At 40.6% G+C, this 69,226-nt stretch overlaps 1 protein-coding gene and 1 long non-coding RNA gene across 4 annotated transcripts; one reads left to right on the forward strand and one right to left on the reverse strand.

Annotated features, from left to right (window-relative positions):
• Positions 1–336: 336 nt before the first annotated feature.
• LOC124254216 lies at positions 337–2,609 on the forward strand. The gene is made up of 3 exons (XR_006892423.1): positions 337–429; positions 1,565–1,649; positions 2,317–2,609. It is a non-coding gene; the product is annotated as an uncharacterized LOC124254216 (long non-coding RNA).
• Positions 2,610–18,835: 16,226 nt separating this feature from the next.
• Positions 18,836–49,523, reverse strand: LOC124254195 (acidic leucine-rich nuclear phosphoprotein 32 family member B-like). 3 transcript variants are annotated; one of them, XM_046688082.1, is made up of 9 exons: positions 49,224–49,523; positions 42,841–42,974; positions 30,313–30,465; positions 29,146–29,265; positions 28,689–28,845; positions 28,086–28,124; positions 26,956–27,041; positions 24,047–24,146; positions 18,836–20,427 (listed from the first exon to the last, which is right to left on the reverse strand). In XM_046688082.1, exons 3-9 carry the CDS (start codon positions 30,460–30,462, stop codon positions 20,342–20,344), a joined length of 738 nt encoding a protein of 245 aa, XP_046544038.1. In that variant the 5' UTR covers positions 30,463–30,465; positions 42,841–42,974; positions 49,224–49,523; the 3' UTR covers positions 18,836–20,341. The 3 variants fall into 3 exon arrangements, with proteins under 3 accessions (XP_046544038.1, XP_046544037.1, XP_046544036.1); XM_046688081.1 differs by lacking the exons at positions 42,841–42,974; positions 49,224–49,523 and adding an exon at positions 33,281–33,436 and having other exon boundaries at positions 26,992–27,041; XM_046688080.1 differs by lacking the exons at positions 42,841–42,974; positions 49,224–49,523 and adding an exon at positions 33,281–33,436.
• Between the last annotated feature and the right edge of the window lie 19,703 nt (positions 49,524–69,226).

Consider the following 69,226-nt stretch of genomic DNA (forward strand, 5'->3'; position numbering starts at 1 on the left):
GAAAGCTATATACGTACATTTGAAGCAACAGTGAGAAGATAACAGGGGAAGCCAGTATAGGGCAGGACACAAACCTGATATTCCTTCAAAACCATTTGTTTTTGATATCTCAGAGAGGTATACACAATCTATACATGAAATGAAAGATTGTGATCTTAGTATTAAGGAAAGAAATGATGAGGTGAAATTTATGTGGACATTTTCTTGTAAAACATTTTTATGTCAAGCCAATAAAGTCTGTAGAGAAACTCTGCCATAAAATGAGTCATCAAGAAAACGGTACTACTAGTACTTCCTGCAGTCTGCTGAGACCACTTCCTGTCCTAGCTGTGTTGACATTTGGAACTTGACAGCTTGTTAGATCTTTTTCCAAAGATTTTCATTCGAAGCATTGACAAGTCTTCAGATTTCTTCAATATCATTGTTGAGGTAAGTTGTTTTCTAATTGTTTACATTTCCACAGAACCTTATGTTTCAATGTTAGAAATTACAGAAGATTACCTGTGGGTTAGTTATGCACTAATCTTGTTTGATGATAAAATTTTGAAATGCATTTCAAATAGGTAATTTGTTATTGTACCTGATATTCTAAGGTATTTTCATGGCATTTTACATGTTTAAAGTCAACTGTTTCATTGACAGATTTCAAGATAACTAACTCTAAAGTTTTAACTGATGAAACTCCTTGAGAGGCCATTTTAAGGATGAAAATATCCATCAAATCCTATTCAGAGAATATTATGTTTTATCTTTCTTTTGTGGTCCAATTATATTTCAAATATCAAAAAATTATGATTGTATTAGGTTTTTGATGATTCTTTTTCAAAGAAGTTTTGAAAGCATGTACTGATAACATTCTGAAACCCTAAGAGGGCCACCCTGTATAAAATGCCTGGTCAGTGTAAGCATGTGACCTAAACATGTAAGCAATTTTTCCTACAACATAGTATTACCCGATTGTGAACCTCAACTACAAAAACACACCAATTTTAGCAATAAATATGTTTTGAAGTGATTTTGAAAGAACATATGTTGATTATAAAAATGTATAAATGAATATTTATAATTTTCTTCCTTAACGTATATAATTTCCCCAAACATAATTTGTATATATTTTTTTCCCCAAATATAAACACAAACTTATAATTTGACATTATTTAATTATTTTGATAAACATAGATATAATTCAATATGTGCATGCTGTCAAAAATTTCTTTCACTAAAATACCTTTTAATTTTTTTTAAAATTTTGTGTGTAAAATTTTACAAAAATATTGATTGCAAAGTTGTTGTTTTCAAAACTGCGCACTACATTTATTTATTTGTTAAAGTTTTACCTTTAGTAGTTTCACATACATTCTTTTATTTATTAATAATATCTTGATTTTTTCAAATACAATGTACATAAAAAAAATTAAAATTGCTATCATTTTCATGTAGCATCATAATGAAAGCTTGTATTTTTAAAAAAGACATTTCCCTTTTTAGAATAGTTTTTCGCTTGTTTTTATTGATACATTTCGAATGTAAACAGATTTAATGATTAAACTTTGTCTTATTTCAGGTGCACATGGAATACAGATACATAAGTGCCCAATTCTGTCAAGATAGGTCAAGTCCAAAATTGAAGACTTTCATGTACCTTTTAGGTATGTATGTATTTCACAGTAGTTTCGCATACAGTCACTTATTCAGTGATGAGATCCTAACTCTCTTTTTTTTATAACGAATTTTAAATATCACAAAAAATCACGTATTTTGTTGTGTCAAAATGAAATTTTGTGTTTAAGAAGTGCATTTCTTTTCATGAAATGTTTTCCTCCCTGTAACAATGATATATTTTAAATCTTTGAAGAAATGGAGCCAAAGCCAGTGAAGTTAGGACAATACCAAAAAAGATCACTCCCTCATGAGTCTTTTAGATATATATATATATATATATATATATATAGTATCACAGAAGTTACACATACATTGACTTATTTATTGATAAAATCCTACCTTTATTTATAAGACGTATTTACTTTAATGTTGCTCTTAACCCAAATTTTAATGACCTTTTATGTTTAAGAAAGGAATTCTCTTTATGAGTTTAGTTTTATGCTGCTTTTAGCAATATTTCAGCAATATCACGGCAGGGGACACCAGAAATGGGCTTCACACATTGTACCCATGTGTGGAATCGAACCTGGGTCTTCAGCATGATGAGCGAACGCCTTAACCACTGTAGTACCCCACCACCCATTGTCTTTATGAAATATTTTCTACTGTTAATAAACGTAAGAAGATTTAATGATGAAACTTTTCTTATTTCAGGTTAACTTCAAAGAGAAATGGACTCAAAGGTACCAAGTCCAAAAGAGTAAACATTCATCTGCTGAGTACTGCATCATAATTAGTGCTCAAACAAATTTATCACCTGGAGAATTACAATCACTGCTCAATTGTGCCAAGACGATGTTTTTACCAGACTTGTGCAGTTGTTTGGAAATGATCTTTGTGGTCAGGATTTGCTTTATCACAGATGTTTCTTAGTGAAGATGGGACTGTTCGATTTGTGCATTTGCGCGCAGAATTATGTCTGACAGATTGTTGGGATGATGTCACAATGGCCACGGTTCTCGCACATCCCATAGTATCAGTTCCTACATTACTTTTCAACGAAGATGGATCAAGGAGGAAGACATCCAATGCCGATTTGACAGACAAATTAGAAGAAATTGTTGAGTGTTGACACTTTACCAGACTTTGACAAGAAAGACACTGTCCACATTTGCGATGCAGTGGCAGTATTGAGAAGTATGAAACCTGCCATCACCCTCACCTTATATAGAGTCGCTGACAGTTATATGCGAAATATGAAGCACTGTTTCACAAGGGCTGATACTGCCATAGATATGTTCGACCAGTATGGCAATCCCAACTCCACTAAGTCTGCAGAACGTTCCTCAAGAGCTGACCTCAACACCGGCAAGAAGTATCAAATGTCATCAGGCAGACAGATTCCACAGTGGAACAATTTTCTTGGTGTATCTAAGAACATGTCACAGTTAACTACGTTTTGTGAACCAAAGTCCAAGTTGCTACAATGTCAACGGAACCACAAGGAAGATTGTATCTCTCAGGAAGATATGAAGATGGAATGGTGACCAAGTTGATCCCTCCCACTGGTGATGCTTGCATTGATAAACTTGAATGTTCTCAAGAAAAAGCTGATACACGCATGCTCTTCCACGTCATGTACTGTAATGGTGAGTTTGAAGAGAGTCATACCCAAGGACATATCATCATCAAGTCCCCTGATACAGATGTTTTCATACTATATATCTGCTATTGTCCACAAATGGAGCATGTCCGTGAAAACTGGAGTGTCTTCTGCAGTCACGGACAAGCACCGGTTCATTCCTGTCCGTAACATCTGTCATCTTCTTGGATCATCAATTTCATTTGCTTTGCAAAGAATCCATGCCTTTACTGGCTGAGATATGTCATCCGATCCGATCAACTGCTTCGGAAGTTCTTGACTGCCTTGTTTGCACCTGTTGCAAGTCCCCATGCTCCTCAGTGTAGTGCATTTGTAGACAGAGCAATCTGCCTTGTATTGAACTGTGTCCTTGCAAGGACAGGGTGGACAAAATTGCACTAACCCCATGAATGATCTTGGTGAAGGTAACCAGTGACAATGAAGAATGACCTGTGTAATAATCATAAATCTATTTGATGTATGGCATGAAGATTGTAAAATAGAACTTTGAAACTGAAGAAAGGGAAAGACTTCCTTCCGTTCCTCCATATTTGTTTGTAACATCACCGTGCCTTGGGCCCTTATCATACAACGTGGTTCGACCCTATATATTGTAATTAATTTTTGGGCTTTTAGGTATTTTTGTGAGATCTCTAGTAATTGTTGTGTTAGGTTTTGTTAATAATTTTAGGATATATTAACTATACATATTATTTGGGATGGAGGAATTCTTACCGAAAAAAGCAACAAACTTTGATCTCATGTGTAACTAAACCTGATCTGATGTGTAACTAAACCTGAAATTGGACGAGTCCAGTATGGAATGCTTGGTCAGTATAATTGTTTGAGTTCATATTTGAGCTTATTCCTTCTCCAAGTTGTTATTACAATAACCTTTAACACAAGACATACTATTGCTTTACAAAAAGAAATGCAAATGAATCGAGTTTGAAGGATTGTTGGTTCCTAACACATTACACTTATAATTCAGTATCTTTAATGATGTTCTATCATAGAGATATCAATGTATCTTTATCTGTAATGATGATAGTGGTGAGTGATTAAAAGGTAATTTTGAAATTATAACAATTAAATTTATTATTATTCTACCGTATCATACCTGGAAAATATTGTCAAAGAGGAGGACCGAAAATTACATTTTTGACCCACTATTATTTTTCTATTGTACAGAGAATAACCTTTCATTTGATGGGGAATTTGTTTGAATGGGGTCAATAGTTTGAAAATTATTAAAGATATTTGGAAAATTATGATTTTTAGTGTTTTTGACGCAAAATCTGGTTTTACCACGCGAATATTTCCACATCATGTCTAATATCATTCTATAGGTCCTCAGCTTTAATTTGATATATAGATCATGTATACCTCTCAATTTGATCAAGTCACCCCCCAAAAATGGGTTTGTTTCCTGCCCTAGTACTAGTAGTTGATTAGCGCTAAATTGGTAGGGTGGATGGACAAATGGAAGCCAGGGATTGTTAATCCATGCATGAATTATGAGATAACAATGGCAGTATTTCACAAGGGAAATGCCAATAAAGAAATGTAGGCCGGGAATTAATCCAGGCCTGATTAGTGATGTAGCAATAATGATTGTTATCATTTTACAGACCTTTTAAGAGCACTCATTTATTTCAACGAAAACACATTCCATTTCTGGAGTTACTGTTAGATTACTGTTTGGACAAGTTAAAGGATCAATTACAAAAATGCCACAGAATATGAAAGCATGTGCATTTTGTTTCTATACGACTAAAACAAATGGCGATAAAGCCTCTTGGATTAAGTACGCAGGCAAGACGTCATGTGCAGACAGGGCCGAATTATGGGAAATATCGCTTTCTCGCGCTCTATCCCTTATCGGCTTGTTATATCGCTTTCTCGCTTTCTCGCGGCAGAATTTTAAGGCGAGAAAGCTATGGCCCTAATCAGTCACCATAAGATCTAAGTTAGCATTGATCTTCAGTAACCCATGCTTGTCGTACGAGGCGACTAACGGGATCGGGTGTCAGGCTCGCTGACTTGGTTGACACATGTCACCGTATCCCAACTGTGTAGATTGCTGCTCATGATGTTAATCACTGGATTGTCTGGTCCAGACTGGATTATTTCCAGACCGCCGCCATAAAGCTGGAATATTGCTGAGTGCGGCGTAAAACTAAACTCCTTCACCCACACTTATCAATGGGAAGGATTATTATAGCACGTCCTTGATCTCATACTTACACTCAGCCTGTTCTATATCCTTTCCGTATGTTCTATATTCAAATACGCCAGAGTATATTTCAGCTCGGGGAACGGGGGCCACAGTCGTCTCAGACGCTGCGATATTCGATGTTTGTTTGTTAAACGCTATGAATTAATAACTTGTTTTAGTCACAAAATGGCTGAAATAGGGGCCACAGTCGTCTTAGACGCTGCGATATTCGATGTTTGTTTGTTAAACGCTATGAATGAATAACTTGTTTTAGTCACGAAATGGCTGAAATATTACCAATGTGACCATAATCCTCAACTCACTCACTCACTGCCTGTTAGTTTAAGGCAGGACTCGGCAATATTTCAGCAACTAGATGCCGCACTGTAAATAATCGAGCCTGGACCATACAATCCAGTGATTGATTACATGAACATCCATGTTCGCAACTGGGATACAATGACATGCATCAACAAAGTCAGCAAGCCCCGCCACCCGCCACCCGATCTCGTCAGTCACGAGTTCCTGAAGACCAATACTAACCCTGATCTTTGTGTGTCTCCAATAACATGTGCAGAGTTGCGTCCCTTGAACCTGACTTACGTTCGCTTTGCTTATGCTTAACAGTTGCGTCGGGAAGTGGCTGAAGCCACGCTTTCTCGCCTAACCGTGTTGGAAAGCGACATTCTTACGAAACTTGGCTCAATTATCAATCTCAAGAAGAAACTGTTCAAAGGAACTAGAAACAATTGTCCATCTACTCTGTAATTGTTGTCATGTTAAAAAGATTTGGGAGAGTTTGACCAGATGGCTGATGACTGTAACTGAAGGTAACATTGACTTTACACCAGAAAACATCTTACTTGGATTTCAAGGGGAAAACAATAATTCTTTAAATGCAATAGGTCTTGTTGTGAAACAGGTAATATACACACACAAAATAAAAGAACAAGTTCCAAATTTCAAACATGTAGTAAGCGAGGTATCAAAATACTATGAAATTACAAAATATAATGCGTACTCTACATGCAGCAGCAGTGTGTTTTTTACCTTCAGGTCATCTTTTCACAATCTATTTACAGAAAATACTAGGTCAGAAAACATATAATAAATGTATTTAAATACTATTATTAGTATTGGAATCACTGAGATAAGTTATACAAAACATATTCAAAGACGTCTATTCATTGTATGAGGAGGATTTGTGAAAGTGTATTGAATATACTTGATATATTGTATATGAATATTTATATAAATATACTTATGTGAATGCATTCTTCATGTACTATGTAAAATTTGGAAATAAACATAATTTTTTTTTTTTTTAAATAGAAGAAACTGTCAAAACTGCTTTTTGGCGTTATTTCGTAGTTTTGAATACAACTAAAGTTTAATAATTAAATATTCTATGACTATCGTGTTTTAACACTTTTTGTAAAATCATTCGAAGTAGTTTACAGGAGAGCAAATCGTGTCATTTTTAGCAGTTGAAATTTCAATGTCAAAATGTACGTTTCTGATGCAAGCTATGGTATGCAAATGAGATGTACTCTCCTTAGGTTCACGGACATTCTTTATTGTATTAAACACGTCATATACCATTTATTCTTTATTTCTTTTATCCTAATTGATCTACAAAAATGAAATAATTGATTGACGGGTTTTCTCAGTACATTTTTCATGCCTGTACTCTTGTTAAAGTTCTACTATTTTCATAGAGTTCATTCAAAGCTTTGATTGTCAATTGCACAGTCGCTATGGCAACGCGCGTGCAAATGCATCTTCCCGTCTAAACAGTGCTGCAGGTAGTTATTACCACCCATTGTTGATTGTGACGTAGGTTATAACATGTTTCTAAATTTGCTGATATGGAACTTTTTGTTACTTTTTTTTTTTACATGTAAAATGGTATTTTGGATGATGATTAGAGGATCAAATCAAAAGGCCTAGTTGGGAAAAAACATAGTTATTTTAATATTTGTTAAAACTACCTATTTTAATGAAGTAATAAACAAATAAACGCCCCAAACCATTTTATTTCTATTTACGCGAGTACAGGGGCGGATACAGCTTTTTGAGAAAGGGGGTGCACACTATTGAGAAAAGGAGGGTGCAGACTTCATTTTCATCGGGTGCACACTTCACAAACTTTCAGCACAAAAGAGTTTCAATGGTCATTTAACTAAAGATTTCAGCACAAAGGCGACTATGCTTGTCATAAGAGGCGACTAACCGGGTGGTCAGGCTCGCTGACTCCCCATCTGTTGTTGATCTGCCTATGGACCGCCGTATATTGCCTAAGGTTCACCTACTCACTCCTACATGTATTTACAAGTAGTTACTACAACACATATTACACGTGAGAAATTAACCTTGTTCTGTTTCAGTGGACTCCCATGATCGATAGTTATTGATCGGTCACTGTGTTTAGTGTGTAACCGGAATTTCTGAAATGTCTGGACCAGTAACTTTAAACTGTAAAACTAGGAGCAAGTGCGCTCATTTCGATGATTGGGGTGCGTGATTTAATTTAGTTTTATGCCGCTTTCAGCATTATTCCAGTAATATCACGGCAGGAAACACCCGAAATGGACTTCACACATTGTACCCATGTGGGGAATCGAATCTGGGTCTTTGGCGTGACGAGCGAACGCTTTAACCACTAGGCTACCCCACCGCCCCACGATGATTGAAAGAGAAATGCACAGTTCTGCTATACCACGACTGGGGGTAATCAAAACAGTGGAAATTGACCTACCTCGACCAATTATCACATCTTTTAAACAACTGACATTATTCATATATATTGCGTAGATTGATGTTCATGTTGTTGATCACTGGATTGTCTGGTTCAGACTCGATCATTTACAGACCGCCGTCATATAGCTGGAATATTGTGCGGCCTTAAACAACAGACTAACCGACTACATTATTCATAAATTTCGTAATAACATAAATTTATTGCTGAATATGACTCCAAAATTCGTATTCTGCCAACCAAAACATGTGGTTATTCATACCTCCATCTGCTTGGGTTTCCTGATACAGTCGTGCTATGTTTATTTGAGGAAAAATTCTGATACGGTAGTAAAATCGTATTTTCAGGCTGAATTTACAACAATGAATAAACTAGAAATGCATTATCTTGCGGTTTAACAGAAACTATTCACTTAGCTCCTTCAATCTCATAAACAGGGTAGCCTGGTTCTGTTTGCGACACCCGGGTTCGATTCCCCAACAATGTTGAAGCTCCTTTCTGGTGTCCCCCACCGTGATATCTGATTTTAGTAAAATTGGCCTGAAACCACTTGCACATTCCTCATAAACAAAACAATCAACACGACAACGTTACTCATGGGAATATTTTGTCAAATTAATAAACCATTTAAAAACACAAACAATAGGCTATTGCTCATTTGGTCAATGTTGCTGTCGATATTAATATAAATGACGTGTCGTATAACGGGGTGTTGGCGAGGTGTCCTCTCATTCTGCCTACATCTCATTCTGCCTACAGCTAAAAACAACACAAGTCATGGTCTGTTGGTCACAACACAGGCCCTCGTGTCTTTGCGAAGATTAAAGATAAAAACGTTTTTGAGATGACCCCGACTCGAAATGCTACACAGTACAATACATTATGATCATAATGTATTGTACTGTGTAGCATTTCGAGTCGAGGGCCATCTCAAATGTTTTATGTTTTTGAACATCGTTAATCCTGGCAAAGACACGAAGGCCTGTGGGTCACAACTGTGTAGGCAGAATGAGAAAGCGATAGATAATACTTGACCCTACCTCCCCACAAGAAAAAATGGATGAGCTTGAATTTTTTGTCTTGTTTGTGTGTGTGTGTGTGTGTGTGTGTGTGTGTGTGTGTGTGTGTGTGTGTGTGTGTGTGTGTGTGTGTGTGTGTGTGTCTTCAGTTTTTTGTTTGGATCGTTTTGATAAGCGGGCTGCTTGATTCATCCTTGTTATATGGACATTCTTATGTTTTTTACGATATTTGTGTCTTTTCGTGTTTGTCCACTAGGGATGTACATCTGGACATGTCATATGGCCTCGATAGTGACTCGTTTTTGAATGTTTTCTTCCGCATGACAAACAGACGAGGAATGCCAAAAAAAAGTAGTATCCGATAACGGTACTAACTTTGTAGGTGCTGTGAAGGAATTGCGAGATCTGGTTAAACAACTTGATGCGACTGCTAAATCATCCTTGGCTAATAAGGGAGTCATCTGGAGATTCAGCCCTCCTCAGGCACCACATGTTGGTGGTGTATTTGAAGGATGGATCGTTCGTCGTCTGGAGGATCGTATGGAGGATTGACTTCGAAGGATCGTTGAAAACGGATTGACTTTGGAAGATTCAAATTAGGATACCAAATGACTATTTTTGAGGATCAAAAGGATGAAGAAACAGGATATGTGTGGTGTGATGTTTTTTACTTTGTGTGATCATCATGGATATCTATGTAACCTCTGGTAGACAGGAGTCTATCATGGAGGGGGAAATGGACTGAAGAACAGTTCATGGAATATTCGAAACACTTCAACCGCTTTTCATGCATGTTTCTATTATATAAACGTATTTCCATGATCCTACGGAAAATGTGTGTTAGAGTGTTAGAGTTAGAATGTTAGAGGGTATTAGTGTGTTAGATGGTTAGTCGAACGGACATCTGTGTGTTAGATGTTAGATTATTCGGTCATAATCGGACCTTAGTAAGGTATTGCAGCTTTCGTGCATTGTCTTGAATTAATTAGTTCATTGTATATACAAATCAACAATTGTGGGAAAATAAAAGTTGGGTTACTTTAGAATGTTTGTTTGTTTTCATTCCACTGCAAACCAATTATAATAATGGTAATAATGACAGGGAAATATAAGATTTATACAAATGTCAATATTCCATATATATCATGTTATCTACTATAAATGAAATATGAATACAATGTAGATAGTGTTATGGACTTGTCATGGGCAAGTCCATTTCTAAATTAGGAATGGCCTGATTTTTCTCATTCTGCCTACACTTTTATTGTATCTGTAGGCAGAATGAGAGTAACCGTTGGCGACACGAATAATACCATATTTACTTGGTAGTACTGGACGCGCATTTGACTTTTACTACTGTTCATTCGTCTGCTAAACAAATGCAAATCAAAACGACATAAGAATAGTGGTGGTCCGATTAATTGAAATAATCGAAGATTGGTCGTAGTGACTAAACGACTAAGCAATCGATCATAATTTCTCATAATCGAACACAAACAATTCTGGAACACTCTTTTTCATTAACAATATTTTTCACATGGTTGGTTTTGTCTGTTATATTTCGTAAGCACTGCAATCTCGTTTCAAGTCATGATTGAATTTATCTTAAAGATTCCAAGAAATTTATGTTCCCAACATACTAGTCATCCTTTAAAGATGTCGAAATTTTGCCCCAAAAAACCTAAAAGAACTACATGTTTCTTTCCTTATTTTTATGTGCATTAACAAATTTCATAAATGACGCTAACCAATTATTTTCGATGATTGATCGGTAGTAATGAACCAATCATCAATTATGAGATTTGAACCAATTCCCAACACTACATAAGAAATAGATGAATGGGCATTCTCTAGTATCAGAAAACTGAATTCTCAAACTAAATATTGTACCGAATTAAGATACAACACCGCAAGTCGCTGTTTAAAACGTGATATAAATGATTATAAATTCCAAAAAAGGTCAAACATATTCTCTTTTGAAATCTCAATTGGAATTTGAAAATTATCTAACGTTCCTACCCTTTAACAAAGTTATCCCCTTTCTCCATTCTCGTACTTCATGCCACCATTTACCAGTTGAAGAAGGAAGATGGAATAGGATATCAATAGATGAAAGAAAATGTAAATTATGTTGTATGAATGATGTGGGTGATGAGTTTCATAATATTCTTAAAATGTATACATTTTAGAAAGAAAGATCAATGAATATACCAACGTAGTTTATAAAAAGACCGAATATGTTAAAATTTAAATCACTCGTTATATGTAAATAGATATCTGTTAAGAAAAATCTCAGTAAATTCTGTAAATATATCATGCAAATTGTAAAATCTTCCGGTTAACTACTATTCAGGGGTGGAAATAACCCATTGCCCGACGTCCGAGTCCAGTGTTTTTTCTGTTGGGCAAGCAAATTTGTATATCACACTGTACCGGTGTCCAGTTGACTTTCCAACGTTAATTATGTTGTTTATTTAAAAAATCAACAAGAAAACGTCCGGTATAGTGGACAAATTAACAGGGCAAGTGATTTTGCATGTGCCACTGTACCTGAGTACACTAGCAATTTTAAACTTATTTCCACCCCTGCTATTCCGCCATAATATTATCATTTATTGTCATTTGCACCTCATATGCCGAGGATATAAAGGATGTAATAAAGTTCTATTCTCTGAGTATTCTTTCACCTCGTTTCCAGCAAAATTTAGCTCTTATCATTTCAAGTTGAGCCGATAATACTCGATATAGGGTGAGTCGTCACAACTCTAGCAAATGTTTGAACGGGGTCACACTACATTCAAGATTCACACAATGTAAACTTAAACTTCTGAAACATTTGTGAACATGCTCCCCCATATGTTATGTATATAGTTTACTGTAATCTCATTGCAATAAGGGGCGGTGGGGTAGCCTAATGGTTAAAGCGTTGGCTCGTCACGCCGAAGACCCGGGTTCGAATCCCCACATGGGTACAATGTGTGAAGCCCATTTCAGGTGTCCCCCGCCGTGATGTTGCTGGAATATTGCTAAAAGAGGCGTAAAACCAAAACTCAGTCAGTCATTGCAATAATCGTGTACTGGCAGTGTATAAAATATAGCCCGTCCCACCGTCCCTGACGGTCAGTTTTTGTGAAGGACGGTCTATTAAATAAGTAAGGCCGTCCTTTGGTCAGGGGAAATATTTGAAAACTTCGTGTTGAACTTTTTCTTTCTCGTTTTCGTTTCAACATTGGTTAATCGTGTTGAACTTCATTTTCTTTCTCGTTTTCGTTTTGGACATTGGTCCTTGGATAACCACATTTCAAGATTTTTGACTGATTGTTTTAGCCACTTTTTGGGACTGGCTGTGTTTGCTCAGGCGCGGTACACCAGAAATTTTGGACAGCCAGTCCTTGGCGTGAGACCACATTTCAAGATACACTGGCACTGGCATGCGACCAGTTATCACAGTGTAACAGTTATCACCAATACATCAGTATCCCACTTGATGAGCAGTTCCGGTCAGTTACAATTCCGGTATTTTTTTCACCACGGTATTTGACAACAATAATGGACAGCAAAAGAAAACGCTTCACGGTTAATAACATAAGAGAAAAATTAAAGATAAAGTTATGAACCGAAAAATTATAAATCATAAAAATTTGTTAACTTAGTCAGGGGAATGTCCCACGACCTATAGAATAGCATGTTCAAGTTCACAAGTCATTAATTGTGCAGGGATTGGGAAAGACAGGGGCCATGGGCCATTTTGCACATTAGAATAAAAAATGGCACATTAAAAATTTGAAGTTTACTTTTGATACAAGGGCAGTGGCCCATTCTAAATTCAGAAAATGGCTAATAATTCTGAAAATGGTCCATTGTCGAAGTTCTCTATCCCAATCCCTGATGTGTCATTCCCTAATCTACTGTGAAAGAAACACTCGAATAGTCACACAATCAATTATTCGATCAATTATACTGAATGCTATAACTACATGTATTAATTCACGACTGGCATGAGAAATTCTGAATGGCGATAACTGCCATGATTCCCTTCCGCCGCGTTATATTAAAACATGATCGGCGGCAGTGAACGGGCTGGACACATCGGTGAATAGCTAATTAAGTATCATAATTAATTCTGTTTCATTAATTTAACGAACGGCGGAGTAATTTTGTAAAACCGCTAAAATATGGCGATAACTGTTCGGTAGCCAGTACGGAACTTACCTTGTTATTATCAAGTTCCTTGAAGAATTCCCATCATGTCGAAAGATTTTCCATAGGATACCCTTCGTCCTTAACTAATTTCCACCTCCAAAACGTTGGTTTAGCGCAAAAAAAGTAGGAGACACGTCAGTAATAAGTGTCTCAGTTCAGGTTTACCTCGGTTTTAAACAATTCCCACCAGTCTGTCGCTAGGAACGTGACTTCTGCTTCCTATGCTGGTGGAATTAACGCGCACGGAAAACCCGTGCAACGGAAGTGAGACCTGATTGGCTAACTCGTAACTTCTAAACCACGTGACAATTCTGGCAACACCTGCATGAAATATACAATGCTTCAAACCTGATTTGACATTTGTTTCTATGAACAGTCTACGTGTTAACGTGGCCTTGACCTGAGTGGTTAAACCTTGGTCGATTCCCAAAATGGAACCGACGTGCGAAACCAATTCTTGGTGTCTGGCGTAGCGAGATGGGAATATTTTTATTGCCGACACATTACCAACTATTGCTACATCAACCATGTGTTCATTCTCTCTTCTTCTGGTGCCCTCTAATGTTAGGAATTGGTTAAAATCTCATAATTGATGATTGGTTCATTACAACCGATCAATCATCGAAAATAATTGGTTAGCATCATGCATTCAATTTCCCTGGTTATGTTTGTTAATGCACAAAAAATATTAAGAAAACATGTAGTTCTTTCGGGGTTTTTTGGTGCAAATTTCAAAAAATGCATTTGCAAATTTCCCATCTGTAAAGGATGACTAGTCTGTTAAGGAGATAAATTTCCAGGAGTCTTTAAGATAAGTTCAAGCATGACTGGAACAAGCTTGTAGCGTTTATGAAATGTAACAGACACAACCAACCTTGTAAAAAATATTGTTAATGCAAACAAGTGACCCAATATTGTTTGTGTTCGATTATGCGAAAACATGATCGATTGCTTGGTCGTTTAGTCACTGCGACCAATCTTCGATTATTGCAATTAATCGGACCACCACCAGTGTCCTCCGCCGTGATATTGCTGGAATATTTCTAAAAGCGGCGTAAAACTAAACTCTTGCTCTCTTCCATTAAAGTGTATTCTGTTCGGGGTTGTTTTTGGGTACAAATTCTAACATCCTCTGTTAAGATGGACATTCATTTTTAGGTTCATAGGCGTATCCATGTCCTGAAAGTCTTTGAAATGACCATTGAAATTCTCGTGAAAATGAAGTCCCCCCCCCACACACACACACACCTTCTCAAAAGCTGTAATTCCTCTTCACCCCCCCCTGACCCCCCTGAAGTTAGTGTCACACATGATAACGAGATATTTGCCGACTGTCCCTTTGTTTGCCTTGAGAGTGAATGAGTTTTAGCTTTTAGCAGTATTCCAGCAATACCACGGCGGGGGACACCAGAAATGAGCTTCTCACATTGTACTTATGTGAGGAATCGAACCCGGGTCTTCGGCGTGGCGAGCGAAAGCTTTAACCACTTGGCTACCCCCACCGCCCCACAGTTCGTTTCAGAATAATGACAATCGTGTTATATTCAACCTGATATCAAAAGTACGAACAGGGGCAACAGTTTTGTCATTGGATCCACCTTTGACGGTCCCGGTGTTTTCCCGCTCGCCTTCAAATTTCTTCTTGTCCGGATTTTAGTATGCGAGAAGGGCAAGTAACTCTAACCGCACTTCGATTCACATGAAAATAATCTGTGACCGGAAGAAGTGTTAAACTTCCGAACGAAACATATTTCAGTTCCTAAGTTTCCTAAGTCCATTTGCAACAACCATGTGAAACACAAACTACCCTCTAATGGTCCCACGACTTCAGAATACTTCTTTAGTGGTTTTTTGTTTGTTGTTGATTCTTGTTTCTTAGTTTTTGTATTTTGGGGTCGAGTGTGTTATTTCATTTTTATAAAACCCTGACTAATGTGGATTATAGAAAGCAAGCATAAGTCCAGATTTAAGAGTGAGAAAAATTATGCATTGAGCAACGTTTGTTATAATTCGATTCATGAATGACCAAGGACTTTAAAGTCATTACATACTCAACCTGTGCCAAGGACCCAAGAGTCATTTTCTATCTAAGGTTACGGATTCTATTCTTTTTCATCAGCTCTTGCAAAAATATGTTATTGTGTAGAATTCTGTCACATTTCCTGTCATACCAGATTAGAAGTTTGTTAATGCCACTCATCAATGTTCCTGCCATATGATGTATGTAAATAATCAAGACTGGACCAGACAATCCACTGATTGACATGAGCAGCAACCCATTAAATTAGGACATGACATGCATGAATCAAATCAGCAGCCTGAACCTGCCTCTTAAACAAGCATGTTGCTGAGGGTCTTCACAATGTGTTAAGCCCATTTCACCCCCGGTCAGGGGGCGTAAAATCCAACTAGAATTAAACTGAAAAGCCGTAATCCAAGTTTAATTCTAACCCTGACCCGCGAAGATCTTCAGTAACATGCTTGTTGTAAGAGGGGGCATCAGAAGCCTTAACCCAAGTGGGCGGTGGGGTAGCCTGGTGGATAAAACGTTCACTCGTCATACTGAAAACCCGGGTTCTGTTCCCCCACTGGGTAAAATGTGTGAAGCCCATTTCTGGTGTCCCCCACCATGATATTGCTAGAACATTGCTAAAAACGGTTTAACTATATAAACTCAATCACTCGTTCAACCCTAGTACAGATAAGGAAAACTGACAAATTTGTACATGTCTGCAGAGACCTGTTCTAGCCCCAGGCTTGCATCAAATTCGGATACTGCTGGATGATCACAACTGGTTCCACAGATGTCGATACAGGGCTCATACAGATGATCAGCCATCAAATTTAAGGTCTGTTTTAGGGGCTTTTCAAGGCCCAATGAACAATTTTAATTTTAGGACCTCACATAACACGTCAGTAGCTGAATACACTCAAGGTTGGTGAAATGTGGGACCGACCTTCAGAGAAAAAACTCTTAGCTTCATCGCTGCACAAGTTTTGCTTCGTGATGGAGAGAAATTTAACATCCACTGTCACTGCAAATAAGTTTATTATGTACTTTAGTTTCCTTTAAAAACGTTACTTGGCAAGTTGTGGTTAACATAGCTTCTTTTTAGGACAAGTCACTGGCAATTAGGGCCTTTTCAAGACTAAACAAATTGAAGGTATTTTGGGGAGAAATGGCAGGCTTTTTCAAGCCAGTGTGTGAAATCCAGGTTAGAATTGGTCTTCAGCAACCCATGATAGTCGTAAGAGGTGACAAACGGGATCGACCTCGCAGACTTAACTGACATGTCTTTGTATTCTATTTGCATAGATCGATGTTCATGCTGTTGATCTCTGTACTGCCTGGTCCAGACTTTGTTATTTACAGACCACCGCCAGCTGGAATATTTCCGAGTTAAACAACCAAATCAAATCGAATCAAGTGAGGGAGGGAGTGAGTTTAGTTTTACGCCGCACTCAGCAATATTCCAGCTATATGGCGGCGGTCTGTAAATACTCGAGTCTGGACCAGACAATCCAGTCATCAACAGCATGAGCATCGATCTGCGCAATTGGGAACCGATGACATGTGTGAACCAAGTCAGCGAGCCTGACCACCCGATCCCGTTATAGTCCGTCAACTGAACTTCTGGCACCGTGCCTTTCACAATTTACCTTTTAACCAAAAATGACTTCAAAATGTTTTTAGGCATACGCTCTTTATATCTTATGACCTATCTAAGGTTTAAATTTCATTATTTTATGTCAATTATTAAAGCTTCTTCTTAAGAAGCCATCTTTAAAAAAATATGAAAAATAGAAGTAGTTATACAAGGGAGTAAAATGATACGACGATAGCAAACAACATGGTGGGACACACGTGCATCTTGTTTACATTGTTACGCCTGCAAGCAAATCTATAGGGACTATATAATCATCACAAATCCATTTTAAACAAGCAGATTTATTGAAGTCTTTCAATACTGGTTGCTGAATCTCTTGTATCAAGATCCAAATTTGAGCAACAGCTTGCACATGGTATGCTTTGATACATTGATGTCATGGTCTTCTTTTGAACAATATTTTCTTCAGTTTGCTTGACGATATGGACTCACTGGATCGATTTAACCGACGCATGACGTCCCTCACAACCCTTCTATCGAATTCATCAAGCTATCTTTTCTTTGCATGTTTTGAGACGGTCCCCGATTTAACTGCCATGTCATCGTCAGTCTCTGAAATAGTGTCATGGGAGATAACTCTTTGCTACGTTCTTTTGCAGATCTTGGTGGTATTAATGTCTTTTGGAGAAACACTCAATTGAAAAAAGAGGGATTTCTTTCACTTTGCCTTGCGCTTGAAAAAGTTGTAAACTCTTTTGATGATTTACCGGTCATCTTTGTACAACATCGTTTTTACCACAACCTGTGTGTTGACGATCTTTGACATCACTTGAGCGTGCTAATGTAAATACCCGTGCATGTACATATCACGCTGACACACATTTTACAACGTTGTTGGCGTTTCCATCACGTGCGTTAACCCCTCGTAAAACTCTCCACAGTTTTACAATTATTATATGACAGGTTTAAAGGCAAAATCTTTAATAGTCGTTTTAGAATTACTAAAATCGATATCTTGTTAGGTCACAGTATACAATTACCATATGAACAGAGTAGCGTTTTAAAATATTCAGGAGTTTTATGTAAATTGTGAAAAACAGGGTGCCAAAAGTTAAGTTGACGGAGCATAGTCGCCGTTTGAGGCAACCATGGGTTGCTGAAGACCTATTCTACCCCGGATCTTCACTGCAGGGCTCCAGATAACTTTTGGGGGTGCGAGTGTACTTACACATCATATTGCAAGTGGAGGTGTACTGAGAATTTTGAAGGAGTACTGACATGTTTTTGTGTGAGCGAGTTGGTGATGTGGTTTGTCTGGACGATTCATCGATCACTATTTCCAACCATGTATTTGTATTTGAAGACGCGTGAGAAATAACTGAGCGACCGTGTGATGCGCGAAATGTCAGGTCAGACTGGATATAAATAGGAAGTGTTTTTAGCCAATCGAAAAATAGTGACGCATATCGTTGCATGGCAACGCAAGGGATTCCTACTGTCGGGGTTTCCTCATGTGTCGAATCGTGTTTCGCAAAAGAAACGTGACAAGTATTTATCCGAAATAGATTTCCATTTGCACGATACGCACGGAAATTAAATGTTAGACGTACAAAGGTATTTATGTGCGTACACGATACGCTTGAAATCTTATATTATGTCGTACTTAATTGATTTTGAGGCGTACATTACACCTGTACGCCCCTTATCTGTAGTCCTGTTCACGGGTCGAATCAAGCCAGTGTGAACCCTGGGGTAACTTATCCACAAACTGTGACAAACACGGGGTTTATTCTATAAAAATTTATTGCAGCAACAAAGAATAACAAGTCTGCCTTAATGTTCAGCTATGTTCCTGTGACTTGTATCGTCTCGATACAAACAACTCGCCACCATATGAATCCCACTTCTCTCAACAGCTCAGGTAGATGCTGTTGATGCTATATGTCTGACCGACTGAGTTTAGTTTTACGCCGCTTTTAGCAATATTCCAGCAATATCACGGCGGGGACTCCAGAAATGGGCTTCACACATTGTGCCCATGTGGGGAATCGAACCCAGGTCTTTGGCGTGACGAGCCAACGCTTTAACCACTAGGCTACCCCACCGCCCCTAAGAGCTGTATGTAACAAGACAACCATTACAATTTGCAAAATGGGATGTCTGCATGAAAATAAAGATCGATGAAACATGATGAAATGACATGATTACGTAATCTGCACAGGAACATGACCACATTTTCGTAAGATTTCCCACGGATCTATTCATCATAATGCCCTCCTTAGCAAAAATTGATAATTTTTAGATCATTTTCTCTTAAGTGTTAGCCTTGGTCTTAATTTCAAAGAAACGTGGGAAGATCATCTAATGTCGAAATATCAATGATCGCACTGTGAATACATGTAAATGTTTAAACTACCTGTTACACTTTTAGGAAATAAATCGCTGTGAACTAATTACAGATAAAAGAGAATGAATGTACAATTTAAACATTTACAAGTAGACATAAGCCTCCAGGTGACAAGAAATTTACACTAATTACACTGCCAGTTTTGATTCTTACAATTAAGGTCACAACCTTTTAATACAAATCTGACAGCATTTACAAAATGCTGCCCAAAATTATCTGGTTTAGCAGTAGTCGTACAAATGAAAAATGAAGAAATTATAACTCAACCACTGAGCATAACCAGGGCTCAACAAGGAATCGGTAGGCAGGAAATGAGAATCTAGCCGCTATATTAACCCGAGAGCAAGTATGAATGGACGATCGATTTGATAGCCACAAAAGGGCCCTTTCACACAAATTCCTTCAGTCTGCTGGCTTGTGATAGTATATGGTGATATCCGGTCTTCGGGCATCAATGAGTAATGTCTATATACAGTGAAGTTTTCACAGACCGCTGGGGTGGGGACTTGGAAGAGTTCCGAACGACTTCAGACTCAAAGCTGCTCCGAGACATTGGGGTTTTTTCAACGTGATTACATGTTAATAATACACTATCAAACTTCAGATCTGTCCTGACCTTTTCATTAAGTGATTCAAAAAGCAGATTTCAATGAATAAAAATTTCTTCATTCTACTAGAGTTGAATGGGAAACGTGCAACAGTGTCGTCTTTAAGACTTCTCTGAGTAGCACTTGGTGTAAGGATTTCCATTACGTTCAATATGAGCTTTAGACAAAGACCAAGGGTGTACCCAGCGTGTATTGTCTGCAACAACCGCCTGCCCGGCTAAAGTTCAAAGTTCAACACACAGCCGGTCACTTCAGGTGACCACACACACACATCTTCTACGCCTCCTCTTCCTCCTCTTCGTGTTTTCGTTTCTGACCGCGAACTTGTTGATCTTCTTCTTCTTCCTCATCATCATCATCATCTGCAATAAACAGATGTATAACACATTATGACTGCCTGGTATAACAAATATACCACAAACCTCTCAAACAAGACATGCAAATATATTATGTTTTCAAGGAACACTAGGCCAGAACAATTTTATTTCTTGTTTTACAGATTTTTGTCCTCAGAAAACCAAAAGGCAGGAGGGAAAAAAATAAAAAAATAAAAATCACTAGTCAAAATAATTTTTCTTTAAAATACTTAAAGTATTATATGAAGTTTATATGGGGGCAAAAATCAATCCAAAAATATTTTTGGGGTAAATTTACATGTTTGGCCAATAAAAACATGAGGATTTATTTTTTGAGCAGGGAAAATTATTTTTTTCTTATTCTTGAATATATACGACCGGTGGATAAGTAAAACAAGAGATAAAACTGGCCTGGCCTTAGGTAAAAATAAAAAGTTTTGTTATTCAATGTCTTAATTAACCTAAAATCTAAAATAAATTCACAGAAATGATCTTTACTTCGAAATGTATTGATAAAATGGAATGATGAACACACAATGACATTTAGGTGGTCAAATGTAACATGCTATATTTGGGAGTACACTTTCTCAAAGTAGATTCTGGTACTTTTGGTTTTACGTTGCTTTAGCAAAATATCACGACAGGGCACACTAGACATGGGTTTCACACACTGTACCCAGTGTTCACGAATGGTGTTTCAAAGTAACAAAACATTGGGTCCTGTAAGTTTCAGATGTCTGTCTGACCCATTGAAAATTCACAGGACCCATAGAATAAAATTAAATAAACATTTCAGATTTAACATTTCTCATAATTGGCATTGAAATTATTAACAAACATAAGATTTATAAACAGCAAACAAGTGTCACTTGTCACATATAACAACTTCAGTCAAAGTCATCGTGAAATATACAGCCAGACACTGGGGCTGGCGGGATGTAGACTTCTATCAGACCTTTGGCGAATCTGCCGGATTTGTCAGAGGGTCAGACGCTATTCGTGAACACTGTGTACCTATGTGGGAAATTGAACTGGGTCTACTGTGTGACAAGCAAACACTAGCAGGGGTGGAAATAACTTTAAATTGCTAGTGGACTCCGGTACAGTGGCAAATGTAAAATCACCTGCCCTGATAATTTTTCCACTATACCGTCCGTTTTCTTGTTGATTTTTTAAATAAACAACATAATTAACATTGGAAAGTCAACTGGACACTGGTACGGTGTGATATACAAATTTGCTTGCCCGACATAAAAAACACTGGACTCGGACAATGGGTTATTTCCACGCCTGACTAGCATGAGGGAAATCACAATCCTTCTTTCACAGTTATCTCCCCTACTACATGGGAGCTAACCCAACTTCTTACATGTTGGTTTTGTTTGTTTTCAGATGGCAAGTCAGATAAGTACAGGAATCATATAGATCATAGCCCAGTACTCTTAATTTCATCACACTTGCTGCAAGGCATAAAGTTGACTGAATGTTACTGTCGTGCAGTGTTCACGAATGGTGTTTCAAAGTAACAGGACATTGGGTTCTGTAAGTTTCAGATGTCTGTCTGACCCATTGAAAATTCACAGGACCCATAGAATAAAATTAGACACACATTTCAGATTTAACATTTCTGATTTGTCAGAGGGTCAGGCACTATTCGTGAACACTGGTGATGTGCAGGCTTTGTCCCCAGAGCTACAGATAACTTTTGGGTCATTGAGTTATGTACTCACTTGTGTTCATCTCAATTGGGTATCCCATTTTTTCTTTGAGTAACCAAATAAATTGTACTCACCTCACTCAAACTCAATTGGGTATTTTGCCATTTTTCATTAAATTTGAAAATATAGTGAAGTTTAAAAGTTAATGTTTGTTATTTATGTTTGATCTGTAATATGAGAAACGATAAGAAAGACTGCAAGTTGTCAAGTTCATGTCCTGAAATAGAACCTCTCAGTATACTTCAGTTATTTTATCTATCCACCAGTACGCAAGCTAAGACATGACATTTTTGTGTGTACGCATGTAAATCACATTTATTGAGCATTTACAAAAATTCAAGCGTACTTGTACGCAATAGACTGAATAGAAATTGAGTTTTCACATAAATATTTGCGTAATTTACGCAGATACGCAGCTTATCTGTACCTCTGTTTGTCCCCCTTCCAACAGTATGTTAGCATTCTGTATCAGTCCAAATCACGGACGTTTAAGTGAGTGAATGAGTTTAGTTTTACGAGGCACTCAGCAATATTCCAGCCATATGGCTGTTGTCTGTAAATAATCGAATCTGGATCATACAATCCAGTGATCAACAGTATGAGCATCAATCTACCCAAATGGCTCAGAAGTTTGAAACAAGATAAGATTTATTCAAGATTTGATGTATTACAAAAGAATATTTGACTGGAAATTCAGGACCTCTCAAACTGATGAAATGAAGGTTGCGCCATCTGGCACAGATTTCTCAAATTTAAAACTTAGTTTGACAATTTGAAACAGATGAGTTCGTAACTCAGTCGCAAATCTAAAACCAAAACTACAAAACAAATCATGTAACCTATCTACCTAACTCAAATTGTCTTCTAAGTTGGAGTTATATATCCATTTCAGTGTATTCTGGGAAATGCATTTTCCTCCATTTTCTCACATTTGAGTAAAAACTAACTTTTTAAGTCAAAACCCACAGACTTAAGTTTGTTTCGAGAAATCCCTGTATTGCAGAATATCATTTATATTATCCAGGGTAAATATAAGATGGCAAGTCAGATAAGTACAGGAATCATGTTGATCATAGCCCAGTACTCTTAATTTCATCATACTTGCTCACTAACTTCTGGTCTTATTACAAGAGTGATCCCAGATGCAACAGTTGGAACTGCTCTTTCCGTAGACAGGATTGAATTTAATTGAGCAACTAAGTCAGCACAACTGACACTGAAGAAGACTTCTGTTGAAAATCTGAAGGTTGAATTACGACTGCCTTGTTTCAGGGTTATTCAGGTCTATGGTAGAGTTCCAACCCTGAATCTAAGGAAAACGGAAGCCTGAGCACCAAAGGTGTGAGTTGGGGGTGAGTACGTGGTCGGCTCTGCCATTTTGTTTCACTTAGTAGTCATACGGACTATGTCATGCATTCAGGAAAACTTTGTGAAACTTCATCGTCAATACACGCAATATACACAATCGACACCCAAAGGATCACACGCTAAGATTCTGAATGCTTTTACCAGTATTCACTCAAATAAATCACCAGTAACTTATGAAATTGTATACCGTAAAAACAAATTCAGAATTTTTCATTTAAAAAAATCTGGTTTTTTTAAAAGAGAAATCGGTGAGCAGATTTTTGTATTTCAAAATTGGAGTGGTTTGCATCTCTGCTATGGAGAAACAAATTTGGTTTCAAAGGAATTAACTACATACTGTACATTTGAGGATTGTATGAAAACACATGTTCCAAATTCCCGGAGAAAATGTTACTTGAATGCTTGTTTGAATTAAACATTTTACCATGGTCCAGTCATTGGGCCAGTCCATGGGCTGGAAACCAAAACATACTTGTTGTGCTACGGTTGGTCTAATTAATGTTGTCTGACAACGCTGCACATCCAACCACTCAGCTTACCATCATCATCGTCATCCTCATCTACTTCTACTCCTTCCTCAACAACTTCATCATCTTCATCACCCTCAGCGTCGAATTCGTCGTCTTCATCATCTTCATCCTGTAACAAAGAAGGTTTCCACAATATGAAACAGTGGTCAAATATTCGAGGTTAAATCTAAATGGCTCGCAAAATGTAAAATTACTTTAAAAATTGGGATGTGATGAAAAGCACACATACTTCCCCGGTTTTACGCAGTACAATCAATATCTACAAGCAATCATACACCCTGTACCATTTCACAGAATACAATTTTCAGAATAAAGCATGCAGGTCAATTTGACTTCAGCAGTTTTCATAACATTAATGTCTCCAGATTCAAGTATTACAAGATTAAATGGTGTTTGAAATAAGTAAGGAGGCGGTTGAGCCAAGGGCTCCTTGTCATTGACATTTTGTTTGAAGATTCAAGGAGTATTGAAAAGTATTCTTTAATTATTATTAATGCCACGCTCTGCAATATTCCAGCTATATGGCAGCAGTATGTAAATAACTGAATCTGGACAAACATCATGAGCATCAATTTACGTAACTGGGATACGGTGACAAGTGTCAACCAAGTCAGCGAGCCTGAAAACCTGATCCTGTTAGTCACGTCATACAAGAAGCTTGGGTTGCTAAAGACATATTATAACCCGGATCTTCACAGGATTTTGAAAAGTATTAAAGTTATATGACTAAAGATAAATTTTGACGACTGCTAGATTCAATACTTGAAACCCTTATCAGCTCAAACACTAGAATACCTCCCCACACCTAAGTAACAGTTATGGCCCCTGTGTTTTATTCTTCTTGGCATGTCCAACCGTTGGCAAGTCAGATAAGTACAGGAATCATGTTGATCATAGCCCAGTACTCTTACTTTCATCATGTTTGCCTCCGACACATTACAGACTTTACTAACATCAGGATCAGAAATTGTAGCATCAATTACGATGTGCCATAGCACCACCTACTCAGGGCTGTTACAAGTCACTCGTGTATTCGGCGGATCAAATTGTACGCTTACAAGATTTCAATTTGTTACTTGTGATATCAAATAGTCATGATTTTTTTTCTTAAACAGAAGTGTTTTTACTTCAATTTGGGGGTTACTGACCAAAGCAAGATATGCAAAATGGAAAATATCTAAGCCAGGCAGGACAAGTTAACACTCGTATGTATACTACCTATCAAATGTTTAGCCTCACTGGTGTGACTGTTGCCACTTACTTCACTCAACTGCTCTGAACTAGATTTTGCCAAATCTTCCATACTGTTTAATGGTACTGTTTACACATGAACTGATGTATTGTAAAAGTAACGTTGAAAAGATTATTTTCATGAGTTCAATAAATCATGAAACTCAGTGAAAATTGGCGAATTCTTGACAAAATTTCACATCAAAACACACCTGTACATATGCACGATATTTGCACATGCTTTTCAGCAATTTGATGCATGATCCTCGTGCAATTCATCTGCATAAAGATTGCACTTGGTTCCCCCCATGTTAGTGGAGAAATTCATCTTCAATGTAACCATATATATCTACATGTGTTACCCAATACATGTATTTGTATTACCCAAAATTAATGTATCATATGCCTCAAAAATGGATTCAGTGCAGTCCTACACCCACTAAATGACAAAAATGAGGTTCCATAAGTATGATACTTGTCTTTTCTTGTTTCACATGATCTACTCAGATTTCAAAACCTTTCCTCTTTTACACAAATCAAGTCATAAGAAAACATTACAAAGCACAAGGTCATTCACACAACAATATCTACAATGCCTCTATAAGCTATTAAAAACCTAAATGCTTGACTGCATCCACACAACAGAACTGATACACCCTCTTTCTACATTGAAGGTTATTTTCATCCTACTTAAAAGATGAGCAATTATAAATTCCAAAGAAGTTTGCATTTGCAACCTTCCATATAAAAACAAGCATCCTCCCAAAGCAGTGGTGATATTCAGTCTCAAATACGGTGTTACCTTGTGCATAGTGACCACTATTGTTTTTTAAAATGCAACAGCGTGGAGATGGGCTACCTTTAAACATGAGTTTTGATATTATTCCACAGCTGGGACAAAATAGCTGACTCATAACAGTAATGAATCGGATGTATGGCAAGTTAGTCCTTATACTTTGCTATCTGATTTTAAAAAGTCAAAATATATATCTGGTGTTTGAAAAACTTTCAATTTCAAATAAAAATTGATTCACAAAACGATAAATATCAAAGAGTTCTGATTGTACGAGATAATCCTAAAAGATGTGGATGCACACACTTGGTAACAAGGGGAGGTAACCACTGGTTTGGGAGGGCCAGCTATGAATGCAGTCCTGCAACTACGTTAGGCAGTGATAGAAATTAACGCTTGCCCCGAACCCTGAGGCGTGTAGAATTTTGTCAAGGGCAAATTAAAACCATGCCACTGGTTGCCCGGTGGGCAACAAGGGTATGTATCATTATCATCACTTATTATAAAGATATGTCAGAACACCGACAATTTTATCACCCTTCCAAATTCTTGAAAATGTATGTATTAATATCAAAATGTTGATATTGTACAATAAAGGTGGTCATCCATAAAGATTGCCATTTTTATTACCCACAACTTCAGAAATGCCTCACCATTGTCATTTACGATATATGATGTGCATTTAAATGTTTTTTTCCTCATCGTAGGCTTTTGTATTGCTAGTACTACACTTGGGTAATACAGCAGAGTTTTTTTAAAGCATGAGCTTGTTTTTTTTACTGGGACAGTAGAAAACAGCTTGGGCCAGGAAGTTTTATGTCTACTGAAAATAAGGTTAATTTCTATCACTGGTTAGGTGATGCTAGATATGGTCTAGGAGATTGATCACACTAACGTCAAGGTTCTCCTTGGTCAAGTAATCTAGACCAACCTCTTCCACACCATCCTCATCCTCTCCCTCATCATCGTCATCATCATCATCTGCAACAAGCCATAGCATTGTTAGTTAGGACAAAGTTTGTACAGATTATCACTCATCAAATTTAAGGTCTTCAAGGGATTCTCAAGGAGAACGAGATAATTTTAAGTTTTACGTCACATCGGCACTGTTTTAGCCATATAGCGACAAGCAATTTTATGGAACCATAGAAACATGCATATTACATAAGTAGTTAAATACCCAAAGGTTGATCAAATGTGGGACCGACCAAGAGAGTGAGTGAGTTCAGTTTTAAGCCGCACTCAGCAATATTCCAGCTATATGGCGGCGGTCTGTAAATAATCGAGTCTGGACCAGACAATCCGGTCATCAACAGCATGAGCATCGATCTGCGCAATTGGAAACCGATGACATGTGTCAACCAAGTCAGCGAGCCTGACCACCCGATCCCGTTAGTCACCTTTTACGACAAGCATTGGTTGCTGAAGACCTACTCTACCCCGGATCTTCACGGGTCCACTAACCAAAAGAGAGACTGACTGACTGAGTTTGGTTTTACGCCGCTTTTAGCAATATTCCAGCAACATCACGGCAGGGGACACCAGAAATGGGCTTCACACATTGTACCCATGTGGGGATTCGAACCCGGGTCTTCGCGTGACGAGCCAACGCTTTAACCATTAGGCTACCCCACCGCCCCCAAAAGAGAGAAGTAACTCCTAGCTAAATCGCTGTCTGGGAACATTTTGCTTCGCGATGGACATTAATTAACACCCACTGTCAAGGTATTTTCAAAATTCCTTGCAATGACAATATCGGGAAATTTCTACCAACCCATGAGACAGGCTAGTGTTCAGTTCTTGTCAGAACTTGCAATGGGGAATGCACTAGACTGCAGTGCTTACTGGATTGAAAATCAAATAAAGAGTATTCAGATAAGTAGCTGAAGTTAGGGCACTTGGATATATTCAAACTTTCATCAATAAAATTCAAGCAAATATTAAATTACCAGGACCCATGTGATTGTTAACAAAAATTAAAAAATAACAAGTTTACAAACTGTTACCATGGTCACCAGATCTTACCATCATCATCCTCGTCTTCATCTACGTCACCATCATCAACTGGAATGGCAAAAAAGACATGAAATTGAGATTCATGAATCCCTCACACAGACACAGATCGTTGGTCAGAAATTTATCAATCATTATCCTGATTACAGACTATATTTATGTAAACCGAGGGAGACAAATAACGGAACACATGAAATTAGGGTGTTTCTATAAAATATTTTTTGGTAATTCTTTGACAGCTGTCTATTGCAATGTGGATGAAATGCTGTAATAAGCACAGGAGTGAGTGAGCGAGTTGGGTTTTACGCCGCTTTTAGCAATATTCCAGCAATAAGATGGTGGAGGACACCAGAAATGGGCTTCACACATTGTACCCATGTGGGGAATCGAACCGGGACTTCGGCGTGACGAGCAAAAGCTTTAAACCACAAGGATACCCCGGGTTATGAGGGTTGACAGTTTAATTTCACTTGTGATGAAAAACGGTCTACAAGAAAATGTCTGTAGTCACTCCAACTGAGCAAACTTTTGTTAACATGTTAACCCCGATCTTCACAGGGCTCTGGCAAAAGTAATCAACACAACAATTTCGTTATTTATGAGATGCCCACTCACTATCGTCGTCTTCCTCTTCAGCTTCATTGTCTTCCCGATCAAACCCGTCCAGATATGTGATTTGTTCCAGAATTTCAAAGACTTTCACTCTGTACTCTTCATGATTTGTTACTTCGCAATTGAAAAGATCCAAACTTTTCAAATTTTTTAAACTTTTCTGCAACAGAAAATAGACAACATACAAACAAGCCTTCACAACAAGAACAAATGGATTCCATTTATTTGGAGCTCATCAACAATGAAATGTTGTGTAACATTAAGTTTCGCATTTAATATAGTTATGTTCCTATATATAACCTTCCAGTTTTACGTTCACTGACTTCAAAGCTAATATCATTAATTGTACAGTTATTATGTCCTTGAAATTATCAAAATGAACAGAACATGTTTACAGTGATGAACAGTAACTCCACCACCACCTCGTACATATCAACCTTGAACTTGCTGCTGCACTCACCAAGGCTTCCAAATCGGAAAAATCTTTGATTTTGTTTCCGCTTAAACTAAGCTGTGACAGCTTTGCGCAACCTTTAAGTTTTTCTAATCCTCCTGATATTCTGTTGTCACTCAGTTCGAGCTGCAACACAAAAAACAATAAATAAGCGAAAGAATCTGATGAACAAAATTCACTGTAACAATAAAAGCTGTAAATAAAATCTGCAGTGAAATCATCGAATCTGGATCAGACAATCCAATGAACAGCATGAGCATTGATCTACATAGTCGGGATACAATGACATGTATCAACCAAGTCAGCGAGTCTGACCACTCGATCCTGATAGTCACCTCTTACGACAAGCATGAAGATCAGTTCTCAGAGCTCGATTTAGTGCTTTGTTACTTGCACTGGTGCAACCCGATATTACAAAGTGCAACCTAGTTATTAGTCTAACTTGCACCAGGCGCAAGTCAATATTTGAGTGGGTAAACCTCTGAATAAAACATCGAAATAATTCAATAGCATATTTCTGATATTACATATTGCAATAAAAACAGTGCAACTGGAATTTGACGGGTGCAACTAGGTATTTATCTTAGGTTGCACCTGGTGCAAGTAGGTTAACATCTCTTAAATTGAGCCATGGTTCTAACCTGGATCTTTACGGGTTCATAACACTGAGGACCAATACTATTCCTATACATGTGTGATCACTAGGGCTGTAACGAATACACTATGTTGCGAATATGATACGTATCACGAATATTAGGTAATGAATACGAATAATTATTCATGAATACAATATTGTAGTTAAATGATTGATGCACAATATTGAATGCCAATGTTGACAGTGTTAATTTGTCTCAGCAATAACCAGTCATCTCATGACACTCAAATTTTGTATGTAATAGTTATAGTTGACAGTAACATGTCCACCCTTGGCAAACTAACATGACTTGCGCGCTACTACAAGGATAGTACATATTGCATTCTTGCATATCTCGTTTTGTAAAAGGACATAGGGTTCAAGTAAAACACACTCCCTTATAAAAATTGTAAATATTCATGAATATTCGGTTCTTATGACCACGAATAACGAATTGAATTCATGAAGGGCTACGGTTCGATTCACCGAATATGCGAGTGAATCATTACAGCCTTAGTGATCACAGTTTAATGTTTTACCTTTCTTAGGCAAGGCAGCTCCGGGAATTGTTCTAGGGAACTAATGTTCGAGTTGATCATGCTGAGTGACTCTAAGGCTGTGAAGTTGGACGTCAACACCTCGAGTTCATCGTCACAATTTATTCTGCAGTTGTCGAGATTCAGCTCCATCACCTGAAACAATTGTTGTCATATTAGTACTGAATAGTGTTGGGATGGTTAAAATCTCATAATTGATGATTGGTTCATTACAACCGATCAATCATCGAAAATAATTGGTTAGCGTCATTTATTAAATTTTGTTAATGCACATAAAAATAAGGAAAAAACATGTAGTTCTTTTGGCAAAATTTCACATCTTTAAAGGATGACTAGTATGTATGTTAGGAACATAAATTTCTTGGAGCCTTTAAGATAAATTCAATCATGACTTGAAGCGAGCTTGTAGTGCTTACAAAATGTAACAGACAAAACCAACCATGTGAAAAATATTGTTAATGAAAACAAGTGTTCCAAAATTGGTTGTGTTCGATTATGAGAAATTATGATCGATTGCTTGGTCGTTTAGTCACTACGACCAATCTTCGATTATTTCAACTAATCGGACCACCACTAGTACTGAAGCACAAAGTTAATGAACGCCATTGTGGCCTCTTACGATGAGATCCAATGCATGTTTGATAAAAAACACATGAGGATGAATGCAAGAGCATCTTGAGAAAATAGTCCCGATCTTGTGGCTTTAACTTCAGTCGATATCAAAATAATGAAAAATCATTTTAAAATGTTCCATGTCCACATAAATTAATGTTGACTATTACTACATGATCTGGGAGCGGTGGGGTAGTCTAGTGGTTAAAACGTTGGCTCGTCACGCCGAAACCCGGGTTCAAATACCCACATGGGTACAATGAGTGAAGCCCAGTTCTGGTGTCCCCCGCCGTGATATTGCTAAAAGCGGCGTAAAACCAAACTCAGTCAGTCCGTACTACATGATCTCATTGAAACAAACAAAACTGTACTTAATAAATGTTACTGAAGTCTCAAAGTAATATTTGCCAACTTCTTACAGTAATTGCTGGAAAACCACCTACAGTACTTTCAAGGACTGAAATAACAACTGGCATGTTATGGCTTTAAATGCAAACAACGGAATTGTTTTTCTTCAGGAACTTACAGATTAATATCAGTTACCAAATTTTAATTTGTCAGTTGTCTAAAAATCGGACATTTACGAATGAGCATTCAAGCAATAGTTATGGGGAGTATTCTGAAACAGTAACCAAACATGACCTGATAAAACTTTGCACTAAACTGCGAAGAAATATTGTAACCATTGTCTTAGTGTGCACTGCAACAATGACTACGTAATTACGATTGTGCTACATGTTTTTGAAATAATTGCAGAATTACTCGTCTTGGGATTGCACCGTTGACATAAATTATGCACACACTGGGCGTTTATCACGTGATAGCGAAGTCACGTGACAGGACTTGCCATGTTGCAAGGCAGAAATCTCATAAAACGGCGTTTCTGTTGAAAATTATCATCGAGTGTCATACCATTTTTAATAAAGAACCAGAAACACAATCGTGACACGTAAATGTGAGTGGCTGGATCCCGGAACGGGAGTAAATAAAAGTCTGTCAACGAAACTTTCATTCAAGCGCCAGATTGACAGAAGTTTGAAGCACCTCGTGAAAAGCGATCGAATGGCTTGAGGTTCCAAACAATGGAAATGGTGCTTTAATGATGACATCACGAAGGGAAATGACGATGGAAATAAGGACAGTGCCTAACAAATTTCAACAATCGTGACACTATTGAACTGGGCAGTGAATGGCACAAGCCACCTTCGACAAGCCTGCGCGTGGCTAGGTCTATTATCTAGGTCATCGAACGCACTGCGCTATTAACTAACGGGACAAGATTTAGTGTCTTGTCGGACATGAAAACAACCACATAGTAACAAATCAGTCCTAAACAGTGAAATCTAGTTGTTTGGCTGCCTTTATTTAGCTAATAACGCCCGTTTTCATTTGTACAATTCAACATGGCGGCATCACGCCTTTTCCGCCAAGCTCACAGCGAGGGAATGACGATAGCGAACAAGACTGATCTCCCTTGCAACGAGCCCGGCACGGCGCTCTGCTGGGCCGATCGAGTCTCAGTGTTGATGGAATATACACGGGGTGGCAGAAAACAAACACCGATGTCTAGATGCTTTTTAATTAGAAATAGTGTGTGATCATGCTTCCAAAATGGCAGCAAGTCAAAGTCACGCAAGACTGCAAAGCAGAACTTGATAAACAGACAATATTATCATGTAGCCAACCTACAGAAAACATTATGAATGTTTTGTTTACAATTTCAAAGTAGAAAATAAAGCCGGGCCACAACCAAATCTTGCTATAAAATATACCCCCCCTGGATATTTTCGAGTTGAACATAACGGGGAACCCATTTCTTTGGCTTGCTTCTAAAGCTGTTGAACAAAACTTCGTCTACACCGAACGACCACGTCCTAAGCCTACCTGCGTCAACAATATCAAAACACAAACACTCTTCACAAAAGTATCTAGTTATTCTTAAAAACCCTTTAGCAGCACTGTGAAGTTTGTTCTACTCAGAAAACCGGACTGGCTGTCGAGGAGCTACAACACTGCATTCACATTGAGAAATGGCGCCATATTTGAGCTTTCATGAGTGACAACGAAATCTTCTAGCTACACTACATTACGAATAGCGAGGTCCCTAGATCGCTCAAAAGGAATCTGGACATCGGATTTCAGACTGGATAGCATTTGAATTATGCCCATAATCCAGGTTTTCAATAAATTTAAGCAGATTTACAGGACTGGGAAATCTAGCACGCACGAAGAAATGGAGACCACATGCTCTCAGTTTGAGAAAGACACCGACGATACCGCGGCTAGGCTTTACCACGCTAGACGGTAGACAATGGAGTACAATAAATGTCAGTACTACCTGATCGGGCTTCTTTCCCCGCATCTCCAACTCGAGCCTCTTGTCAATTTTCATGTTTGTGTGTAGAATCTCAGTAATGGTGGAAACAACGATATGCTGCCTCCTTGCTGAAGAGACTGTAGACAAATGGCTTCAATGCGCGCGATCAGCTCAATGGTAGACAGGGGGCCTTTTTATTGGCTGCCGGCAAAGCCTCGTACACGTGAAAGAATATGAATATTCATTAACCGGCCTTCAAAATGACCAATCACTGCACAGTATGGCTCTGACGTCATATATTTGCCGAACTTTGGGACAAACTGGAGTAGAAAATTTACGCTAAACGCCCGATAGCTTTTGATAGTATTGCAGTGAAAATTTCGCAAACGCTAATGTAATCAATACGGATGTCAAAGGAGGTAACACAATATTTACAACTAAAGCGATGACACTATGCAACATTAGTTCAATAAATTTTATGCTCATGACAGTTAAAATATTACGCCTTTCCGTGGAGACTTTGAAAAGTTAAAAAGTAACACCCTTTCCAATCTGTTGAATTCATGTGAAAACCGATATCGAACATGGTTACCGGTAGGTATTTGTGGCGGATTGATTTTGTTTGCTTGTTGTTTTGTTTGGTTTTGGTTTTCTTTATTCTGCTTTTGTTTGGTTGTCTTCATCGGGAGTAAATTAACAAAGAAACATAACAACTATAATAATTCTGAAAGTTAATTCATCCTAAAGTCCGCCATACTACCATGTTCAGTGATAAACACTGTTTCTTTAAACGGTGGCGGTCGACTGTTTATGGAAAAGACATTAAACTGAATGTACGTCTCCCAATCTCATAAAATGAGTGTGAAATTAATGGATAGTGATTAAGGGGTGATGAAATGGAATTCAACATCGCGTGAACGTATATATCGACATGCATGCATGTACATGGCTGCTTGTACAAATCCGGACTGTGTCGGCTTAACAGTGTTACCCTACTAAGATACCACATGATGTAACATGAGTGAGTGAGTTTAGTTTTACGCCGCTTTTAGACATATTCCAGCTATATCACGGCGGGGGACACCAGGAATTGGCTTCTGACATTGTACCCATGTCGAGAATTGAACCCGGGTCTTCGGCGTGACGAGCGAACGCTTTCACCACTAGGCTACCCCAACGCACCTCACCAGATATGGGCTTCAGACATTTTACCCATGTCGGGAATCGAACCCGGGTCTTCGGCGTGACGAACGAACGCTTTAACCACTAGGCTACCCCCCACCGCCCCGGTTTAACATGAATATCCCACTCAAACACATAATACTTCAGCAGACCCTGAGTGAGTGAGTGAGTTTAGTTTTACGCCGCACTCAGTAATATTCCAGCTTCATGGCGGCGGTCTGTAAATAATCGAGTCTGGACCAGACAATCCAGTCATCAACAGCATGAGCATCGATCTGCGCAATTGGGAGCCGATGACATGTGTCAACCAAGTCAGAGAGTCTGACCACCCGATCCCGTTAGTCGCCTCTTACGGCAATCATAGTCGCCTTTTGTGGCAAGCATGGGTTGCTGAAGACCCATTCTACCCCGGATCTTCACGGGTCCAGACCCTGAGCAAGCCATTCCTTATATTAACCCGCAGGGCGATGGGGTAGCCTAGTGGTTAAAGCGTTGGCTCGTCACGCCGAAGACCCGGGTTCGAATCCCCACATGGGTACAATGTGTGAAGCCCATTTCTGGTGTCCCCCGCCGTGATGTTGCTGGAATATTGCTAAAAGCGGCGTAAATCCGAAACTTAGTCAGTCAGTCAGTCTTAACCCGCAATGCCGAGCGCCAATCAGTGAGTGGAAGTGAGTGAAAGCTTTTTTACGCCGCATCATCAGTTTGGCAGCTATTTGCGGCCCCGAGCGCCAGACAAGAAATCAACCAACATGAGGGTACTGGTCGTTTTCTTTCCCTCCCGAGCGCCAGGCAAGAAAACAACAAGTCCCTTTTTCTTTCCATGCCCTTTTGGTTTGACTAGGCCGGGGATCGAACTACAAACCTTCGGCTCTACGGGCAAACACTCTATCATCTTTGTCTCACCGGTCCGTGATGATAGAATTCGCGATATGGAGGTTAGGTGAGTGAGTGAGTTGTGTTTTACGCCGCTTTTAGCAATATTCCAGCAATATCACGGCGGGGGACACGAGAAATGGGCTTCACACATTGTGCCCATGTGGGAAACCGAACCTGGGTTTTCGGTGACGAGCGCTTTAACCACTAGGCTACCCCACCGCCCCTATGGAGGCAAGGTGCATACGTATATACGTATACAATGGTGATGAAGAAAGAGGTAGGTGATGTTCGGCTCCGCAGCCACACTACGTCAGCTACATCACGAGCACCTGTCAAACCAGCACTGACCAACATCATCGGTCTGCGATTCCAGGTAATCGAGCCTGTCCGCCCGATATTCTGTGGGTTGAACACGGTGGCGACTTATTCATGAAACTGGTATGAATAAGGTATGAAAGTGCGGTCTGCAATATTCTATATAGCGTGTCCTAGAAATACTCGAGTCATGGCCCCGAGATACTTTACACATTGGTCACGACACAATTCCCAATGTTCATGACATATATTAGACAAACAAGAGACATCGTCTGCCCTGCATTCTCCTTTCCTGGCAAACACTGGATATACAGGGGACATCGTCTGTCGTGAATTTTCCACTCTCCAAACAAACATTGGATATACAGAGGACCTCGTCTGCCCTGAATTCTCCACTCTCCTGGCAAACACTGGATATACAGAGGACATCGTCTGTCCTGAATTCTCCACTCCTGACAAACACTGGATATACAGAGGACATCGTCTGTCCTGAATTCTCCTCTCCTGACAAACATTGGATATACAGAGGACATCGTCTGTCCTGAATTCTCCTCTCCTGACAAACACTGGATATACAGGGGACATCGTCTGTCCTGAATTATACTCCACTGTCCTGAATTCTCCTCTCCTGACAAACACTGGATATACAGAGGACATCGTCTGTCCTGAATTCTCCTCTCCTGGCAAACACTGGATATACAGGGGACATCGTCTGTCCTGAATTCTCCTCCTGACAAACACTGGATATACAGGGGACATCGTCTGCCCTGAATTCTCCTCTCCTGACAAACACTGGATATACAGGGGACATCGTCTGTCCTGAATTCCTCCTCCTGACAAACACTGGATATACAGGGGACATCGTCTGTCCTGAATTCTCCTCTCCTGACAAACACTGGATATACAGGGGACATCGTCAGCCCTGAATTCTCCTCTCCTGACAAACACTGGATATACAGGGGACATCGTCTGTCCTGAATTCTCCTCTCCTGGCAAACACTGGATATACAGGGGACATCGTCTGTCCTGAATTCTCCTCTCCTGGCAAACACTGGATATACAGGGGACATCGTCTGTCCTGAATTCTCCTCTCCTGACAAACACTGGATATACAGGGGACATCGTCTGTCCTGAATTCTCCTCTCCTGACAAACACTGGATATACAGGGGACATCGTCTGTCCTGAATTCTCCTCTCCTGGCAAACACTGGATATACAGGGGACATCGTCTGTCCTGAATTCTCCACTCCTGGCAAACACTGGATATACAGGGGACATCGTCTGCCCTGAATTCTCCACTCCTGGCAAACACTGGATATACAGAGGACATCGTCTGTCCTCAATTCTCCTCTCCTGACAAACACTGGTTATACAGAGGACATCGTCTGTCCTGAATTCTCCTCTCCTGACAAACACTGGATATACAGGGGACATCGTCAGCCCTGAATTCTCCTCTCCTGACAAACACTGGATATACAGGGGACATCGTCTGTCCTGAATTCTCCACTCCTGACAAACACTGGATATACAGGGGACATCGTCAGCCCTGAATTCTCCTCTCCTGACAAACACTGGATATACAGAGGACATCGTCTGTCCTGAATTCTCCACTCTCCTGACAAACATTGGATATACAGAGGACATCGTCTGTCCTGAATTCTCCACTCTCCTGACAAACATTGGATATACAGGGGACATCGTCTGTCCTGAATTCTCCACTCCTGGCAAACACTGGATATACAGAGGACATCGTCTGTCCTGAATTCTCCTCTCCTGACAAACACTGGTTATACAGAGGACATCGTCTGTCCTGAATTCTCCTCTCCTGACAAACACTGGTTATACAGAGGACATCGTCTGTCCTGAATTCTCCACTCCTGACAAACAATGGATATACAGGGGACATCGTCTGTCCTGAATTCTCCTCTCCTGACAAACACTGGATATACAGAGGACATCGTCTGTCCTGAATTCTCCACTCTCCTGACAAACATTGGATATACAGAGGACATCGTCTGTCCTGAATTCTCCACTCCTGACAAACATTGGATATACAGAGGACATCGTCTGTCCTGAATTCTCCACTCTCCTGACAAACATTGGATATACAGAGGACCTCGTCCGTCCTGAATTCTCCACTCCTGACAAACATTGGATATACAGAGGACATCGTCTGTCCTGAATTCTCCACTCTCCTGACAAACACTGGATATACAGAGGACCTCGTCCGTCCTGAATTCTCCACTCTCCCAACAAACATTGGATATACAGAGGACCTCGTCTGTCCTGAATTCTCCACTCTCCCAACAAACACTGGATATACAGAGGACTTCGTCTGTCCTGAATTCTCCACAAACATGGGATATATACGGGTCTTCGTCTACCTCGAATTCCCTATAAATTTCAGAAACATGTGGTACGTGGGGGCCTGGATTGTTTTTATTTCCCCACACGTCTCACAAATATTGGGTATAAAGGGGGCAACGCCAGAGTGAGTGAGCATATATTACGCCGCTTTTGGCAATATTCCAGCATATCACGGCGCGTGACACCTATACCATCAAATCACCACGTGCCTGTATCAACTGACCATCCAATCACCACGTGACTGTATCAACTGACCATCCAATCACCACGCGCCTGTATCAACTGACCATCCAATCACCACGCGCCTGGATCAACTAACCATCCAATCACCATGAGATAATATTAACTGATCACCTAATCATAATTTCACTGCATCTAATTACCACCCAATCCCCATGTGAATGCATGAACTTATCACCCCGTATCAACTGCCTACCCAATCACAATTTCACTGTATTAACTGACAATTCTAATCCCCATACGAATGTATCAACTGACCAATCAATCCACGTGTGAATGTATCAACAGACCATCCAATCACCATCTGACTGTATCAACTGACTATCCAATCCACGTGTGACTGTATCAACTGACCATCCAATCACCATGTGAATGTATCAACTGACTATCCAATGACCATGTGAATGTATCAACTGACCATCCAATCACCATGTGAATGTATCAACTGACTATCCAATCACCATGTGAATGTATCAACTGACCATCCAATCACCATCTGACTGTATTAACTGACTATCCAATCGCCACCTGAATGTATCAACTGACTATCCAATCCACGTGTGAATGTATCAACTGACCATCCAATCGCCACCTGAATGTATCAACTGACCATCCAATCACCATGTGAATGTATCAACAGACCATCAAATCACCATGTGAATGTATCAACTGACCATCCAATGACCATGTGAATGTATCAACTGACCATCCAATGACCATCTGACTGTATCAACTGACTATCCAATCACCATGTGAATGTATCAACTGACCATCCAATCACCATCTGACTGTATTAACTGACTATCCAATCGCCACCTGAATGTATCAACTGACTATCCAATCCACGTGTGAATGTATCAACAGACCATCCAATCGCCACCTGAATGTATCAACTGACCATCCAATCACCATGTGAATGTATCAACAGACCATCAAATCACCATGTGAATGTATCAACTGACCATCCAATGACCATGTGAATGTATCAACTGACCATCCAATGACCATCTGACTGTATCAACTGACCATCCAATCCCCATGTGAATGTATCAACTGACCATCCAATGACCATGTGAATGTATCAACTGACTATCCAATCACCATGTGAATGTATCAACTGACCATCCAATCACCATGTGAATGTATCAACTGACTATCCAATCACCATGTGAATGTATCAACTGACTATCCAATCACCATGTGAATGTATCAACTGACCATCCAATGACCATCTGACTGTATCAACTGACCATCCAATCACCATGTGAATGTATCAACTGACCATCCAATGACCTTGTGAATGTATCAACTGACTATCCATGGACCATGTGAATGTATCAACTGACCATCCAATCACCATGTGAATGTATCAACTGACCATCCAATGACCTTGTGAATGTATCAACTGACTATCCATGGACCATGTGAATGTATCAACTGACCATCCAATCACCATGTGAATGTATCAACTGACCATCCAATCACCGTGTGAATGTATCAACTGACCATCCAATGACCATGTGAATGTATCAACTGACTATCCAATCACCATGTGAATGTATCAACTGACTATCCAATCACCATTTGACTGAATCGACTGACCATCCAATCACCAATTGACTGTATCAACTGACCATCCAATCACCACGTGAATGCATCAATTGATCACCCAATCACCACGTGAAAATGTCAGGTGACCATCCTTTTTAAATATCCAAAAAGTAATAAAAACATCATTGCGTTGGGGGGTTTTCCTCCAAAAGATACGGCTATCGAAATACAACGAAAAACAAAACAATCCCCCTGCCTTGCGAGGAAACTTTGACACAAACATAAATGACTACCCACAAAGTAACTAGTGTGTTCCACTGCCACTGATCAGGAAACTCGAGACTCGGGATTGACGCGTCAACGATGGCTTCGATTTACATACGGGGATCAACAGTTCGGCAAATACTCAAAGCGAGACGGATAGCGCTCAGCACGTTCAACTGATGGACTCGTTCCTGACCACTGCCTCAGAAATACCGATTTAAACATGACACGGCTAACACAGATACATTGCAATTTCTATTAATCTCCAACATATTCATATGCATCAGAGGATCGCTAAAAATGAATATTGAAGAAATAATTAATAATACACATGCAATATATGTAGGTGTAGATGTGTATTTGTCACGTGGTTTAGTAATTATCCTGTTTCTGACATGAGGTGAGTGAGTGAGAGAGGACCCGTCTCGGGAATCGAACCCGGGCCTTGAGTAACTGCTTTAACCACTGACCTATACCACCGATACAACTCGTGAAGATCCGGGTTAGTACTGATCTTCAGTAACCCATGCGTGTCGTAAGAGGCGACTAACGGGATCGGGTGATCAGGCTCTCTGACTTGGTTGACACATGTCATCGTATCCCATTGCGTACATCGATGCTCACGCTGTTGATCACTGGATTGTCTGATCTAGACTCGATTATTAATAGGCGCGGCCATATAGCTGGAATAGCTGGAGTGCGGCGTTAAACAACAACAACAACAAAAAAAAGACCGATACCGAGAAATAGTACAGGATACATCGAGAAAACAGACACTGTCACGATTTCAATTGTTTAAATGCAGTAGACTTCTCCCATTTAAGGATTTCCTCAATCTTGAATTTTACGCTTATTTCGAACTAAGCATACGGTCCAAAACGCCTCCTTCTATAAGAATCGTATATTTTGTACATACATCTCGAACTTCAGGATTCAGTCACACGATATGACGAACACAGACTCGTTCGCTGGTAAGAACGATATTTCTAACGATTCATGTCTCCAACAACCGACACACTGCATGAGAGAGTCTAGTTTAGATTAACGCCGCTTTTAGAAATATTCTAACAATATCAACAATAGTCCAACAATATCAACAATATTCCAACAATAATACATCAGAAATGGGCTTCACACATTGTACCCTTGTGGGGAATCGAATCCGGATCTCTGACGTGACAAGCGAACGCTTTAACCTCTCGGTTACCCCACTAGGCTATAGACAAAGCCCGTATCAAAGGTGTACGACAAAACTAAGTGTCTTTGTATAAATACAGCAGACAACACCGTTGTGTCGAAGTTAAAGGGACCTATGTAAATACATCGAGTTATCCGGTGTTCGTCACAACCAAAATGGTCATTGAAGAGAGTGAGTGGGTTGGGTTTTACGCCGCTTTTAGCAATATTCCAGCAATATCGCGGCGGGGGTACCAGAAATGGGCTTCACACATTGTACCCATGTTGGGAATCGAACCCGGGCCTTCGGCGTAACGAGCTAACGCTTTAACCACAAGGCAACCCCACCGCCCCGTCAATAAAAGGATCACGCAGGGATAAAGCATTAACTTCGGGACAATCGTAAGTTCGACACATCAAAGTTCGACACAACTTTGTTTGATAATACATAATTTTCTCGTATTTCAATACAGCACTCCTTGCTGTTTATTACTCTCCAACATAAACTGATAGAAACTGCCTACGAAGTGTGATGACTCTCAGCTTTCCGCGAGTCAAGCAAGGTCTAATACCATTGTGCCAGAGTTAATAGCATTGTGACGTCATAACTGTAACCATTATGACGTCATGAGTCTAGCGGTATTACACTAGTGTAATATTGCAGTAAAGATATTACACTGCAGTATCTTCCACGGGCGAGTAATAAATGGAGGATACTAAACGACCTTCCGTGTAATACCGGAGCCCAAGTGATCTTGCATACCAGTTAACGAGTTAATGATTTGGTATCAAACGAGCGAAAGCGAGTTTGATACCTAATCTTTTACGAGTTTAATAAAGATGGTATTTCACGGAAGCGAGTTTAGTATTCTGTTTATTACTCTCCAACATAAAGAAACTGCCTTCAGTGTGATGACTCTGAGCTTTCCGCGAGTCAAGCAAGGCCTAATGCCATTGTGACAGAGGTATCAGCATTGTGACGTCAGAACTGTGACACATTATGACGTCATACGTCTAGCGGTATTACACTAGTGTAATATTGCCGCAAAAATATTACACTGCAGTATATTCCACGGTCGAGTAATAATACATAATTTTCTCGTATTTCAATACAGCACTCCTGACCACTGTTATACAATATGCATATCTACAGAAATTGCGGCTCAAACTGAAGCGGGGCGGTGAGGTAGCCTAGTGGTTAAAGCGCCCGCTCGTCAGGCTGAAGACCCGGATTCGATTCCCACATTTCTGGCGTCCCCGCCTTGATATTGCTGGAATGTTGCTAAAAGCGGCGTAAAACCATACTCACTCACTAACTCTAGCTGTTTAATACAGTAGTATTCTGTGTAAGCATTTTGTCGATCGGGGAACGAAACAGAACCCTATACCTATCAATTGATAATGATATTAAACTATACGACTCTATGACGTATCCGGAAGAAAAGAAAAACATGTTTTAATAGTTCTAAAACAAATTGCGATCTGTACATTTGCTTAGGGGAAACGTTCCTAACAAAGACCCATTTCTGCAAATTCTCTCAGTATATGCAAAACGTGAGATGTTTCGCATTCATTATATAGGATTAGTACTGGAGGCTTGGTATTACCTTATGTTTCCATAACAACGAACATTCGGAACTTCCTCAGTTGTTTTTGCTGCCACGTATAGCCGAAGACATCTGAGTGGTGAAGCTGGCAATACGAGGTGTGGCCGGCGATGCGAGACATCACGGTGTCGGAACTGAAACACAAGAACCAGGAAGTAAACATATGGATACATTTCACCAGCATGGTCTTGCTTTACATGGTCTTGCCTTAATGCGTGGACCGATACTCACGATATCAGTCACTGGAATGTCTGGTCTAGACTTGATTACGTTCAGATCGACTGACTGATTGACTGAGTTTGGTTTTACGCCGCTTTTAGCAATATTCCAGCAACATCACGGCGGGGGACACCAGAAATGGGCTTCACACATTGTACCCATGTGGGGATTCGAACCCGGGTCTTCGGCGTGACGAGCCAACACTTGAACCACTAGGCTAAACCACCACTTCAGCGCTAAAGAAGAAACAAACGCCACCACTCAGTGAGTGAGGGAGTGAATGTTGCTTAACGCCGCATGCAGCAACTATCTCCGGCGACTTCGACGACGACAGCGGGCTGTGAGCGGGGAGGCGTTCAGTTTGTTTGTTTAACGCTGCACACAGCAATATTCCAGATATATGGCGGCGGTTTGTAAATATTCGAGTCTGGACCAGACAATCCTGTGATCAACAGCATGAGCATCAACCTACGCAACTTGGATACGATGACACGTATCAACCAAGACTGCGAGCCTGACCACCCGATCCCGTTAGTCGCCTCTTACGACAAGCATGGGTTACTGAAGATAAATTCTGAAGCGTGAACCAATCAACGCAACAGAACCTTGGCTCTGGAAATGTAACGTCGTATATTTGTATATAGGGGGGGGGAGATAAAAGTTAAAGCGTTCGTTCCTTTGTCGAGACCCAAGTTCAACGTGTCCACCGCTGTGATACTGCTGGAATATTGATAAAAGCGGTGTAAAGCTATACTCACTCACTTGGGCTGTCAGTAACACAAATACAATACTGTTTTTAAGTGGCACTAAACTGTAATCATTCTCGTACTCATTTACTACAGACGAGTGAGTGAGTTTTAGTTTTACGCCGCAATGAGCAATATCCCAGCTATATGGCGGCGGGCTGTAAATAATCGAGTCTGGGCCAGACAATCCAGTGATCAACAGCATGAGCATCGATTTGCGCAATTGGGAACCGATGACATGTGTCACAGACGAACATTGGACAGTTGGTTGGTTGTTTTGTGCTGCATTCAGCATTATTCCAGCTAAAATGGCGGCAATCTGTAAATAATCGAGTCTGGGCCAGACAATCCAGTAATCAACAGCATGAGCATCGATCGCAACTGGGATACGACGACATGTGTCAACCAGGTCAGCGAGCCTGACCACCCAGTCCCGTTAGTCTCCTCTTACGACAAGCATGGGCTACTGAATTTTAACCCGGATCTTCACGGGTCTTTTCAATTTAATAGTACTTGCAACATTCAATACAGGCATACATTTGAATAATTTGGTAAAAACAGTATTTATTAGAAAAATATATTGAATCTTTCACATGTATGGTTAAGAGTGGATGATGTTTTACGCCGCTGTAGTCGAATCTGCGCCATGCAAACCAGTGGGTGATAACATGAGCAACGGCCTAAGTAACGCGCTGTATCCAGCCGATTCTTTTTGAATCTCCAATCCCAAATATTATTTCATTAATATCCGCAAACTAATATTTTATTTTGTTTATTTTGATAAATGTAGCAAGTGTTAACAATTCATTTCTTAAACTACTATTTTAGCTTATTGGATATTATTTTCTTCTTTTTTTTACCCCATTCAAAAAATTCTTCCAGAAAGCTAACTGTTTACTGATTTAAAAGATTGTTGTATTTCACATTCAAAACATGTTCAAGGATAAGAGAACAGATAAAATCTTATTCCACCGTCCAGCCTTCGCCAACCTCAACCACTGCGACAATATACGCTCTCATGTACGCGGACGTTAAACCGGAGAACGTTCAACACGCGAGGACTGCCTCGAACCGGCTTGAGCTTAGTAAATGCCGAACTCTTGTCATGGGCGGAGCTTCAGTTGGATGTATGTCATGTGACTGCTAAATATAGAAACCGCGTGGTTATATGTTTACAAATTGAGGGAAACGTGGTATTCTTCTTCCGAACATGTTGTCTGCCTATAACAGTGCTTCCCGACTCTCGCAACGCTACATCGACACGACCCGACACTGCGGTTTTCTCGCATATGCAAATTATCTGGGGTAAATCTCGGTGGTGGAGAACAAACCTGTGTACTCCTCAGACAATATTCGACATGTTTTGTTAATTGACATATCTCAATAATTTATGCAAGAGTGACCTAATTAGATGATGAATCTCATGTGAAATATTGTCAATGTTGGAGATTTGTATTTGAAGGTAGCGACCGCCTAAGTAACATTTTCACGACAAGAAACCAGTAAAACTGTAGCTTTGAAACTAAACCTAATTCTTGTAGCTTTCTCGATAATCTGACTAATTATTTCACACATTTTAACAATTAAACTGTATCTTTTTAAACATTCAGAAAACTTTTACACTGCCTACATGCATTTTGCTTGTGACGAACGAGTTGACAATGTATATAGGTTCGTCCATCAAGGACACATGCACGGAATGTTTGGTGGAGGAAGGGCTGGTCTTGAATTGTTTTTCTAAGCCCTTTATACAGTGGTCAGTGAAAGTTTAAACGCTTACATTTGTTAAAGGGGGGTGGGGTGCCCGAGTGGTTAAAGCGTTCCCTCGTCAAGGCCCGGGTTCGATTTCCCCCATGGGTACAATGCGTGGAGACAATTTGTTGTATCCCCTTGCTGTAATATTACTGGAACATTTCTAAAAGCGGCGTAAAACTAAACTCACTCACTCTTCACATTTGTTAACCAATCTCATTACCCTGGCGATTATAGGTCTCGGTCAGCCGATGGAAATTAAGCGTTTTCAGTCAGGTTTTGTTCCATAGACATCCTACATTTAACAGTGAGCCTAGATGTCTTAAACACAACACCACAGTCCCACACAATCCACCCCTCCGGTCTTAAAAAGGATACTGGGATATAGAGGTTGTAGTTTATATCGTCTTTTAAAGTGAGTGAGTTTAGTTTTACGCCGCATTCCGCAATATCCCAGCTATATGGCGGAGGGTCTGTAAATAATCGAGTCTGGACCAGACAATCCAGTGATCGACAGCATGAGCATCGATCTGCGCAATTGGGAACAGATGACATGTGTCAACCATGTCAGCGAAACAGACCACCCGATCCCGTTAGTCGCCTCTTACGACAAGCATAGTCGCCTTTTATGGCTAGCACACGGGTTGCTGAAGACCTATTCTATCCCGGATCTTCACGGGAAAAATATCCATGCTAGTTTTCACCCTCTCCCCACCGCGGGTGGGCAGTCAGTCCGAATGAACACGTGTACATGTAAAAATACGTTTAGAGCGAGTTTTTTTACTGCTCCATATTTTCTAAATGCATTAACAAGACAATAACACTTCCAAACTGAAGTTTTCTATCAAAGTTTCTAAACATGCGTTTTTTAGAGAAGGAGAGAGTGAAAATAGTTTTACGCCGCCTTAAGCAGTATTCAAGCAATATCACTGCTCGGAGTGAGTGAGTGAGTGTGGTTTTACGCCACTTTTAGCAATATTCCAGCAACATTACGTCGGGGGAAACCACAAATGGGGTCCACACGGGCTCCACACATTGTACCATGTGGGGATCGACCAGGGTCTTCGGCGTGACGAGCGAACGCTTTAACCACAAGGCTATTCCACCGCTTCTCCAAGGCTCACACAACTTAGCTTCGAAAACAAGTAGCCGCAAGGGGAATTGAACCCCAGACTCATGGCAGCGACCACTAAGCTATTCCAGCGCTCGTTCTGTTCAGCAAGGCCACATAATTTGTTTTCGGTACAACAACTGTTTTGCGTGGTTCCACTAGCAGAGAATGAGTGAGTGAGTGTTTGAGAGAGTTTCAGCAATATTCCAGCTATCTCACGTCCGGGGACACTAGAAATGGGCTTCACACATTGTACCCATGTGGGAATTCGAACCAGGTTTTCGGCGTGACACGCTTTAACCACTAAGCTACCTCACCGCCCCTAGTAGCAGAGAAGTGAATGTGGGGTGCTGTGTCACTGAGGTTTTCAACAGTATTAGTAATATATGAAATATACCATTAAATAACTTACGTCAGTCAAAAGTAGAAAAGTAAATTGTAAATTGAAAAAGTAAATCTCAAGCAGAATTTCAATTGTTAAAATTTTCACCCTGCCCTAGCCCGTATGTGTTTTCGTTTGGTACGTTGTGGTTGTTTTTGCTTGTCATAATGAATTTATTGTTTCTTAATTTCATTTATGTTAATTTTTATAATTACCATTTGTTTATTTGTATTATTATTGATGTGTTAGGTTTGGCATTTGGAGAGGGGTGGTGGACGTGTGTGTTGGGGTGGGTGGGTGTTGTTGTTTTTCTGTTTGTTCTTATTGTTTTGTTGGGTTATTTTTTAAATATTTATTTTGTTTTTGTTTCTTTTCATTTGTTTATTTTTTTATTTATTTTGGGGGTCTTTTATCTATTTTAATGACGGGGGAGAGGTGGGGGGAAAAAAAAAAAATTGGATATGATCCGTTTTAAATACGGTGCGAATTATGGATGAGAATAAAGGACCCCAGAAACTTAAGCTTGCCGTCGTAGTGGGGGACAGAATAGACCTGTTGATGTGGGTTGGCGCCGTGCGTGTCATCGTACCCTAGTGGTGTAGATAGATAGACACGTAGTGTCTCTGGACGGTCTACACACCGCTGTAGTGTAGCTATAATAGCGCAGAGTGCGGCGTTGAACAAATATAAAAAACGATCTAAGCATTCCCCCGATGTCATCACATCTGTGTAATATGTCCCCGTATCAACAAACCCGCTCCACACCAGACGGATACAGCTCATACTCAACGGACCCTCGTTAATCCAGACGTCCCTACGAGACAACCTTATACCAAACAGAATATTACTCGGTTCTCATGATTTGTTAATAGGGACACTTGTCAATCCGCATGATGTTTATAGGTTTGGTCCGTCGGGACGTAAGAGTTACCTGACCTTGATATATCATACCATAAGTAAACTGGCGTTATTCATGATGGTACAGGGGCGGATCCAGGAATTTCCACAGAGAGAGAGAGAGAGAGAGAGAGAGAGTGTGAGAGAGAGAGAGAGAGAGAGAGTGTGTGTGTGTGTGTGGGTGTTTCAAACCCACTGAACCCCTCCTCGGCTCCGCCAATGCAAAACATTAACTTCAATGTGGTCTTAAGTCATTTTCAGGGGTTGGGAGGTTCAAACCCCACCCCCACCCCATCCCGATCCGCCAATGTGGTAGTTCCAGGTTAGGTGTGTGTGTGTGGTTTCACATAGGCTTCAGACTTACGTAGTGGAGATCTAAGGAACCTGTAGTTCAGGGTGGTGTTAGTGTAACGTGGAGAGGGAGGGAGAATGAGGGTGGGGAGTGTTCTTAGTTTCGTTAGGTGGTGTGCTTCACAATAGGCGAGAGAGAGAGCGGGGGAGAGGAAATTTGCTTCCTTAAGTGGTGTACTTCAAATGAGGGGATTGATTTCAACAGATTGAGGCAGTTGAGCGAGAGAGAGAGCGAGAGAAAGGAGGAGGAAGAGGGAAGTGTGTGCGACTAGCCATGTGGGGAAGAGCTGGAGGGAGGGGGCGAGGAGGGGTGCCGTCAGGCCTCTGGGCTGGGTAGCACCCCCACTGTTGCTTTCCGATGTTTATAGCTCGTAGAGTACCGTTATTTCATTTCATACTTACCATAACTGTATAAGCATATTTTTTTTTTTTTTTTTTAAACTGTTTTACTTACCATAAATAAGTATTTTATTATTATATGTCATTACTGTGTCCAGTCTCTCACACGTGTCTCACCACGTGACATTGATGGTAAAAATATGTGATCAGTGTTACTTCACTTCTGTGTGCTGAAGGCGCATGCAGTCGCCGTGAAATAGATCTGAGTGCACCCAATAAAGCAATGCCAACGGTTGGATCTCTTTTAAATATGTAAACTTTTCATTGGTAACAAAATTCAAAATGAAATATGTTGTAACTAACAGAACAGATGGCGTGCCTCAGCAAAAGCAGTGATCCCGTTCAATTATCCTCGATAGCAGGTTGAGTGGTTAAATTTGGCGCGAAATGTCACGTGACAGTAACATGTGACGTAGGCAGGAGGACAACAGTGGCGAAAGAGCCTATTCTATATACGGATAAATGGAGACATAACGAGACAACTGGACAGAAAACTGAACAAAATTTGATAGGAAAGAGTTCTTACCTCTTGATGTCGCCACGCTAGGTTTGGGCTCGGTCCAAATAATGGCAATAAACCAAGAAGAGACCTTAGAAAGACTACCTTGTCATTTTTGTCAAGTAATTGCAAAATCTAATCTCATCCTTTCAAAAATTCCAAAAACCAAACAATTAATCCCTAGAATTAAAGCATCTGGTGTTGCGCACAAAACAATCCCCAGCATTTCAAACTCGATCTGCTTCTCAATAAGACCAAGTCTGAGATCAAAGCCTCCCCGCTCGTCTACAACCCCTTTCAATATGGCCGCCGAGATCGACATTCCTTCCAGTATGCAGTTCATAGCTAGATTACTGCCACCCCCCTCTACGGCACATTGCAGTGACGCTAGCTATCCTAGTCGATAGAGAGCACAGGCTTTCGATATGGAAAGCTCTGCTCAGTAAAGCGATTTCAATAGCCGGCTACGAAGCGGCGAGAGAACTTCGCTTCTTCAAGTAGGTCATGCGCCGGGCGCAGACGACACTCCACGCACGAGGCTGATCGGCTGCCATGTTGCTTTTCTTTGTTGCTGTCGTGGAGAGGCGAGAGCGATGCATTCTTCTTAAAAGTACACGGGCATGTAATATGGACACAGTTTGATCATCCAATTATACAAAAACACCCGATTCGAGTCAGTTGTGATAATAATTATAAATACACACCTTGTTATATGACCTCATTGTTAGTGAACGTGTGTGACTGAAATCTGTGGTCATGATACTTTACTGTAAATCAAACTGTATGTATATTTTTGTCGCTTGTCGCGCGCCAGGCTGCTGTAACGTTGTCGTTGATAGTAACACACCACCAGCAAGAGAGTCGCCATTTTAACGCTGGTGAGCGAACGCGCGGGTCGGGTGTGGCGGATTGACCACATTTCAGCTCCATGGCAAATAAGGGCGCGCTATGTTGTCATTTTCAGCATGTAATGGAATCAAACCAGCGTAAAGTATCTATCGTACAGTTCCCCAGCTTCTGTAAGTAAACACTGCTTTGACCCCACAGTTGGTGCAAGCGCCATAATGGATAAAGGGTATGTGCTGCACGTGGTCTTGAGTTAATTGGGACAGGGGGATAACCTATTTAATCCGCCACCCCAAGGATTTTAGTAATTCAGGTGGTAATTACACCTGTTCCTATACAAAGACCTGCCTCATCAAGTTTTAAAAGCAGACGACATGTTAGACGAGCAGACGACTGTTGCCGACTTCCCGCCATTGTGAAAAGCGCTTGTGGGATTTTGTGAAATGGCCGAGCAGAGCACATGAGGAATCGGGCAGTATTACAGATCAATTAATGATGAAGAAATCTGCTAGAGGTATTATGGATGGTTGTGTGGGAAAGCCGGGCCACGGTCGTGGTGACCTCGCCTTCCACAGCATGTAATAACAATGTCCATTGTGGTAGCCCGGGTGTGTGGCGCTTTTGTGTTGGGTGGCAGGCGCCTGGGCCAAACCGTAGCTGTCGTAACGACACCCTGGGTATGCGGCGACGTGGACGTGTCGCAGTTATGATGTAGAGACGGTGTTTGGTTTTTACAACTTGGAGTAAGTGTTTCGCTGTCGAATGTCACTCATTAGCTGGGGAGGTGATGTTTGTTATCCACAAAGACTTAGCAGTGCCGCCATATAGCTGAAATATTGCTGAGTGCGGCGTTAAGCTTAACTCACTCACTGACTTAAGCAGTGGTAAGCTATAGACAGAATGCAACGTTTATATTGCAACTGTGTCAGTGTCTAAATCTGGTTCAACCTGAGTCCGTCATCAACGTGATGGATAAACTTTCAGAATCATAGAGAAACCAATATCTCGATGTAAGCACGTCTTTTCCCATGTATGTTTGTTACGAAACGCGTTAAGACACGTAACATAAGTTGACTCATGGTACAGTCCGTTTGAGTCAGAAACGGACCGATGAATTGCAAATTTTATCATTGTACAAAATTGCCACATAAATATAAATAGTACACATGTTTATCATTTAGTAATACCCAACAGCTTTCTGATATTTGAAAATTTTCCGGACTCCACCAAAAAAAAGTTGTTTAACAAAGTATCATTAAAATTTTGACACAGTTCACTATTTGTTACGAGGGAGGAGTGCAGAGAAAGGGACAGCCAGGTGTGCGAGAAAGGATGGAGATAGCACAGCACAGGTTAATGATTCAATAACTTTGTCGGCACTTGTGCACGTGCTTCTCTAACACCTGGCTGTCCCTTTCTCTGCACTCCTCCCTCGTAACAAATAGTGAACTGTGTCAATATTTTAATGATAGTTTGTTAAACAACTTTTTTATTTTTAGGACATAAATTCTGCAAAAAACCTCACAGAGTTGGTCTGACGTTTAGATTACGATCAGTGTTTCATTGAGTATTTTACGTTTGTTAGTCTTCGAGTTAGCTTGTAATTCATCGGTCCGCTTTTGAGCCAAACGAACTATAGGTTTCGTGTTTAACGCCGCACTTCGCAATATTCCAGCTTAATGGCGGCGGTCTGTAAATACTCGAGTCTGGACCAGAATAGCCAGTGATCAACATCATGAGCATTGATCTACGCAATTGAGACACGATCCTGACCACCCGATCCCATTAGTCGCCTCTTACGACAAACATGGGTTACTAAAGACATTCACGGGTAGACGACTTATGAACAGAGAAGATCAGGTTCTATACCTCACACCACCACGCGACCGCCTCCGTGGTGTAGTGGTTAGAGCGTCCGCCCGGAGGTCGGAAGGTCACGGGTTCGATCCCTGACCGCGTCATACCAAAAGACGTTAAAATATGGTACTTGTTGGTCCCTGCCTGGCGCTCGGCATTAATGGGTACAACAAGGACTGGTCTGCTCGGAGTCAGTATAATGTGTCTGAGTGGGGTATTCATGCTTCACTGCGGCATGGTATCTCAGTGAGCTAGCACTATAAAACCAGCTTCAGTCTGGGCTAGTACAAGCAGTCGCACATACACATACATACGCATGCACGTCATATGAGCGAAATATTCTCAAACACGACGTTCAACCCAATTTCACCTCACCTCTTGGAAAAGTGGCTGTACTGATACTAGTTTCTGTTGCCATCAGGGGCGCTGGGGTAGCCCCGTGGTTGGAGTGTCCGCTCGCCACGTTGAAAACCTGGGTTCGATTCCCCCACATGGGTACAATGTTTGAAGCCCAATTCTGGTGTCCCGATTGGCTATGCGTTATGTGACGTCACAATTGCACGTGCTTCCAGCCCTTGAGGGTGTTCCTGCAACATTTTACTGTTACTATACCCTCGTAAACCTTCACGCGGAAAATCAAAACAAAATGATGATAGCTTGTTAAGTAACGGGTTTTTTCATTTTGGAGACAAACGTTATGAAACTTTTTCCAGAGTTGGTCTGATGCAGTGTTCGAAATAGCCACTGGCCCGTTAGCCCGTGGCTAGTAAAACTCCAGTCGGGCCAGTAAATCTCCAGTCACTGGCCCGACTGGCTAGTGAATTTTCAAGGGGTCATTTTGTAAATACATGTACATCACTCTCTCCGACTTAATACACTTTTAAATCATGCAAGATTTTGGCCTGATACAAATGTTCATCATATTAGCAGCTTAATGACGAAACCCGTGTCTACATTCAAATTTCGGGCCAGTGAATATAAGTTTCTGGGCTAGTAATTTTCAGGCATAGCTAGCCCGTCTGGCTTGCAAATTTTGGAAACTATTTCGCACACTGGTCTGATGTTTTCATTACATTCTGCGTTGAAATGAATGTTTGATCATGAACCAATTTGGAGTTACAGTAGATTGTAATTCAACGGTATCATTTTGACCCACACTACAATATGGAGGACTGATTGCCAACGGGGCACAGAATCGAATGCGTCGCAAACTGTATGATGCACCGATTTCATTTGTTTGTATCTTATTAAAAACGTTTCATTAAAAAATAACTAACATCCAAAATAACTCGACATGAAAAATATGTTGTTTTTTTATTTGATATATCTTGTTGATGTGAATTGCAACACAGAAGTGAAATCTGTTTTCTAAATAGAAGGTAATGGCACGGTTTAGTCCTTGCCAATGGTTTTACATTTTCAGCAGAGTGACCTCAAGTTGAGACTGTGTGTATCCCGTGAAGATCCGGGTTAGAATTGATCTTCAGTAACCCATGCTTATCGTAAGAGGAGACTAACGGGCGATCAGGCTCGCTGACTTGGTTGACACGTCATCGTAGCCCAACTGCCTAGATCGATGCTCATGCTGTTGATCACTGGATTGTCCGGTCCAGACTCGATTATTTACAGACCGCCGCCATATAGCTGGAATATTGCTGAGTGCAATCGTCAGATGACTTATCCCACCGGGTACCCATTTTCTGCTGGGTGAACAGAGGCAATTTTGAACAAACTCACTTGCCTAAGGTTAGACCACATGTATCACATGTGCTTCGTTGTGGGGCAGGACTGAAACTCTCCGGTGACTAACACACACACCCATCTAAGGACTCTCAGCGCTCCACGTTGATTAACTTCAACTGATTTGTGTCTTCAGCTCTATGCACAGGGCCACACCACCACCACCACCATATCGTGCACCTAAGGTCACAGATACTTCTCTTGAATGTATTATATATTCATATCTTCAAGATGACGGCATACATACATTATGATTCGGCTGTGGCAACGCACCGCCTCCGTGGTGTAGTGGTTAGAGCGTCCGCCCGGAGAGTGGAAGGTCGCGGGTTCGATCTCCGACCGCGTCATACCAAAAGACGTTAACATTTGGTACTTGTTGGTCCCTGTCTGGCGCTCGGCATTAATGGGTACAAGAAGGACTGGTTGGCTTGGAGTCAGTATAATGTGTCTGAGTGGGGTATTCATGCTTCACTGCGGCATGGTATCTCAGTGGGCTAGCACTATAAAACCAGCTTCAGCACCACCACCACCACCACCATATCGTGCACCTAACGTCACAGAAGGGGCGGTGGGGTAGCCAAGTGGTTAAAACGTTGGTTCGTCACGCCGAAGACCCGGGTTCGAATCCCCACATGGGTACAATGTGTGAAGCCCATTTCTGGTGTTCCCCGCCGTGATGTTGCTGAAATATTGTTAAAAGTGGCGTAAAACTAAACTCAGTCAGTCAGTCAGTCAGTAAGGTCACAGAGGCTTCTCATGAATGTATTATATATTCATATATTCATGATGACGACATACATACATTATGATTCGGCTATGGCAACGCTCAGTTTTCATAACATCTCAAGTGCCATTGAGAGGCGAAAGGCTATGTGTACATACAGGAGTTAATTCATGTATGTATTTATTGTGCAGCCACTCCCCAGTAGCAGTGACAATACAATGTATTTGTTTTCGCGAGACACCGTACACAGGTATCACATTCTGTAATAGATACCCCGGTTGTTGTTTTTTATAACGCCACACTTAAAATACTCCAGCTATATGGTGTGTAAATAATCGAGTCTGGACCAGACAATCCCGTGATCAGCATCATAAGCATCGATCAACGCAATTGGGATACATGTGACAACCAAGTCAGCGAGCCTGACCACCCGATCCCGATAGTGAACACTTACGACAAGCATGGGTTGCTGAAGACCAATTCTAACCTTCGCTTGTGAGAGACGGCTAAATGGACTGGAATGTTAGGCAGAAGGTTGTTCCCGAGGTGCTATTTGCGGCTAAAAGCGACGTAAAACTAAACTCACTCACTTCCTTGCTTTGGTTCTTGGGGGGGCATCGACCCCGGAATTTCGGCGAGATGAACCTTTACTTCAACCATTTTAACCTCTCACTCACTCATCGAGTACAGGTAGCCTTGATCGATTACCCGTATGTCAATCACTGCATCGCCTGGTCCACTTTCGACATGAAGAAACATATAATATAAATTACGATATAGCCACATTCAGCGACATTTCAATATGCTTTTTTCATACTGAGCTGAGCTACAGTGCCTCGGCGATATAAATGTATTTGCGTGAGTGAGTGAGTGAGTTGGGTTTAACGCCGCTTTTAGCAATATTCCAGCAATATCACGGCGGGGGACACCAGAAAAGGGCTTCCCACATTGTACCCATGTGGGGAATCGAACCCGGTCCTTCGGCGTGACGAGCGAACGCTTTAACCACTAGGCTACCCCACCGCCCCGTTAAACAACAGACAAGCATTCGATTAGATGTTACAGTTAAATTTAGACACTAAAAAGGAACCACGGAACGACTGGAAGGGGCGGACTGGTAACCTAGTACTTAAAGCGCTCGCTCGCCACGCCGAAGACCCGAGTTTGAATCTGCATATAGAAGGGCTGTTAAGGCAAGATTTTGCCAAACTTGGCACACTTACATATTGAACAATTCAAAACATTCCTGGATATGGATCCACCTCAGTCGTGCCCCTTGGTGGCAGAAGATCGAAAATGGCCAGCAATTGGCTGAAATATCTATTGTCAGTCTATGGCCACAACGTCTGAAGCCTAGCTCTTTCTGGTGTCCCTCGCCGTGATGTTGCTGGAATATTGCTTTAAAGCGGTATGAGTGAAAGAGTTTAGTTTTACGCCGCTTTTAGCAGTATTCCAGCAATATCACGGCGGGGACACCAGAAATGGGCTTCACACATTGGACCCATGTTGGGAATCGAACCCGGGTTTTCGGCGTGACGAGCGAACGCTTTAACCACTAAGCTACCCCACCGCCACTAAAGCGGTATATAACAGTGCTCGTGTACTACCGATTTAAATGAGACGTCTATAGACTGCTGTGTGAGATACGTTCCCCAGGTAACGCTCATGTTGTGGTGACGGGTGGTGGTGAACGTCATAAGCAGGCAGGCGAGTTTGTTTGGTTCGGGGTTGATGGGGTAGCCCAGTGGTTAAAGCGCTCGCTCGTCACGTCGAAGACCGGAGTTTGTTTCCCAACATGGCTACTTTCTGGTGTCCCCAGTCCTGATATTGCTTGAGTATTGCCAGAAGCGGTATAAAAGAGTGCTCGTTTACTACCGACTTGAATGAGCCATCTATAGACTGCTGTGTGTGATACGTTCCCTATGTAGCGCTGGTCCTGTTGTGGATGACAGTTACGAGTTTGTTTGGTTCGGGGGCGGTGGGTTAGTCTAGTGGTTAAAGCGTTCGCTAGTCACGCAGAAGACCCGGGTTCGACTCCTCACAAGCGTACAGTGTGTGAAGCCCATTGCTGGTGTCCCCCGCAGAGATGTTGCTGGAATATTGCTGGAATGTTAGCGTAAAACTAAACTCTCTCACTCACTGACTTGTTTGGCATCGACCCCGTAAGTTTGGCGAGATGAACCTTTACTTTAACCATTTGACTACGCCATCGCCACAAATGGATGTTGGGTGTCTTTTGTTTATGTATATATATATTTTTGTTTATGTATATATATACTTTTATTCCTCCAAGGGAGAGTTTGGTACATAAGTAATATGAAGTTTAGGTATTTATACAATAAACATTGGCATAAAAGCATGCAGTACGTGAGGATTTTAATTTAAGAGCGATAAGGTAGCCTAATGGTTAAAACGTTCGCTCGTCAGATTCTTCACATGGGCACAATGTGTGAAGCCCATTTCTGGAGTACCCCGCCGTGATATTGCTGGAATATTGGTAAAAGTGGCGTAAATCCATACTCACTCACTCACTAGTTCGGACTAACGACCATCATCAGCAATCAGCATCATCATCCTCCGTAGCTCCACGGACTCACAATCTCAAATTACCCGCCCTTGATTTCCATTTGCCAGTCTGATTGGCTACGCTACTACGTCTAAGGAACCAATCAGAATGCGAGTTAAAAACCGGCCTCATTGTGTGTTTAGCAAGATCCACAACATGAGTTAGCGAAAATTCAACACTGACAAATTGACTGATCTTCATGTCAATTAAAACTATACTGACGTACAAAACAAAGCAGACACCTGGTGTTTTGGGATTACAGTGAAACCTCGTTAATCCGGACGGTTGCGTTTCTCAGCAAATTTGTCCGGATTTCGAATTGTCCGGACTACTGAATCAAGACCCAAGTTCAAGCAAGAGTTGCTTCCCTTACTATTCCAAAACGACACGACTCTGGATAAAACAAATAAGCATTTAATGTAAAGCTTATAAAACGATGAATAGCTGGCACAACAATAAATTATAGCAAACAGTAATTGGAAAGTGTTGTAATTTTGACTGGCAACTTCGCAATTGGGCACGATATCTGTGGTGTTTTGGCAACATATTAGGAAAGCCTGTGGCTAATATATCGTAAAAACTCTTTTCATTACATTTACGTCGCTTTTTGGAAAGTAATGCAAAAGCACCGGGTGTGTACTTTCTTTTGTAGGTCAGTTTAGTTTATGTAAACGAGTTACCTCCCTTACTCTTTCCTTCTTTCGTACGTTGGATTGGTCAGTAAAATGTGGCTGAAAGTCAAGGGCGGGTAAGTTGGTAGCGTAAGAACTACAGGAATTGATCAATGGGTGAGCTAGTTTTGTCGAGCGCTGGAGATATGGAGGATGCAACCTCATTCAAATCAGACCTGCGAAGATCCGGGTTAGAATTGGTCTTCAGCCAACCATGCTTGTCGCAAGAGGCGACTTACGGGATCAGGTGGTCAGGCTCACTGACTTAGTTTACACTTATCATCGTATACCCATTACGTACATCTATGCTCATGATGTTGATCACTGGATTGTCTGGTCCGGATTCGGTTGTCTACAGACCGCCGCCTTACAGCTGGGATATTACTGCGAGTGGCGTTAAAAACAGAAGCAAACATGATTCGAATCGGACGTTTCGCCGGCAATGATTTATTTTATGTGAATATCCTCACACAAACAATGCAACCAGGAAAGATTGTTTCAAATGTCACAAAACTCTTACCGCGAGGAAACGTTAAAAAGGATGTTTATTGTGTTTAACGCGAAGTAACAACTACATATCCTGCCTGAACTATCGATCCGTATTGAAACTGATCAGCTGACTAGTTCTTCCCAATCGATCCCCTTATGACTTTTCGCATGTGATGTTTTCCACGCACTCAGCTATATTCCAGCTCAAGATGGCTGTCAATAAACAGACCAGACAATCCTGAAATCATGGGCATCGATCTTCGCCATACCTAGAAGGGGACCAGCTCTTCCCAGGCTGTATGTATTCACGGATGAAGAGGACTATAACGTCTTGGAGGATTGGTGAAGATGACAGATACAGCTATGGAGCCAGAAAGAGAAAAGCCGACATAAAGAAGATTTCGGGGATGTATACATGCGTCCTTGATGAAGGGAAAGGGGAGATAACTTGTTTTTATCACAGTTGCTGACCGTCCTACAGGGTACACAAAACTAAATGTTTTCCCGTAGACTTTTATAGTAACGTTATATTTTCTTTAAAAACTACCAGGCCGTTAACGGCCATTATATGTAAAATACATGTACAGTATGAACTTAGAGCTGCAATACAATTGGGCAAGGTTAACCAATTCCTCTTCCGAACAGACCGCCTCCGTGGTGTAGTGGTTAGAGCGTCCACCCGGAGAGCGGAAGGTCGCGGGTTCGACCCCCGACCGCGTCATACCAAAAGACGTTAAAATATGGTACTTGTTGGTCCCTGCCTGGCGCTCGGCATTAATGGGCACAACAAGGACTGGTCGGCTCGGAGTCAGTATAATGTGTCTGAGTGGGGTATTCATGCTTCACTGCGGCATGGTATCTCAGTGGGCTAGCACTATAAAACCAGCTTAAGTCTGGGCTAGTACAAGCAGCCGCACATACACATACACACGCATGCACGTCGTCATATGAGCGAAATATTCTCAAGCACGACGTTAAAACCCAATTTCACCTCACCTCACCTCACCTCACCTCTTCCGAACACAGGAAGCTGAACACACCAACCCTAGTTCCGCAGCAAATGTCACCTACTTGAAAAAAATATCTCTGCATACATTCAGCATAAGTCATCACGTTAAAAAAGACGGCAATAAATATTAAAAAATATGGTCAGTTTTAATCACTGGATGGATGTACATTTATAAAACACAAACATCTTACACACAATCATCCAATCACAGATGTCAGATGATTCAGTGTGCCCTAAAACTTATCAAACTATGGAGTCTGATTTGGGGTAGTATGACGACTGCCTCTAACCGAGTCAAGACTAGGCAATCCAGTGGTGGACATTGTGAACAACGATCGACGGTGCTGGTACGTCACTGTGTCTGACGACCCAAGATTTGTAGGCACTAGGTTGTCGGCGACCTACTGCATGTTGCTCTGGATCTCCACGTTTTCAGGGAGATGATGATGATGATGATGATGATGATGATGATGATTGGACGATCAGCTGGTCACGATATGTTGCCACGTCGGCTCAACCTGTGATGGTTTGCCTGGTCCAGATTCGACAGTGTTGACAGTGACATACTGACTGAGTTTGGTTTTACGCCGCTTTTAGCAATATTCCAGCAACATCACGGCGGGGACAGTGACATAAAACAACTTTCAATCACTAATGCTCGATGCAAGTAATAAAGGAGTTTCAGAAGAAATATAAAATTACAATTTCAAATCAGTTTGCCTGATTAGGACTGCAATAATGTGTCTCACAGACCACACCTCTGTGTTTCGTGGTATATATGATGGTTTAATGTTGACGGGAGGCCGATTATGATCTACCACGGAAATAGCGCTTACGAGCTTATGATAGTAACTCACAATCAGCTGATCCTGGTGCAGATAGGGAAGGCAACTCCATGTACGCTAACCCCCACATGAGTGAGTGAGTATGGTTTTACACCGCTTATAGCAATATCCCAGCAATATCACTGCGGGGGACACCAGATATGGGCTTCATACATTGTACCTATGTGGAAAATTGGATTGGACCCAAACAATTACGAATGCTGTCTAAACGTTACTAAGCTGAAAACAGTCGCCCTAAAAACTACAAACACAAACACAACCTTGAAACCTGTATCAAATAAGTCAGCATTAAAGATCAGCCGTCAGACATTCTTTGTTTCATTTCCAGCCACCATCAAACATAGACGCATGTTTTCCTTGGCCCTGCAGTGGTTGATCAGCGACATTCTAACTATATGGCGGCGGTCTGTAAATAACCGGAGCAGACAATCCAGTGATCAACAGCGTGAGCATCGATGTACGCAAATGGGATACGATGACAAGTGTCAACCAAGTCAGCGAGCCTGACCACCCGATCCCGTTAGTCGCCTCTTACGACAAGCATGGGTTGCTAAAGACCAATTCATCGTGACTCAAGGAATGTATTGGTGCATTTGAAGCTGTGATGTATTGACAGCAGCTGATGGCGTCAACCACGTCAGCCGACCCCGTTAGTCGCCACTAGCCAATTCTAACTCAGATCTTCAGGGGTCTGGCCTGGCAGAGCATACCTTCCTGCAAGATTCACCAACAGCTCACAATTCATACGACAATTCGGGGCGATGGGGTAGCCTAGTGGTTGAAGCGTTCGCTCATCACGCAGAAGGTCCGATTTTGCTTTGCCGCATGGGTACAGTATGTGAAGCCCATGTTCTGGTGCCCTTCCCGTGATATTGTTGGAATATTGCTAAAAGCGGCGTAAAACCAAACTCACTCACTCATACGGCAATTCGTATGGTACTTATATTGGATCCGTGAAGATCCTGGTTAGAATTGGTCTTCAGCAACCCATGCTTGCCGTAAGAGGCGACTAACGGGATCGGGTAGTCAGGCTCGCACATATCGATGCTCATGATATCTATCATTGGACTGTCTCAGCATCCAGGGGGTTAAGCAATATCTTCTTAATAGACCTATATAGTATGACCAGAAATTATTGAGAATTTTAGGAATATGTTTAATTGGATTTCTAGTATAAACAACCTTGACCAGCTATCAAGTGCTTGGTTTCATTCAAGAGAGACAACTCCGTTAATCCTTTTTCATTAGTTTGTGAAGAGTTATCCCCCTTTGTTTACTTGCTAGCAGACGACATTTTCAGTGATCCTCAGTATGGATGATTTAGAGAAGAGGAAGTTGATTTTAGAGTATTATAACAAGGGCATCAGATCAGCTAAAGTGATTTCAAGTAGAACAGGCATCCCTTTGTCCACTGTTTATCGTGTTTAGAAAAATATTGCAAATGGATATGGCATTGAGCACCAGGGAGGCGCAGGTAGGCCCAGAAAATTAACTGTCGGTGACAGGAGGCGGATTGGTATTCTTGTTTCTAAAAACAAAACGAAGGAGTTTAGAAAACTTAAGGCTGGATATGATTGATAGAGGAACTGTGGCTGTCTGTAAGGAGACAATTAGAACTGAGCTGCATGCAATGGGTTGGCAGAAAAGTCGAGGAATTCCATCACTGATCATGAAACCTGAACAAAAGGAGCGAATGTTGAACTGGTGCTTACAGCATAGAAATTTTAACTGGGACAATGTGATTTTTTCAGATGAAGGTCTGTGTGGCTGTTTCCTAATGCACTGAAATTCTGGACCAAACAAACTGAAAAACCTTTGTATCAGCGCCCAAAGTACAGTCCGAAATTTCACGTGTGTGGTGGCATATCTGTGTTAGGGGCAACGCCCCTCTGTGTATTTGAAGGGAATATGAACAGTGAGCGGTACACAGATATTCTCGAGGGACATTTACTTCCATCTGCTCACGTGTTCTATGGAAATGTTTGGATTTTCCAGCAGGACAACGACCCAAAACATCGTTCAAAGCATTCACAGGCCTGGTTTCGGACCCAAAATATGACATTATTAGATTGGCCAAGCTATAACCCTGACCTAAATCCAATAAAAAATGTTTGGGGACTTATGAAGGAAAGTGTCAATAAGAAACATTTGACAAATATTGCTGAAATGAAAGAAGAGGTGATCCGATATTGGGACAGCATGGACCACGACTTTCTAACTTCTTTGATCAGTAGTATGCCCCGCCGCATTGAAGCCTGCATTGCTGCCCATGGTGACTTGACAAAATACTAACTGTTCACCTGTCTTTGAATCTGGAGTTATGTTCTGCTAATATTCACATTTAATACGTGAGTAATGAGTGAAAAAAAATAAAATTACAATCTTTAAATTCTCAATAATTTCTGGTTGTACTGTATTGTGTATTACATGGTTCGGGGCGGTGGGGGGTAGCCTCATGGTTGAAGCGTTGGCTCAGTCACGCCGAAGGGCCGGGTTCGATTCTCCATACAGGGACAATGTATGAAGTCCATTTCTGGTCTCTCCCGCCGTGATTTTGCTGGAATATTGCTGAAAGCGGCGTAAAACCATATTCGCTCAAACTCACACTCACTCACTCAGTCACTCACTTATTACAAGGTTTACAATGTTTCCCTGAGATTTACACAATTTTAACAAGAGGTATTCGCTGCATCGGACACATTCCTATGGCAGACATCGCATCCCATCTGTGTCGATCGATGCTTATGATGTCCATCACCGGATTGTTTGGTTCAAACTCAATTAGTTACAGGTTGCCGCCATATAGCTGGAATATTGCTGAGTGCGGCGTTAAACAACAAGCCAATAATACAAAATGGCGACTTTCACGGACATTTCAATCTGTTGATTCATGCTAAGGTGAGCTACAGTGCCGAGGCGAATTATATGCGCATGATGGTGCAAATAACATCTTATTGTCATTTATTCCATAAAATTCCCAGCACAAAACTGATTCAATAAAAAGAGCCAAAATAATCGCAGTGCCAAATTGAATCGTATACTGGTTATTCAAAGCCATGCGTGCAAATACTTTAGATGAAAGCGACCTTTTACGTTTGTGAGTCATTGAGTTCGATCTTGTTGCTCTATTTATATGCCGGCTGTGAAGAAATGGTCGATATTGCTAATCTAGGTCGACGGTCTTACCGATGAACAGTGCCAGTGTGACTAAGCCATTAAGAGTTCTCTCCCCCTACCTATGTCCGCCAAACGCGAACCGGTTATTCACCGTGTATTTCACATGGCTTTGGTGATATTCCTGGGTTTGTTTGTTGTTTTATTCGGTTATATTTCACAACACAGACTTTAAGTAATCGAGTGTGTGCCGCACAAACTATAGTCCGTTTGGCTCAAAAGCGGACCGATGAATTTCAATCTAACTCGAAAACTAATAAACGTAAAAGACTCAATGAAACGCTGATCATAATCAAAACATCATACCTGCTCTGTGAGGTTTTTGCAGAATTTTTGTCCTAAAAATAAAAAAGTTGTTTAACAATCTATCATTAACATATTGACACAGTTCACTATTTGTTACGAGGAGGAGTGCAGAGAAAGGGACAGCCAGGTGTTCGAGAACGGATGGAGACGGCACGGCACAGGTTAATGAATAAATAACTTTATCTGTGAACGTGCTTCTCGAACACCTGGCTGTCCCTTTCTCTGCACTCCTCCCTCGTAACAAACAGTGAAATGTGTCAATATTTCAATGATAGTTTGTTAAACAACTTTATTATTTTTAGGACAAAAATTCTGCAAAAACCTCACAGAGTGGGTATGATGTTTTGATTATGATCAGCGTTTCATTGAGTTTGATATGTTTATTAGTTTTCGCGTTAGATTGCAATTCATCGGTCCGCTTTTGAGCCAAACGGACTGTAGCTAGGGTCCATGCAGGAAGCAGATGTACTGAAAGTCCCCATGGTGTCAGGTTGGGCGATCTATCGTCATTTACTGGCTGTCAATAGCCCGTTCCATAGTGTCGTTTATAGAAATATTGTTTTAAGGTAACTTGCTAGTTTTAAATGTAAATCTGTGATAATCTAGCTATTGTATTGTCCTTTGTTGATGGATGTTCATACCATTTAAGGTTGTTCTTGTAACTAGATAGATTTCATAGTTACGATATGGCTCAAATACTGCCGATGTGAGTTAAAATTTAAGCCCACTTGTTAAAGCGATCTCTCGTCACGCCCAAGACCCGGGTTCGATTCCCCACATGGGTACAATGTGTGAATCTCTCTCTCTCTCTCTCTCTCTCTCTCTCTCTCTCTCTCTCTCTCTCTCTCTCTCTCTCTCTCTCTCTCTCTCTCTCACACACACACACACACACACACACAACACACACACACACACACAACAATTCAGGTATACAAGGGAGGCCCCACTTTCAGTATGTCTGGCTTTGAGGACTGGAATTTTGTGGATAATAACAATTGTGCAAGACAATTCTTGAAAAATGCAACCCAAAATGACATTTTCGCAGCGTGTATTCTATAACAACATTTATAACCTCAGTTGCAATTACAAAACAACATGAGAGGCCTCCAAACAACATCCAACCGTACTTTCATGCTCGCTTAACTACCTTCATCGAGAAGCTATTGATTTGAACATATTTTATTCCATGTTGAAATGGATTGGGCACAAGTTATGTAACTTATTACCGCCCGCTCCCATCAGAAACATGAACAATAATGAATGGACGTAATGAATGGACATGATGATAGTAAGACATATTATTGATTAATCGAAGCGCTTACTTCGTACAATGTATTTATGCACATGTCTATAGATATTTACATTTATAGTATTTGGCAGAGCAGGGTTGCCGTAAAGAATGGTATCACCGTCTAAGTGAAGTTTTGATAGTTCGAGGTCTTGCTTCAGATCAAAACGGCAACTGACAAATTTTGGGACATTTTAAAAAGAAATGGTTAGCAACTTCAACCGGAGCATCGAACAATTGTTCGAGAAGCTATGAACCCTATTTGTGGAATCGTCCAAGTAGCGGTACATTATTGAAAAATGCCTTTCAGGAGAATATCATAGCCGATTATCTCCCTTGCCTCGGGAAGGCGTAACGCGCGTGTCCGTGAATTAAAGGAACATTGATCCCGAGCGCCTCGTGTTTCGCGCCAACAATTTTATTACGTCACCCAGCTGCCAGGTGGGCAGCACCTGCTCCTCGACGGACACAGGGACTGGGCAGCTGTCTACTATGGCAGAACCTTCAACCTCAACAATGAGACGATAAGAACGGCGGCTGCTCTTCAGATAACGTTATTTGAAGATATCCCTGGTAGTTCTAGTCTGATTGTAATGAAGTATCCCAGCAGTGTAGGATTTTTAGGATTCTCTAATGCCTGGATGGTATGACGACTGATACAATTTGATTCTATTTCTGTGTTTTGTTTACCTCGATATTTAGTCATGTCATGTAACAAAGTGATGGCTGTCGACCTATTATATTAAAACACACATTTGATTTATTTGAATCAATCCCACTTTGCCATTTGTCAAAAGGTAGTGTTTATGTATGTAGATTTACAAGCGTATACTGAATACACCCTGTCGCAAACTGCCTGTGTAAAAACAGCGTCCTTCCTTCAAAGGATTAACCGACAATGCGTTGATTGGTTGCTCATTGTTGTCTAACTAAATTACTTTCACAAGGAAGTCGTCAGGTGTGCTATCTCGGGTGACCAATGAGACTACACGCCAATGTGAAAAACCTGAAACGGTCACGTGACCAGTTGAGAAACCTTCACTAGTTACTTTTTGACTTCTTTGAGTGGCGATTTTTTGTATGGATAGACAACTCCTTTATTGAAGCTGATATGATCAAACAGGATCGATTTTTATAGCCCGTGGATAGACAAAACGTTTTAGATTCAATTACTTTATACATACAATCGATGCGACGTTGCTTTACTTTCCTTTGTCGTACATGCTAAAGTCGTTATCAAGTCACGACTTATTGCCGATGTCTGGACGCGTTAACATCACTCACACCGAAAGGACGTCGCATCAATTGAAATAAAGAAGTTGTCTATCCATAATAACCGTTCCTGTTCATCACTACTTCATTTTGGGCATATTAGGCTGTAAAAAGACGCATGACATGGAACAGGTTTCTTTACCAGCTGCAAATGAATGACATATCGTTCCTTTATGTGGATATTGAAGGATACATTCCTCGAACAAGCATTATTGTTGTAACTTCAGTTTCAAGTTTAAAATGTTTGCATTTTGTTTTTATTCATTTGTTGTAACGGTTATCTCCCATTTGACAGACACCCATTTGACAGACACCCAATCGACAGACACTGAACTAGAAGGTTAATTAGGGTAACACCTACGGGTATAATGGAACAGTCCACTGTCTAGTGAGAAGAGCAGGGTGAGCCTGAAACAGGTTCGTTACTGAGAAGTTTGATTGTGGGTAAATAGAACTTTGTTGTGATTAAATGATAAATGATTTCTCTTCTCAAAATTGATTTTACTATCAATTACTATCGAATATAAAAACAGGTTTGTCACTGAGAGGTTTGATTGTGTTTATTGATAGAAAAGACCCCTCCCAATAATAGCGCATGTACCAACAGAAGTTGACTGAGAAAACGTTTTGTTGGAGAGATATAGATATGTACATATTTGAAAACATTCTGACTTGCAGTAAATGAGACACCTGCATTGCCATGTAAGATACGATTAATACCAATCAGTGTTCTAATTTCAACAATACTTTCTAAAGATTGTATCAGTTTATGCCGACTTCCGTTAGACTAGAAGGTTAAACCGAAATGTTTATGAAAATAAACTGTTTTTATATTGCAGCAATAAAAATTCAAATTACTATCTTTTCGTCCATCTTTCAAAACAAATAATATAGCTTCAGTTTGTTCCTGTGTTTTTATTTGGACTATTCCATTATAATGTGTAGGTAACAGGTAGTAGATAATCTGTTCACTGAACCGTAAGTGTTGTTTTAAGGTGTCTGCGAACTGCCTGTCTGCGTAATGGGAGGACACCGTTGTAACATCCAACAGAATCATTCCACTTCATTCTTTTTCGCCGTCAATGTCGCACTTAGGGAGTGTGTGTGAAATATGATTGACGTAGGCAATCTTTAAATGTCTAGATACAACAGTAATATAATAAATTTTCTGAAAAACGGATCGTGTACTTTTATGAAGTTCAAAAACACATACAAATATAATAATAAATTAATTAGGATTATAAGATAAAAATATATAGACGTACATCGACTACGTTTCTCTCAGTCCTAACATATTTTATCACAAACAGATGAAGTTAAACTTCAAAATGGTTTCATTTGTTATCATAATAATGAAAATGGAAATATAAATGAGTAAAAAGATTTCATCTATATTGATCAATGTCAGGATATACATATCATACTTATACTACCTCATGCGCTTGCGGGTGGCGCAGCAGAGATCGCAGTGATGACTTCTGGGATATCATCCAGGTACTCGCGGGGGGGAAAACAATAACACAAGCAACAACCCGTCCCTGGAATTTGTTCTGGATCAGTGTGGGGCGGTGGGGTAGCCTAGTGTTTTACATCGTTCGCTCGTCACACCGAAGACCCGGGTTCGATTCCCCACATGGGTACCATGTGTGAAGCCCATTTCTGGTGTCCCCCGCCGTGATATTGCTGGTATATTGCCAAAAGCGGCGTAAAACCAAACACACTCACTCACTCTGGATCAGCGTCCCTTTAACGTGTCTGGGTGAATGCCCGGATGAAGTGTTGGACCAATATGGGATGTAACTCACAATGGGAATAATGATATACATGTATACTAAACGCCAAAAGAAACGTTACCCTTCTTCTTTAATGAATTTCTTAAAATCTACTCAAGTGAATCTTTCTGCTGCTTTTTAGTGTTGGGAATTGATTAAAATCTCATAATTGATGATTGGTTCATAACCACCGATCAACCATCGAAAATAATTGGTTAGCGTCATTTATGAAATTTGTTAATGCTCAAAAAATAAGGAAAAAAACGTAGTTATTTTGTTGTTGTTTTTGCAAAATTTCACATCTTTAAAGGACGACTAGTATGTTAGGAACATAAATTTCTTGGTGTCTTTAAGATAAATACAATCATGACTTGGAACGCTTGTATTGGTCATGAAATGTAACAGACAACACCAACCTTGTGAAAAATATTGTTGATGAAAACAAGTGTTCCTGAATTGTTTGTGTTCGATTATGAGAAAACATGATCGATTGCTTGGTCGTTTAGTCACTGCGACCAATCTTCGATTATTTCAATTAATCGGACCACCACTACTGCATTTTATAGTCAAACACATGTAGGAGAAAGTCCGATATTTTCGTCGTGTTCGTTTACTTGGAAAGTCACACTCGAACGCAACATTCATGCGCAATACATGAGCTCAACTAATCTACGGAATTTTCATATAAAATGCTGAAGGGTTCTGTACATGGTTTACTTCGAATTCAGTTGTACTTGTTGGCTGTTTGCAAAGGAAGATGGATCCCAATGTAAGTTTGTTTATAACGCTAAACAACTTCGTGCGAGGAACGAGCACAGACTACTCAGAGTCGGGGAGAATACACAGATCCAACTGATGGGGCTAAAGCATAGAAAATACGACCGAAAAACTGTCACTGTCAGGGAAAACAAACCCCGCCCAGAGGTGAGGTGAGGTGAAATTGGGTTTAACGTCGCGCTGGAGAATATTTCGCTCATATGACGACGTGCATGCGTGTGTATGTGTACGTGCGGCTGCTTGTACTAGCCCAGACTGAAGCTGGTTTTATAGTGCTAGCCCACTGAGATACCATGCCGCAGTGAAGCATGAATACCCCACTCCGAGACATTATACTGACTCCGAGCCGACCAGTCCTTGTTGTACCCATTAATGCCGAGCGCCAGGCAGGGACCAACAAGTACCATATTTTAACGTCTTTTGTATGACGCGGTCGGGGATCGAACCCGCGACCTTCCGCTCTCGGGCGGACGCTCTAACCACTACACCACGGAGGCGGTCACCCTGTGTAACAAAGTATTAATATTTTCAAGACCTTTAATGATATATATTTTATAATACACGGTACATTTTAATTTGTATAAAGCCGCATATAAAATATGATTATTATGATATATTCCTGAAATTACTTAGAATACTGTTTATTTTGGTTTGTTTATTATTTTTTTATATAATGTTGGGAAAATAAGAGATT

This window comes from Haliotis rubra, unplaced genomic scaffold, assembly GCF_003918875.1.
Source record: "Haliotis rubra isolate DU_JTF1 unplaced genomic scaffold, ASM391887v1 Scf568, whole genome shotgun sequence".
Classification (NCBI taxonomy): domain Eukaryota; kingdom Metazoa; phylum Mollusca; class Gastropoda; order Lepetellida; family Haliotidae; genus Haliotis; species Haliotis rubra.

Bases quoted from the DNA above. Each gene is read 5' to 3' on its own strand.
- LOC124254195 (XM_046688080.1), bottom strand. From the start codon at position 33,334: ATGAAAATTGACAAGAGGCTCGAGTTGGAGATGCGGGGAAAGAAGCCC. The intron at 29,266-30,312 runs GTAAAACATTAA...TTTGTGTTGCAG, and splicing joins AGCTGCCTTGCCTAAGAAAG to CTCGAACTGAGTGACAACAG. The intron at 28,125-28,688 runs GTGAGTGGGCAT...TTGCCATTCCAG, and splicing joins TGAAGAGGAAGACGACGATA to TTGATGATGGTGACGTAGAT.